General features: G+C 40.2%; 1 pseudogene across 1 annotated transcript; it reads right to left on the reverse strand.

The window, feature by feature from the left end:
- Positions 1–6946: 6946 nt before the first annotated feature.
- Positions 6947–21146, reverse strand: LOC309609641 (thymidylate synthase pseudogene; annotated as a pseudogene). Its single transcript has 2 exons — positions 21015–21146; positions 6947–10136 (listed from the first exon to the last, which is right to left on the reverse strand). The product of its transcript is annotated as a thymidylate synthase pseudogene (transcript).
- Positions 21147–72089: the final 50943 nt, after the last annotated feature.

Here is a 72089-nt window from a genome sequence, read left to right on the forward strand (position 1 = left end):
CTAACACAACATTGTCAATCAATTATACTTCAGAAAAAAATAAATAAACCAAAGTGCTTCTACGACAACTCTCTCTCCTGATGCTTTGTTCCCATGGTTTGGAGGAGAGGCTGAGCTGCACAGAGAGGAGAGCAAAAGGCAGGACCACCAGGGGACAACACCTTCAATCACACACACCACTGAAGGAGACCGCAGCGTGGGTTGGGGGTGGTTGGCAACCCACCACCTGCCCCCAGTCAAGTTGCTTGCTCCAGTTCTCATCTCCTTCTTTGCCTGCCCCCCTTACTCTCCCCAAGTCTGTCTTCCAACCTTACATACTAACCTTGAGAGGAGTTCTGGAAAATACAGTTTTCTGTCTCATTACATTTCCACTCTTTTAAAGCTGGTTATCCATTTGATTAAATTCATCTATTTTTACTTCTGTATCTCTTACCGAATTACAAGCTTTTTGTGGGGAGGAAGTGCAACTTACTCATCTTTTTGGAACCCAGCTTCCAGTTTCGTTCCTAGTTCATCTCTTAATAAATGGAATTGAAATGAAAAATATTTTATAGTTTCACGTTTATAATTTTTTTTCTAAAATAAAGAAGTTTCTATAAGAATTATTTTAAGGACTTTTATAAAAGAAACAAGTTCCCTACTCTTTCTCATTTATTTCATATAGAAAATTTTCTTACATTGTAAAGAATGCTCAGAATATAGAAACACGTTCTATAAAAGCTATTTTTTGAACTATACTGTCTATTTTTCCAGTGATCTTTAGATTTGGTAACATCTTTGATTTTATACACATGGTTTTTAAAATAAAGAATGATTGCATTTGAGGCAGATTGAATTTATACAAAAGTGCCTAGGTCTCCCATGGGTGTTGGCAAGGGTTTGTATAAGAGAATGCATTTACAACAAACAATTCAAACAGTAAATAAGCTGGTCTCTGAGTTGCCCAGTTAGGAAGGCTGAGGTGTATGGAGTTCAATGCTGGGTAGTCTAACATTCTTAATGAAACTTGTTAACAAGAGAAATAGGACTTTACAAGGGATTTCAGTTTTAAAGGCATGGCAATGGCCAAACAAAGCATCTTGTCTGAGTGGTTTTGTTTTCTTCTTAGGAGCCAGAAATTGATTGGATTATAGAGAAAAATCTTTTTTTCCCTCCCTTTGAATGAAAAAAGTACCTTCTTCTAGCTCATATTCTCTTTCACTGTTCAGTTCTCTCACTTATACAGCTTTTATTTTTTTATGAAAAGTAAATTTTTAAAGAAGTAATCCATAAATTATTGTGTGTTCTTACGAATTCAAACGATACAGAAATTAAGTTCATAGAGCAACTAGAGAAGGTCCTTTTTAACACAACCTCTTCCTAAACCACCTCTTCCTCAGCAGTGACTGCTATGAAAGAGTTTGATGTATATTTTTCAGACCCTTTTCTGTGTATTTACGTATATACATACGCACCCAAACTTGAATTTCTTATTTTTTAAACAAGTGAGAATGTTATATGTATTGTTTTGCCATTTGCTATTCTTTTTGAATGATCATCTTAAATTTTTTTTCATGTTACTACATATAAATCTACCTTATTCTATTTGACCTTTGCCCAGTATTACAGAACATGTGTGGTAGACAACACAGTTATACATGCTTTGCCAGTAACCCCTTGATTTGTCCATGTAGAGGGCAGATACCTCTTGATCTCAGGGAAGGTAGGCCTTTTCTCCAGCCAGTCTTGGTCCCCTTGGCAGGTATTTACTTCCCACCCTTTGTAATAGCTAGAGTGACCATGTGACACTGTCTAGACTATAAAATGTAAGGGGAAGTTGACAGGCTTCTGGGAAATCTCTTTATTCCTTGATAAAAAACAAAAGCATCACAAGGAGGTTACTCTCTGCTCTGGCCACTCTTCTCACATCCCCAACTTCCTGCTTTGAAGACAACTGCAATTTCTGCAGCTTGAAACTAACTTGAGACCACAAGGCCACGGGCATAAGGATGGAAAGTCAACATGCCAAGTTTATTAGTTAATTTTTCTGTCTAACAAACAACCTTGAAATCTCAGTGGATTACAGGGATAAACATTTGTTTTCTTGCTCATAGGTATGCGAGGTGTCTCTGGCTCTGCTGGGCTCCCCTGAGATCGGCTGGGCGTGGCTCCGAGCTGTGTGTTAGGTTCAGGTCTGTTCCATGCATTTCCTCATTTTTCTTGCATCACTGGCTCTCTAAGGTAGTTCTTCTTATCATGGATCACAGGAGTGCAAGAGAGTGAGCAGAAACACGAGATAACTCTTACGACCTTAGCTTAGAACTAGCACACACAGAGTTACTTCCACCCACATTCAATTGGCTGATCCAGGTTGCAAGGCCAAGTCCTACATCAGCCCTTTTTAGCACACTGCAAGGTTATACTGCAGAGGAAGAGAGTGAAGAGCTGAGAGCAATAATCCAATCAACACTCAAAGATGGAGGAGCAGAGGGATGAAAAGACGCTGGGTCCTTGGTGACAACATGGAGCAGCTGAGCAAACAATGGCATGAGTTTTATTCAGAGCTTGTTATGTGATTAAAAAAAGAGCCCCTATTTATTTAAGGCACAATTTCTGCTTGTACCTGAAGACATTCCAAAATGATAAAACGCAGTTGTGTTCTAAATAAACTATTTCTTTATTGATGGGCATTTAAGCTGTTTCCAATTTTCCATTATTACAAATAATGCTACAGTGAACATTTTTTTAAAAATTCTTATTTATTTATTTATTTTGGCTGTGCTGGATCTTCGTTTCTGTGCGAGGGCTTCCTCTAGTTGCGGCAAGCGGGGCCACTCTTCATCGTGGTGCGCGGGACTCTCACTATCGTGGCCTCCCTTGTTGCAGAGCACAGGCTCCAGACGCGCAGGCTCAGTAGTTGTGGCGTACAGGCCTAGTTGCTCCGCGGCATGTGGGATCTTCCCAGACCAGGGCTCGAACCCGTGTCCCCTGCATTAGCAGGCAGATTCTCAACCACTGCGCCGCCAGGGAAGCCCCTACAGTGACTATTTTATATACAACGTGACCAAAATGTATGTGTATTTCTATCAGATAGGTTCTTAGATACAGAATTGCTGAGCAGAAGAGTATTTACATTTAAAATTTTGATAGATAATATCAGATTGCCCTCCAAAAGACTTTGTCAGTTCATTCTTCATACCTTACTAATCCTGCTATTATCACATTTTAAAAAATGCTTCCAGTTTGATGGGTGAAATATAGTTCTGTTTCATTTGCACTGATTAGTGAAGTTAAATGTCTTTGCGTATATTTATTGGCCATTTGTATTTCTTATTGTGTGATCTGCATGTTCTTATCCTTTGCTCATTTTTCTATTGTGTTTTCATTTTCTCTTAGTAATTAGTAGAGGACCATTTTATTTTGTTTTTTTAATTTTTTCTGTTTTACACATGTGATAGATATTTTCTGTCATTTATTTGTCTTTTCGTCTTTAAAATTTTTTAAATTAAATATTTCAGAGATATAAAACAGTATATATGAAATATGTTTAAATGCCAAAGAATGACAATAGAATAACTTCCCAGGAATTCATGACCCAGTTAAAAAACTTGTACTTTCTCATTACTCATGAGGTCTCCTGTGTGTCCCTTTGGTTCCACCCCCTTCTATCCACATTCAGAGTGATCACAACCCTGAACTTTGAGTTTATCATTCCCTTGTTCTTCTTTATTTTTTTAAATTCTATAAAATCCTTTTTTAAAGAAAAATTTTTCATTGGAGCATAGTTGATTTACAATGTTGTGTTAGTTTCAGGTGTACAGCAAAATGAATCAGTTATACATATACATATATCCAGTCTTTTTTTTTTTTTTTTAAGATTCTTTTCCCATATAGGCTGTTACAGAGTATTGAGTAGAGCTCCCTTTGCTATACAGCAGGTTCTTATTAGTTATCTATTTTATATATAGTAGTGTGTATATGTCAGTCCCAATCTCCCAATTTATCCCTCCCCACCCTTATCTCCTGGTAACCATAAGTTTGTTTTCTACATCTGTGATTCTACTTCTGTTTTGTAAATAAGTTCATTTGTACTCCTCCCTTTTTTTGATTCCACATATAAGCGATATCATATGATATTTGTCTTTATGTGACAGACTTACTTCACTCAGTATCACAATCTCTAGGTCCATTTTTTGTGGTTTTACTACATAAATCTCTGTCCACAAATAATATACTATTTAGTTTACATGTTTCTGACTTTTATATAAATGGAATCATAAGGGTAAGCATTCTCTGATGACTTCTTACATTCAACATGTTTTTAAAGTTCATCCATTTTTTTGCACGTAGCTGTAGTTCATGACAGCACAGAATTCCATTACATGAAATAGCATAATTTATCCATTCCTCTGCTGATGCCCATTTGAGTTATTTCTGGCTTATCCCTCAGCAAACAGTGGTTCTCTGAACATTCTCGTATGTGTTACTTGGTGCCCATGTGCAAGAGTTTCTCAAGTTTATCTAGGAATGATGTTGATAGGTCCTATGTTGTGTACACCTTCAGACAAACTAGGTAATGCCACAGTGATTTTTTACCAATATACACTCCTACCAGCAGATATAACTGTTTCTGTTATCCCACATCTTTGCCAACACTTGATAACATGATCTTTAAATTTTTGCAAATCTAGCAGGAGTAAAGTCATATATTATGGCTCTAATTTGCATTTTCCTAATTACTAAAGAGATTGGTATCTTTTCCTGTGCTTGTTGAAGGTTCTTATCTTCCTCTTCCACGAAACCTCTGTTCATATCTTTGCCTATTTTTCTATCAGATTGTTTGTCTTTTTCTTATTTATTTGTAATAGTTCTATATATAGTCTAGATCTGAGCACTTTGTCGTTTTGTCAGTTTCTTACTCTGTGCCTTGCCTTTTCACTCTCTTAACGGTATCTTTTGGTGAACAGAAGTTCTTAATTTTAATGTACTCAAATGTATTTATCTTTATGGTTAGATGTGGGTGTGTGTGTATGTGTGTGTATACAGGTGTATGTGTACTTTACTTAAGAAATCCTTCCCTACCCTAAAGTCATAAAGATAATCTTTGAGACTTTCACCTAAACATTTTATGGTTTTGCCTTTTACATTTAATTTTTTAATCCATGTAGAATTGAGTTTTGTGGGTGTGGTGAGATTCCTCACCCCCTTTTTTTTAATTTTAATTTTTATATTTTTTTTAACTTTGGGTTTATTTATTTATTTATGGCTGTGTTGGGTCTTCGTTTCTGTGCGAGGGCTTTCTCTAGTTGCGGCAAGTGGGGGCCATTCTTCATCGCGGTGCGCAGGCCTCTCATTATCACGGCCTTGTTGCAGAGCACAGGCTCCAGACGCGCAGGCTCAGTAATTGTGGCTCACGGGCCTAGTCGCTCCGCGGCATGTGGGATCTTCCCAGACCAGGGCTCGAACCCGTGTCCCCTGAATTGGCAGGCAGATTCTCAACCACTGCGCCACCAGGGAAGCCCCTCACCCCCTTTTTAAACTAATTGTGGCGGCATAATCCAAAAGAAGTCCAGCTTTCTCACACTGCCCTGTGCCTCCGCACCTCTGCTATAAATCACATTCCAAACACATGGGGTTGTTTCTGGGTTTCTATCCTGTTCTAGTGTTATATTTGTCTATTCCAACACAAATGCCACAATATATCAATTAATATAGCTTTATATGTAACTTAAAAAACAACTTCTCCCACCCAGTTCTTCAGGCATACCTGAGGCTTTATGGGCTGTTTTCTCTTCCATATGTATTTTAGAATCAGCTTGTCAAGACTCATAAGACTCTCCAGAGTTTTGACTGACTTGAATCTATAAATTAAATTGAGGAGAATTGACACCATTATAATAATGATTCTCTTTATACATTAACATGGTCTCAATTTATTTAAGTATTTTCAATGTCTATTAATAAAGTTTATAATTTTTTCTCATAAAGATCTTTTGGTATACTTATTCCTAGGTTCGTCACATTTAAAAAAAAATAAATTTATTCATTTTTGGCTGCACTGGGTCTTCGTTACAGCGTGCAGGCTTTCTCTAGTTACCGCGAGCGGGGGCTACTCTTCGCTGCGGTGCCTGGGCTTCTCGTTGTGGTGGCTTCTCTTGTTGCGGAGCACGGGCTGTAGGAGCACGGGCTCAGTAGTTGTGGCGCACGGGCTTAGTTGCTCCACGGCATGTGGGATCTTCCCAGGCCAGGGCTCGAACCAGTGTCCCCTGCATTGGCAGGCGGATTCTTAGCCACTGCACCACTGGGGAAGTCCTATTCACCTTTTTAAAATGCCATAAGTGATACCTTTTTCAAAAAGTACCCTTTTTAACTCTTTGCTGTTGTTGGTTTAGAAGGACAACTGATTTTACATTCAGATCCCATGTTAAGCTCTACTATTTATTCAAAAAATCTATTGACATTTTTAAAGAGAGGTTTCTGTATAGATAATATATCATACGCAAATAAAGTTATGTTTCTTCCTTTCTAGTACTTAAATTTATTTCTGTTTCTTGCCTTACTTCACTGGCTTAGATCTCCCATTGTATCTCACTTTATCCTCTTTGTTTTTTTAACAACTGTTTCATATTTTCAATTTCTTTGTCTCTCTGTTCTACATTCTCACTAATTTCTTCAGCATTATAGTCCATTTCATGAATTCTCTTTTCAGTGGGTCTAGTCATGTAGTAAACTTGTTCACTGAGTTTTAAATTTTAATTATGATATTTTTAATTTCTAAGGATTCTATTAAAATTTTTTCTAAAGTCTTTTTCTTCTTTTTTTTGAATGCAGAACACTTTTTTATTATAGCAGATATAAAACAAATATAACTTTAAATGTTCATAACCACACTAGGCATTATCATGACTGACGGTGTTATTTGGCTTGCTCAAATCTGGGGGAATAGTTATATATAACTCTTTTTTTTAAAAAATTTATTTATTTATGGCTGTGTTGGGTCTTCGTTTCTGTGCGAGGGCCTTCTCCAGTTGCGGCAAGTGGGGACCACTCTTCATCATGGTGCGCGGACCTCTCACTATCGCGGCCTCTCTTGTTGCGGAGCACAGGCTCCAGACGTGCAGGCTCAGCAACTGTGGCTCACGGGCCTAGTCGCTCCGCGGCATGTGGGATCTTCCCAGACCAGGGCTCGAACCCGTGTCCCCTGCATCGGCAGGCAGACTCTCAACCACTGTGCCACCAGGGAAGCCCTATATAACTCTTGAAAGTCACTGACCATCATCATAAAAACATTATGAATTGAGAAGTTTGAGTATGGTATTGAAATGCATGTACATGTTTTTGTTAAGATATATAAATTTTCTCTTTCCTGACTTTATTCACAATCTCGACATTTTCATACATCCTCAGTGAATTAACCAAACTCAAGGCCTTTTATTACTAAGAAAACCAGCACAGTTCTATGTGCCAGTGGCAACATCCTTAAAGGTTAATCAATAACAATTGATAGGTCACCAACAGGTTTTGACCTAGTTCCTCTTTCCTTTAGAGCAAAGTAAACTTTTACCTGGGTGTAAATATCCTTCAAACAACTCCTTTAAAAGCACTCTAAAATAGCATTGACATATACACACTACCAAATGTAAAATAGATAGCTAGTCGGAAGCAGCTGCATTGCACAGGGAGATCATCTCCGTGCTTTGTGACCACCTAGAGGGGTGGGATAGGGAAGGTGGGAGGGGGACACAGGAGGGAGGGGATATGGGGATATATGTATACATAGAGCTGATTCACTTCGTTATACAGTAGAAACTAACACAACATTGTAAAGCAATTATACTCCAATAAAGATGTTAAAAAAAAAAGCACTCTAAAAAACAAACAACCCAATCAAAAAATGGCCAGAAGGCCCAAATAGACACTTCTCCAAAGAAGACATACAGATGGCCAACAGGCACGTGAAAAGATGCTTAACTTCGCTAATTACTAGAGAAACGCAAATTAAAACTACAATGAGGTACTACCTCACACCAGTCAGAACGGCCATCATCAAAAAGTCTACAGAGAATAAATGCTGGAGAGGGTGTGGAGAAAAGGCAATCCTCCTATGTTGTTGGTGGGAATGCAAACTGGTGCAGCCAGTAGGGAGAACAGTATGGAAGTTCCTTAAAAAATCTAAGAATAGAGTTACCATATGATCCAGCAATTCCACTCCTGGGTGTATATCTGGAAAAGATGAAAACTCTAATTCAAAAAGATACATGCACCCCATTTTCATATCAGCACTATTTACAATGGCCAAGACATGGAAGCAACCTAAAGGTCCATTGACAGATGAATGGGTAAAGAAGGTGTGGTATATATATAATGGAATATTACTCAGCTATAAAAAGAATGAAATAATGCCATTTCCAGCAATATGGATGCAACTAGAGATTATCATACTAAGTGAAGTAAGTCAGAAACAGAAAGACAAGTACCATATATCACTTATATGTGGAATCTAAAAAAGTTATACAACTGAACTTACTCACAGAACAGAGGGGAGTTCCCTGGTGGCGCAGTGGTTAAGAATCCGCCTGCCAATACAGGGGACATGGGTTCGAGCCCTGGTCTGGGAAGAGCCCACATGCCACGGAGCAACTAAGCCCATGCTCCACAACTACTGAGCCTGCACTCTAGAGCCCGCGAGCCACAACTACTGAGACCGCGTACCACAACCACTGAAGCCCGCACGCTTAGAGACCATGCTGCGCAACAAGAGAGAAGCCACTGCAATGAGAAGCCCGTGCACCGCAACTAAGAGTAGTCCCTGCTTGCTGCAACTAGAGAAAGCCTGCATGCAACAACGAAGACCCAACACAGACAAAAATAAATAAATAAATAAATAAATAAATTTATTAAAAACAAACAAAAAAACCAGAAATAGACTCACACACATAGAAAACAAATTTATGGTTACCAAAGGGGAAAGGTGGGGGAGGGATAAATTAGGAATTTGGGACCAACAGATACAAACCACTATATACAACATAGATAAACAACAAGGGCTCACTGCACAGCATAGGGAACCATATTCAACATCCTGCAACAACCTTCAATGGAAAAGAATCTGAAAAAGTATACACAACCAAATCACCCTGCTGTACACCTCAAACACTGCAAATCAACTATACCTCAATAAAAAAAAATAGCACTCTAAACAGCCATTTCCATTTTAATAGTGGGATGGGGACTGTAGCCTTCAATCTGAAAGTCTTCAACCTTGAAGTCATCGATTTTCTCAACTTTTCCAAGGATTTTGAGCTTTAGGAAAGGCCTTGATTCTCCCTGAAGCTGCATTTTCAGCAGCTCAATGTGATCCAGGTAAATGTGTGCATCTCCCAAAGTGTGTACAGAGTCACCTGGCTTCAGGCCTGTGATGTGTGCGATCATGTAGGTGAGCAGGGCATAGCTGGCGACATTGAAGGACACACCCAGGCCCCTGTCTCCTGACCTCTGGTACAGCTGCAGGACAGCTCATGGTTCACCACGTAGAAGTGGCAAAGGGCATGGCACAGGGGCAGGGTGGCAGGGTATGAGAGGAAGATCTTTTGATTCCAAGCACATAGAATGATTCTTCTGTCTTCAGGGTTGGTTTTGATTGTGTCAATCACCTTTTGCAGTTGGTCTACTCCTTGACCTGAATACATTTAAATCCACATCTTTGTATTCAGCCACCAAAAGCCTCCAATGAAACCTATAAACTGGGCCTAAATCCCCTTCTTCTCTGGTGGAGAGTACCAGGCTGTCCAAGAAGTCTCGGGACCCGTGGGCATTCCAGATTTTCACTCCCTTGGAAGACAGCTCCTTAGCATTTGTGGAGCCCTGATCAACCACAGCTTGTCCCAAAAACCCTTCCAGAAAACACTTTTCTGTCAGCAGACGAAATTCATCTCTCAGGCTGTAGTGCGCCTGTGAGAGGAGCATCTTCAGGGAGCCGGTGCGGGTGTGGTCATCCTTCCGAAGCCGCAGCGGAGGATGTGCTAAATCTGACCCCGGTACTGCAGCTCCCTGGGGGTGGGGATGGCAGCAACTCGGAGCCTGGGGGATGCCGGGACCGACGGCGACGGCGGCGGGCGAGGTGGCCCTGCCCCTTCCGGTGCTTCTTTTCCCGCCGTCTCTCAGGAGACCCCGGCTCTTCCTGTGACCACTAAAGTCTTTTTCTTCTTAGTCACAGTTTCAATCTCCCCTTTTATTTCTTAAACATAGTAAACATGCTTGTAGGTTTCTTCCAATATCTGAAGTTTATAGGTTAGTTCATGTCATCTGCTGTTTCTGCTGACTCTTTCACGGTGAGTTAAATCCTTCCCGAGGTTTGGGATTTTTAACTCTGACTTCATAATTTTTACCCATGGGAATTTTTGAGGCCTACGTTGAAGGTGGGTTCTTTCAGGATTTTCATTTGTTTCTGCCAAATGTCTGGGGCATTACCAATGTGGGACCGCTTTATCCTGAAGTATTTCTTTAAGGTTTCTCAGTCCAAGGTATTATGTGTTTGGGCTACAAACTTTCGAAAGAATCAGCTTGTGTTAAGAATTCTCGAGGGAGATTTTTTTCCCCCCTCTATCTAGTGACAACATTTAGGGCCGGGCAGGCAATATTATTTGCTGCCTCCTTTGGCTGTGGCTGGCTGATTTCTTGTTCACCCTGACATTGTGAGCGTGGCTTTTTGTGGTTCCACTTTATGCAGGGAGGGGATCTCCTATAGGACGTCCGACTTTAGATTGACCCTTATGATCTTTAAGGTCAGAAAATGAAGTTCAAGGACTCTGGAGTTGGGCAAATGCCCTCAGAGTAAATGTCAACTTTGGGGCTCTACTTCCCTGTGTTTCCGCTTTCTCTTGAATTTTGGGTTTTGAGGATTCTTAATTTTCTTGGTGAGCCCATAAACGCCTTAAAAAAAGATGTTTTCAGTATTCCACCCAGAGTTTTTAATTGCTGTGGGCAAAGCACTGTTGGCAGAGGTAGGCTGGGCTGCTTCCACTTACTTTGGTCAGCCTTAGCAGATAAGAATTTCTTCCTTCTGGCCCTGAGTTATTTTCCTTGACAAACTGACAAATCTCAGTGTAACATTTACATCTCCTCTGTGAATGTACGTATTATCTCCTCTGATTATGAACTTTTTTCAATGCCTTTTAAATGTTTTTTAAATTTTACAATATGCCTCAGTGGAACTGACCTTACTTGGGGCTACAGCAGAATGTGTAAATGGCTTCTCTTTGGGCTATTTGGAATGCCTAAATATACTATCCTAAATGGACATTTCCCAGTGAAGCTGATTTATGAACAGAAATCAGTGTTGAGAAATGATGGCATATGAAATAAAATTTGGGGGAAATTTCATGCATATTTCTACTATGGAGAACAGCACCCTTGATTAAAATATAGGTTATCCCTTTCTATTTATCATCTTCCATAGGATGGATACACTAGTCTTAGTAGAAAGAGATAATCCCCCATTTCAATCCTTGACATAACCGTTCTGGAAACTGTCTGCCATCTTGGCTGGACTGGGCAGGGGCTGAGAAGAATACGAGAGTTTGAGGGGCTTTCAAATGTCTTGAAAATCTTTGGAATAATAAAGTCACGTGGGAGAGGAGCTTCAAGATGGCGGAACAGTAAGACGTGGAGATCGCCTTCCTCCCCACAAATACATCAGAAATACCTCTACATGTGGAACAACCCCTGCAGAACACCTACTGAGCGCTGGCAGAAGACCTCAGACCTCCCAAAAGGCAAGAAACTCCCCACGTACCTGGGTAGGGCAAAAGAAAAAAGAAAAAACAGAGACAAAGAATAGGGACGGGACCTGCACCAGTGGGAGGGAGCTGTGAAGGAGGAAAGGTTTCCACACACTAGGAAGCCCCTTCGCGGGTGGAGACGGGGGTGGGGGTGACGGGGTGAAGCTTTGGAGCCACGGGGAGAGCGCAGCAACAGGGGTGTGGAGGGTAAAGCGGAGTGATTCCCGCACGGAGGAGCGGTGCTGACCAGCACTCACCAGCCCGAGAGGCTTGTCTGCTCACCCGCCTGGGGCGGGTGGGGGCTGGGAGCTGAGGCTCGGGCTTTGGTCGGATCGCAGGGAGAGGACTGGGGTTGGCGGCGTGAACACAGCCTGAAGGGGTTAGTGCGCCACGGCTAGCCGAGAGGGAGTCCGGGAAAAAGTCTGGAGCTGCCGAAGAGGCAAGAGACTTTTTCTTGCCTCTTTGTTTCCTGGTGCGCGAGGAGAGGGGATTAAGAGCGCCGCTTAAACGAGCTCCAGAGACCGGCGCGAGCCGCGGCTATCAGCGCGGACCCCAGAGATGGGCCTGAGATGCTAAGGCTGCTGCTGCCGCCACAAAGAAGCCTGTGTGCGAGCACAGGTCACTCTCCACACCGCCCCTCCCGGGAGCCTGTGCAACCCGCCTCTGCCAGGGTCCCGTGATCCAGGGACAACTTCCCCAGGAGAACGCACGGCACGCCTCAGGCTGCTGCAATGTCACGCCGGCCTCTGCTGCCACAGGCTCGCCCCGCATCCGTACCCATCCCTCCCCCCGGCCTGAGTGAGCCAGAGCCCCCGAAGCAGCTGCTCCTTTAACCCCGTCCTGTCTGAGCGGGAACAGATGCCCTCAGGCGACCTACACGCAGAGGCGGGGCCAAATCCAAAGCTGAACTCCAGGAGCTGTGCGAACAAAGAAGAGAAAGGGAACTCTCTCCCAGCAGCCTCAGGAGCAGCGGATTAAAGCTCCACAATCAACTTGGTGTACCCTGCATCTGTGGAATACCTGAATAGACAACGAATCATTCCAAATTGAGGCAGTGGACTTTGGGAGCAACGATATATATATATTTTTCCCTTTTTCTCTTTTTCTGTATGGATGACAGGGTCTTGGTGCTTCAACCTGGCATCAGGCCTGTGCCTCTGAGGTGGGAGAGCCGAGTTTAGGACACTGGTCCACAAGTGACCTACCAGCTCCACGTAATATCAAACAGCGAAATCTACCAGAGATCTCCATCTCAAGGCCAAGACCCACCTCCACTCCGTGACCAGCAAGCTCCAGTGCTGGACACCCTATGCCAAACAACTAGCAAGACAGGAACACAACCACACCCATTAGCAGAGAGGCTGCCTAAAATCATAATAAGGTCACAGACACCCCAAAACACACCACCAGATGTGGACCTGCCCACCAGAAAGACAGCCTCATCCACCAGAACACAGGCACTAGTCCCCTCCACCAGGAAGCCTACACAACCCGCTGAACCAACCTTAGCCAATGGGGGCAGACACCAAAAACAATGGGAACTACGAACCTGAATCCTATGAAAAGCGACCAAACACAGTAAGTTAAGCAAAATGAGAAGACAGAGACGAACACAGCAGGTGAAGGAGCAAGGTAAAAATCAACCAGACCAAAAACATGAAGAGGAAATAGGCAGTCTACCTGAAAAAGAATTCAGCATAATGATAGTAAAGATGATCCAAAATCTCTGAAATATAATGGAGAAAATACAAGAAACGTTTAACAAAGACCTAGAAGAACTAAAGAGCAAACAAACAATGATGAACAGCACAATAAATGCAATTAAATGTTCTCTAGAAGGAATCAATAGCAGAGTAACTGAGGCAGAAGAACGGATAAGTGACCTGGAAGATAAAATAGTGGAAATAACAATGGCAGAGCAGAATAAAGGAAAAAGAATGAAAAGAATTGAGGGCAGTCTCAGAGACCTCCGGGACAACATTAAATGCACCAACATTTGAATTATAGGGGTCCCAGAAGAAGAAGAGAAAAAGAAAGGGACTGAGAAAATACTTGAAGACACTATAGTTGAAAACTTCCCTAATATGGGAAAGGAAATAGTTAATCAAGTCCAGGAAGTGCAGAGAGTCCCATACAGGATAAATCCAAGGAGAAACACTCCAAGACACATATTAATCAAATTATCAAAAATTAAACACAAAGAAAAAATATTAAAAGGAACAAGGGAAAAACAACAAATAGCATACAAGGGAATCCCCATAAGGTTAACAGCTGATCTTTCAGCAGAAACTCTGCAAGCCAGAAGGGAGTGGCAGGACATATTTAAAGTGATGAAAGGGAAAAATCTACAGCCAAGGTTACTCTACCCAGCAAGGATCTCATTCAGATTTGATGGAGAAATTAAAACCTTTACAGACAAGCAAAAGTTAAGAGAATTCAGCAGCACCAAACCAGCTTTACAACAAATGCTAAAGGAACTTCTCTAGGCAGGAAACACAAGAGAAGGAAAAGACCTACAAAAACAAACCCCAAACAATTAAGAAAATGGTAACAGGAACATACATATCGATAATTACCTTAAATATAAATGTATTAAATGCTCCCACCAAAAGACATAGACTAGCTGAATGAATACAAAAACAAGACCTGTATATATGCTGTCTACAAGAGAAACACTTCAGGCCTAGGGACACATTACAGACTGAAAGTGAGGGGATGGAAAAAGATACTCCATGCAAATGGAAATCAAAAGAAAGCTGGAGTAGCAATTCTCATATCAGACAAAATAGACTTTAAAACAAATACTATTACAAGAGACAAAGAAGGACACTACATAATGATTAAAGGATCAATCCAAGAAGAAGACATAACAATTGTAAATATTTATGCACCCAACATAGGAGCACCTCAATACATAAGGCAAATACTAACAGCCATAAAAGGGGAAATCGACAGTAACACAATCATAGTAGGAAACTTTAAAACCCCACTTTCACCAATGGACAGATCATCCAAAATGAAAATAAATAAGGAAACTCAAGCTTTAAATGATACATTAAACAAGATGGACTTAATTGATATTTATAGGACATTCCATCCAAAAACAACAGAATACACTTTCTTCTCAAGTGCTCATGGAACATTCTCCAGGATAGATCATATCTTTGGTCACAGATCAAGCCTTGGTAACTTTAAGAAAATTGAAATCGTATCAAGCGTATTTTCCGACCACAATGCTATGAGACTAGATATCAATTACAGGAAAAAATCTGTAAAAAATACAAACACATGGAGGCTAAACAATACACTGCTTAATAACCAAGATTTCACTGAATAAATCAAAGAGGAAATCAAAAAATACCTAGAAACAAATGACAATGAAAACACGATGACCTAAAACCTATGGGATGCAGCAAAAGCACTTCTAAGAGGGAAGTTTACAGCAATACAATCCTACCTTAAGAAACAAGGAACATCTCAAATAAACAACCTAACCTTACACGTAAAGAAATTTGAGAAAGAAGATCAAAAACCCCCAAAGTTAACAGAAGGAAAGAAATCATAAATATCAGATCAAAAATAAATGAAAAAGAAATGAAGGAAAAATAGCAAAGATCAATAAATCTAAAAGCTGGTTCTTTGAGAAGATAAACAAAATTGATAAACCATTGGGCAGACTCATCAAGAAAAAAAGGGAGAAGACTCAAATCAATAGACTTAGAAATGAAAAAGGAGAAGTAACAACTGATGCTGCAGAAATTCAAAGGATCATGAGAGATTACTACAAGCAACTCCGTGCCAATAAGATGCACAACCTGGAAGAAATGGACCAATTCTTAGAAATGCACAACCTTCTGAGACTGAACCAGGAAGAAATAGAAAATATGAACAGACCAATCACAAGCACTGAAATTGAAACTGTGATTAAAAATATTCCAACAAACAAAAGCCCAGGACCAGATGGCTTCACAGGCGAATTCTATCAAATATTTAGAGAAGAGCTAACACCTATCCTTCTCAAACTCTTCCAAAATATAGCAGAGGGAGGACACTCCCCAACTCATTCTATGAGGCCACCACCACCCTGATACCAAAACCAGACAAAGATGTTACAAAGAAGTAAAACTACAGGCCAATATCACTGGTGAACATAGATGCAAAAATCCTCAACAAAATACTAGCAAACAGAATCCAACAGCACATTAAAAGGATACACCACGATCAAGTGGGGTTTATCCCAGGAATGCAGGATTCTTCAATGTATGCAAATCAATCAATGTGATACACCATATTAACAAATTCAAGAATAAAAACCATATGATCGTCTCAATAGATGCAGAAAAATTTTTGACAAAATTCAACACCCATTTATGATAAAAACCCTCCAGAAAGTAGGCATAGAGGGAACTTACCTCAACAGAATAAAGGCCATATATGACAAACCCACAGCCAACATCCTCCTCAATGGTGAAAAACTGAAACCATTTCCACTAAGATCAGGAACAAGACAAGGTTGCCCACTCTCACCGCTATTATTCAACATAGCTTTGGAAGTTTTAGCCACAGCAATCAGAGAAGAAAAAGAAATAAAAGGAATCCAAATTGGAAAAGAAGAAGTAAAACTGTCACTGTTTGCAGATGACATAACACTATACATAGAGAACCCTAAAGATGCTACCAGAAAACTGCTAGAGCTAATCAATGAATTTGGTAAAGTAGCAGGATACAAAATTAATGTATAGAAATCTCTTGCATTCCTATACACTAATGATGAAAAATCTGAAAGTGGAATTAAGGAAACACTCCCATTTACCACTGCAACAAAAAGAATAAAATATCTAGGAATAAACCTACCTAAGGAGACAGAAGACCTGTATGCAGAAAACTACAAGACACTGATGAAAGAAATTAAAGATGATACAAATAGATGGAGAGATATACCATGTTCTTGGATTGGAAGAATCAACATTGTGAAAATGAGTATACTACCCAAAGCAATCTACAGATTAATGCAATCCCTATCAAACTACCACTGGCATTTTTCACAGAACTAGAACAAACAATCTCACAGTTTGTATGGAAACACAAAAGACACCGAATAGCCAAAGTAATCTTGAGAAAGAAAAATGGAGCTGGAGGAATCAGGCTCTCTGACTTCAGACTACACTACAAAGCTACAGTAATCAAGGCAGTATGGTACTGGCACAAAAAGAGAGATATAGACAAATGGAACAGGATAGAAAGCCCAGAGATAAACCCACGCACATATGGCCACCTTATTGTTGATAAAGGAGGCAAGAATATACAATGGGGAAAAGACAGCCTCTTCAGTAAGTGGTGGTGGGAAAACTGGACAGCTAGATGTAAAAGAATGAAATTAGAACATTCCCTAACACCATACACAAAAATAAACTCAAAATGGATTAAAGACCTAAATGTAAGGCCAGACACTATCAAACTCTTAGAGGAAAACATAGGCAGAACACTCTATGACATCAATCACAGCATGATCCTTTTTGACCCATCTCCTAGAGAAATGGAAATAAAAACAAAAATAAACAAATGGGACCTAATGAAACTTAAAAGCTTTTGCACAGCAAAGGAACCCATAAACAAGACGAAAAGACAACCTTCAGAGTGGGAGAAAATATTTGCAAATGAAGCAACTGACAAAGGATTAATCTCCAAAATATACAAGCAGCTCATGGAGCTCAATATCAAAAAAACAAACAACCCAATCCAAAAATGGGCAGAAGACCTAAATAGACATTTCTCCAAAGAAGATATACAGATTGCCAACAAACACATGAAAGAATGCTCAACATCATTAATCATTAGAGAAATGCACATCAAAACTACAATGAGACATCATCTCACACCAGTCTGAATGGCCATCATCAAAAAATCTAGAAACAATAAATGCTGGAGAGGGTGTGGAGAAAAGGGAACCCTCTTGCACTGTTGGTGGGAATGTAAATTGATACAGCCACTATGGAGAACAGTATGGAGGTTCCTTAAAAAACTAAAAATAGAACTACCATACGACCCAGCAATCCCACTACTGGGCATATACCCTGAGAAAACCATAATTCAAAAAGAGTCATGTACCACAATGTTCATTGCAGCTCTACTTACAATAGCCAGGACATGGAAGCAACCTAAGTGTCCATTGACAGATGAATGGGTAAAGAAGATGTGGCACATATTTACAATGAAATATTACTCAGCCATAAAAAGAAATGAAATTGAGTTATTTGTAGTGAGGTGGATGGACCTAGAGCCTGTCATACAGAGTGAAGTAAGTCAGAAAGAGAAAAACAAATACCATATGCTAACACATATATATGGAATCTAAAAAAAAAAAAAAAAAAAGGTCATGAAGAGCCTAGGGGCAGGATGGGAATAAAGCCGCAGACCTACTAGAGAATGGACTTGAGGACACGGGGAGGGGGAAGGGTGAGCAGGGAGAAAGTGAGAGAGTGACATGGACATGTATACACTACCAAATGTAAAACTGATAGCTAGTGGGAATCAGCCGCATAGCATAGGGTGATCAGCTCGGTGCTTTTTGACCACCTAGAGGGGTGGGATAGGGAGGGTGGGAGGGAGGGAGATGCAAGAAGGAAGAGTTATGGGGATATATGTATATGTATAGCTGATTCACTTTGTTATAAAGCAGAAACTAACACACCTTTGTAAAGCAATTATACTCCAGTAAAGATGTTAAAAAAAAAAAAAAAGTCAAATGGGAGGACCGAACTCAGCTCTCAGGTCCAGTGATGGCGAATGACGCTGACACACGGTTGCCCTAGAGTTGAATTTGTTGAGAGGGGATACAGGAGTTTAGATCTCAGACATTTCAGAAACTTTCTTTCCTTTTTTCAGATTTAAAAGCCCAAACTATATAAATTGGGGAAATTTTCTGCCTCGAGAACTGATCAAGGCTATTTTAAATGGTGGGTTAGATCCAAGGCAATTTGCTTAATATTGTCATTATCTGTATGAATTGCTGGTCTTTCTTCTGTAGTTTAAGTTCCTGTTACTTTTGAATGTTAATTATTGAGATTGCTTCAGTTTGTGTATGTGAATGCATATGTTAGATACGTACGTGTGTGTATTATTTTGGGATGGTATCCATTCTGCCCTCCTATATTTCTTTCTTAATCTTGATTACAACCTGCAAGACAGATCACCTGGAAGCAGTTTCCATCAATCTTCCTCTGGTTCATTCATTCGAAAAATATTTGAGTGCCTCCCTTGAGCCCAGTGCTGTGCTATGTGCTCATTCAAATTTATTTAGGTCAATAATTATTGTGCACTCTATATTTGCTAGATACTACCTGGATGAATAATGCACCCTCCCTGGATCCAAGAAAATCAGTTTTGTTAGATAGAAACATTTAAATTTTAGGAAAAATCATTTGGCAGTTTTGCATCGATAAAAGATGGATATAGCTTCTTTAACTTGCTGCTTGTGAAAACCTCACCTTGTGTATTTATAGATTCTATTTAATCCAAGTGAACGAGGAAAATGTTACTTTTTTGCATTCTCTTTTTTATTTTACCTCTTTCTGAAACACTTTAGGATCTAATGTCTCCTTTCCCTTTAGCATTTAGCAAATAAAACATAAGTATGATTTACCATATACATAAATGATCCATGCCAAAAACAAAGGAATTTTATCTTGTGTCCTCATAGTGGGGAATGTTGCAGGTAGTCATATTTTCCAAGATCCTGTAAGGATTTGACAGGACATAAAGGAACAAGGCCCAGGTATTTGCTGGGTAGCTTAGGTTTACTTTAAATATGGAAGAATACCACCAATAGAAAATAAGTGGGGAAAACTGAAATCTAGAATTTTTTTTTTTTTTTAGGACTGCAGTGTTCTTATTTTCAAAAATACTTAGTAATGTGAATGAGGCAACATGATACTGCCTGCTAGAGATTGTAAGGAAATCTGCTGGAGTGATCGAGATAGAACTATGGGTAGTTCATAACTTATTCGTTTTAAAAAAAGGATGCTTTCAGATTATAATACTAATAGTAATAATAAGTTGTACCACTGAGTGTTTAGTGTGTGCCAGGAACTTCTCTAAGTATATTGTTAACTCTAATCTTCATGGCAATCTACTGTGAAGTGTGTATTATTATGATCTGCATTTTACAGATAGGAAAATGGAGGCACAGTAAGGTTAAGTAATTTGTCCAGATCACAACAATGGTGAGACAAGATTCGAACCCAGAAGGACTGACTCTATAAAGTCCGTGGTCCTAAGCTTTACTACCTCCTGTTTGCCTTTTGATTACAACAGTATGAACATTTGCACTATCCATCTTGTTTTCCATAATATTTTTAATCTTTTAATTCACTTAGAAAATCTTATTTTTCTTATAGATTGTGAAAATGCCACCCAAGACATTGCCCAATATATTAAAAGATTAGTGGAGTCCAAATTTACAAATTGCAAGATGGGATGTTTTTATTGATGGTGATTTGCATTCTGAAATAGTTATACTGTTTGCACATATCTAAAAAGTATTATTAAAAAAGGGGAGAGAGAGAGAGAGAGAGGGCTTTACATACACACAAAACTCCACAGTGATAAATTGGATAATTCACAGTGTTGTCTAATCTTCTTAGGGAATGGACTGTTTTCTTCTAGTCTTTGAATGTTCATACTGATATTTAGAGTAGTATATCCTCATTAACCCCTTCCATTAGATGGTGGTCTAAAATTATGCTTCCGTTGTGCTTCTGTCCTCCCTCGGGAAGCGAAAGATGATGAATTCAGCATAAAGCTGGACCTCACTGTATAAGTAAGTAGCCTGACTCCTGGGCACATCAGGATAACTTTCATGATACATAGAGGTAACACAATGGAAATCACAGTTTAGAAATCCAATTTATCTTGCTGTGAATAGAATTGCCTCCAATCCGGATGACAATTAGTTTTGTTCCATTACACTGTTATAGAAATGTGACATTGAAAAACTATTTGTATTCTACTGAAGCATTTGTCTACCATGAGTTCATGCCATGGAGGGAAAAAATCCCCATATAAGTGTTAATTCCACTTATGTGAAAAAACATAAAAGGGTTTTTCACAAAGAGCGGCCACAAGGTCAGGGTATGACTGCTGAGGTAATGAAGTGAAGGCTTCGCTGAAACTTTTAGTTGCTTATACATTCTATTAAAGCTGCAAAATTCTGCTGATTCTTTTTCCTCAAAATCACTGGGGTTGTGGCTCAGTCACATTATGGATTAAGCGGGGAGTGATGCCAGCCTTTAATGTTTCCTGGAACTGCATAGAGCCTGCCACTGATGCTCTTGGCTGGCCTTGACTTTCCTCTTTGGTTCCAGCATCCTCTTCCTCTTCTTCCGACATTGCCGGTCAAGTCCATTCAGTACTTATACTATTGTATCGAAAATCCTCAAATTGCACTTTCACATTCACTGTGAGAATAAAACGCCCCCTGGTATAGAGTACTCTAGAAAAAAAAACAACCCTGAAATATGGGTAACTTATTTTTCCACCCTCTGTAGGCAAACACGCATCAAAAGAAAAATCTGTAGTTTGATAAGATTGGACTCAGACATCTTGCAATTCAACTGTATGTGTGTTTATTGATCACTACAGGAGCTTGGAGAGATCTGGAGCAGGGCTGACCTGGGTGGGAATCCAAGTGCCACCATTTACCAGTTGTGTGGACTGGTGCATATACTTATTTGGCAAATATTTCTGAATTTGAGCTTCTTCATTGGTAAATGGGGGATAATAGCTATCTTGCATGGTTATTGTGGAATTAGATGTTATGTATACAGTGTGCTTAGTATATCCTAAGTGTTAAGTGCTAGCTGTTATTATCAGGCTATGTGACTTTGTTCCCACCCTTAAGGAGATTGTTCTGGAAGAAGAGAGAAAGCATGCGCATAAATATCTATGCTTCAAGGCAGAAGGGATGAAGGCCATGAAGGAGCCTCAAAATGTCTTGATGTGGGTGCTATAGAGAGAGCCTATTGGCTGGGATATGGCAACAACCTCTTAACTGGTCTCCCTGACTCTTGTCTTGCCCCCTCCAATTTACTCTTCATAAAACAGCCAACGTGTCCTTTCTTAAATGCAAATCCTCCCATGGTTTCACATTCCCTTTGAGATAAAGTGTTCAGTATATGAACTCTGCTTAATTCTCCAACCTAGTCTCTTTCCCTCTACCTTTCTCATTCCCAAACATACATTTCATGTGCTAGCTCTACTAAGTTTTTTTTTAGTTCTGTATTAGTCAGCGTTCTCCAGAGAAACAGAACCAAATATGTATATGCACATGCTCACACACATTTATTTTTATATAGACACACATACATGCAACATACAGTTGACCTTGAACAATGCGGAGTTAGGGGCGCCAACCCTTGCACAGTCAAAAATCCAAGTACAACTTCACAGTCAGTCCCCTGTATCCTTAGTGCCAAATCCCCAATTCAAGCAACCTCGGACTGTTTAGTGCTATAGTATTCATTGAAAAAAATCCCCATATAAGTGGACCCATGCTGTTCAAACTCATGTTGTTCAAGGGTCAATTGTGTATGTATGTGTGTATATATATATAAATATACATATATATAATAAATTTTGATGATGATGATGATGAATTGGCTCACATAATTATAGAGGCTGAGAAGTCCTCACATCTGCAGTCATCAAGCTGGAGATCCAGGAGAAACAGTGCTACAGTTTCGGTCTGAATCAAAGGCTGGGGAACTAGGGTAGCTGATGGTGAAAGTTCCAGTCTGAGGGCAGGAAAAGACTAATGTCCCAGCTCAAAACATCAGCAAGTGAAATTCTCTTTTACTCAGCCTTTTTTGTTCTATTTAGGTCTTCAGTTGATTGGATGAGGCTCTCACACATTAGGGAGAGCAGTCTGCTTTACTCAGTCTATCAATTCAAATGTCAATCTCATCTAGAAACACCCTTACAAACACAGTAATGTTTGGCCAAATATCTGGGCACCTCATGGCCCAATCAAGTGGACACATAAAATTAACTATCACAAGTTTTAAGAACATGGCTTGTTTTCATTTACTGCTGTTCTTTTGCACTTGCTGTTCCCTATGCCTGGACTACGCTTGGTCTCCCGACCCCTAGCTCATTCCTACTGGATCTTCAGGTCTCAGTGCGCAAGTCACTCCTTCCAGACTGGGGTAGGTCCCTCTCCTGTGGTACTCTCCAGCTTCCCTATCATAGCTTGCTTCTCTGTGCACTGTAATTTCCTGTTTACTTGTCTCTGTCACAGAGAACTTGTCAAGAGCTTGTCTTTATTGCTTCTCTAATGTATCTCCTGTGTCTAAAGCAGGATCCAGCACACTGAAGTCACCCAATAGTTGTTCATTGAATGAATGAGTAGATTTAGTGAAGGAGGTGGAAGTTGATGTGGGTCTTAGGGCAAGGAAGATTTCATAAGAAGCATAATGTCAAATTTGGGAAAAACAACTACAGGGAATACCAAAATATTCACCAGGGAACTAAGACTTCAGATGTTTGTAGAGAGATTCTGAAAGCCAGCAGTCATTTTCTATACCCAAAATAATTGTAGTCATCATAAAGTAGTCTCCAGGAGGCAAGGGGCTTTGTTTTTCATCATATTTTAAGAAACTTTATTCTTAAATTTTTATGTATGAAAAATTCGAAGATATAGAAGTTGAAAAATAGTATAATGAAGCTCTGTATACTCACCTTAAACAATTATTAACATTGCCACATTTGCTGCTGCTTCTTTTTTTTTGGCTGAAGAATTTTAAAGCAAAACCTGGACAATCTGATATTTTTTGCCCCTAAATATTTAAATGTATTTATAAATGTATTTATTTATTTATTTTTGGCTGCACTGGGTCTTCATTGCTGCACCCGGGCTTTCTCTAGTTGCGGCCAGCGGGGGGCTACTCTTCATTGTAGAGCACTGGCTTCTCACTGGGGTGGCTTCTCTTCTTGTGGAGCCTGGGCTCTAGAGCGCAGGCTCAGTAGTTGTGACGCAGGGGCTTAGTTGCTCCGCGGCATGTGGGATCTTCCCGGACAAGGGCTCAAACCCGTGTCCTCTGCATTGGCAGGCGGATTCTTAACCACTGTGCCACCAGGGAAACCCTAAATGTATTTATATATCTTTAAAAACAAGAATATCTTCTTCTTTTTAAAAAATTAATTAATTAATTAATTTTTGGCTGCATTGGGTCTTCGTTGCTGTGCACAGGCTTTCTCTAGTTGCAGCGAGCTGGGGCTACTCTTCGTTGTGGTGCACGGGCTTCTCACTGCGGTGGCTTCTCTTGTTGTGGAGCCTGGGCTCTAGGCGCGGGCTTCAGTAGTAGTAGCACGTGGGCTTCAGTAGTTGTGGCTCGCGGGCTCTAGAGTGCAGGCTCAGTAGTTGTGGCGCATGGCCTTAGTTGCTCCGTGGCATGTGGGATCTTCCCGGACCAGGGCTCGAACCCGTGTCCCCTGCATCGACAGGTGGATTCTTAACCACTGTGCCACTGGGGAAGTCCCAAGAATATCTTCTTAACCACTGTATCACATAATAATGGCATATATAATGGCATTACAGCCCCCCCCCCAAATTAGCAATATTTCCTTAGCGTCATTTAATATCCAGTCCATGTTTGAATTTCTCAAAAATGTCCTTTTTTATTTTAGCAATTGGTTTGTTTGAGGTAGAATGCAAATAAGGCACACACATCTGATTGTTATGTCTCTTGAGTCCTTTAAAATCTTTAACAGTATCCTTACCTACCCTTTTTACTCATGTCATTGACTTGTTGAAAAGTCCAGGTTAGTTGTCATGGAGAATAACCCTCATTCTGATTTGTCTGATTGTTTCTGAATGGTAGCTTTTAACCTGTTCTTCTTTCCCTTGAATTTTCCATAAACTGGAAGTTAAAGTCTTAAGTTCAGATTCAACATTTTGACAAGAATATGTCATAGGTGGAGTTGGGTACTTCATATTATATCAGGATGTACATATTGTCCTCTGGTTTTAGGGATGCTAAGAGTGATCATCTGATCCTTCTGTTGTAAAGTTGCATGTTCCCCCTCATAATCAGTGAGGTGTTACTTTGGTACCCCATGGATATCTGGTTATCATTATCCTTTTACCTAATTGTTTTGCCAACTATGGATGGTTGCCTGAACAATGATTCTATTAAGGATTGCAAATGGTGATTTTCTAATGCTGTAATTCCTGCTATATTTATTAGTTGGAATTCTTCTGAAAAGAAGAGCTTTCTCTTATCAATTAGAGCTATTTGGTATTCCAAAATAAAGTCTTTTTTTTTTTAAGACAGGCAAGATAAATTCTAAATTTATTCTCTTCAAAGGTCTTTTTAAAAAGTTTCATCATGGATTTTTATATATTCATTGTATTTCAACCAACTGCAATCATTATTCTCTTTGATGTTCACATTGTCCCATTTCTGGCCAGTGAGAGTTCCCTTAAGTTGGTTTCTGTGACTTGTTGACAAGTCCCTTTAAACTTTGATGGTTTCCTCGCTTTCTAGAGCAACAAAGTGTTCCAAATTCATCTTGTATTATTTCCTGCCCTAGGCCTGGAATCCGCTTTTTCTCCAAGGAGTCCTGGTTCTTTTTAGTGGTTTGTAATATTTGAGTCCCAAATATGGTCAATAGGGGTGCTCATTACTGGGCTGTTGTGGCTTTCAAGCCTTTTCAGTAGACAAGAGCTGAGTAATGTGCATTGAAAAAGCCCATGAGTTCATTCTGAAATTTCCAATTCAAATTTAACTTTGTAGAGTTTTTACTTAAAAAATTACACATTTGGCTCTTTTCTGAAAACTTGATTCTTAATAACAGCAGTATACTTTTCTATAGCATTATCATACTACATATATGAATAGTTAAAAATAACTACACCAATATTACTACCAGCAATTAGATTACTAAATAGAGGTTAAGGGATTTTTTTCTTTTTGTCCTTAGAATATATTTCATTAAATAAGTATGGCCAAATACTGTGTTTTAAAGCCATTTAATTATTTACTTTCTCTGTGTGGTAAATTATCTTTTCTAATGACTTATGCACCGCTACTAATGAGTCTTCATTATACTTGAATTCTAATAGAATTCGTTCCTGGGGGGAGGGGCACTGGAGATTAGAGTTGCATTCTAAATCAATTAGTTAGAGCAACACAAAAGCAGAGAAAAAATCTGTTATGTAAATATGTTGTGGTCACACAACAGATTCAATCTTACTGAGCCTTGTCAGGGAGTGGAGAACAGCAGATATAGAATTTTCCTGTCAATGTGAATTATTCGGCTTCCTGGGTAGTATCAGACTTCTGCAGGTTTCTTAATACACAGCAAACTATGGATACTACCAGATTTCCTTTCACCTACTTGGTTTCCAGGTCATGTTGGTGTAAGCATGTACCGAACAAAAGGTTGCGAATGTGGTTAGGTTAGAAGCAAAGAAGGCAGTTGTCTTTCACTAGTATTGAAAGTGGGAATGAAGAAGATGCCTGGTGATTTTGCTGCTTCAATGGTGTACCCTTTGAGTACAGTTAGGGTAGGAAGAGTGAGAGAGAAATCAGATTAATTTTAGGGAAAAAGAGATGGAAAGAAAGGAAGGAGGTGTAGGAAGATAAAAATTACAATAGTTCTTCTCTACTGTACCAGACACTGGCTAGACAGCTTAATAAATTAATTTAAGTAGTTCTCAGAACTCAGATCACTTTCACACTATCTCTTTAAAATGGACCAGAGGGTGTATATTGCCAATACCATTTTAGCAAAAGTTTTTAGCCTCTTCTTGGGTCTGGTATAACATAGTGATCTTTTGAATTAAACATTTTCTTAGACTAGATGTGTACTTTGGGTTGAGGCTGAGACCAAGTCTCTCATTCAGTGTTTTTGTAGAGAAATAATTAGGAACATCAGTATTATAATCACTTTCATTTTATTTTCCCAAGCCCCTAGTCTAGGGTCTGGCACATAATAAGTGCTCAATAAATGTTTGTTGAATGATTGAATTGCCCAAGTACTTTTCAAACCCTTCCAACCCCAGGATGGAAGGGGGAACTAAAAATATACTCATGAAAATTTTATCCAGGCACACAATTAGATAAGGAGATATACCGATGGGAAATGCCGTAAATGTTGAAATAAGTGTATGCTCTCTACTAAAGTAAAAGGAAATATCACAAAAATCTGTGGATAATATAATAAGCTTTCAGTGCTAAAAGGAACCTTGGAAATCATCCAAATCCTCATTTTGTAGATAAGGACCCTGAGGATCAGACATGATTGTGACTTGTGCAGGGCCTCACCCTGGTAAGGGGCAGAGTCAGCTGGACCTGGTTTTCTGATTCCTCCGTTCAGGCACATACTCCAAACTAAGATCACGCCTAATGTCCAGGCGAGGACAGAGAGGAAGAACTGACTCTCACATTCGCTGAACTCCATATAATTAGTTTGAGAACACTTGGAGAAATCAGGCCATTTCCTGAGATGAGAATTAAGTCCATAAGTTATGCATTTCAGAAAATAAATGATAAAATTCAGCAGATCAAAATAAGCTGGTTTAAACTGAGAACCACATACGGAATAGTCTCTCAATAGACCAGATAGATCCTGCAATATTAGAGACATTTTTGCAACGATGACATAAAACTAATGGGATGTCTGGGAGAGAGTTAGTCTTCCATCCCACTAAGAGGTTGGATAGAATGACTGGTTCTATTTTCAGTTTCCCTCATTTTCATTATGTGTTTGGGATGGACAATCACAATCTTAATTATTTCTGTTTTGGATAAGGTTGGAGGACAAAACTAACGATGTCATCAGAGGAAGCACACAGAGAGTATTTACCATCCTGGAGCTCAGTCAACTGAAAAATTTGCTAGCACATCACTCCTAGGGTGATGAGCTTGGTGGGAGCTGAGAGTAGCAATGAGTTGTGCCAGCTACCCACTGAGGGTGACAGTTTAAAAACCATGGACTGAAAAATGTCATAAATTTGAAAAACAATGAACTGCCTGGTGTCAGGGTTTAGAGATTGATGGGACTGGTGCCTGGAAAGCCAGAAAGAAGGAGTGTAGAAATTCACGCCAGTTTAACATTCAAAATGTCCCTTGCAAATGATTCACTAACAGCCATGTAGATATATATGTATGTATGTGTATATACACGTATACACACACACATACATTATTTATATTGTTTTCTATCTGTGTTTAAAATGCTCAGGAGCTGAAACTTGTTGGGAAGTGTTCAGTCAAGCGAAATGGTTCCTTTTGCAATATGCAGTTAGTTTTGGTAGCTCAAACTGCCTTTCACTTTCTTTTCCCTTTCTCCCTGTGTAATTAAAGGTGAAGGGCAAGCAGGAGAGAGAGGGTGTTAACTTATTGTGGTGCTGTCCCAGCGGTACTGCTGCATGTGGCCATAAAGGCTCTGCATTGCACGACATAGATTATGATGTGAATGGTGCTCCCAGCCCTCAAAGTGGTGCAGTGGGGCTGCCAGTCTAATGTCACCAGAGGGGGATTTGGGGTTTGGAAGTGTATCAGTTAGCTATTGCTGCTTAATAACTCCAAACTTTGTGGTTTCAAACAAAAACCATTTATTATATTTCATGAATTTGGTGCTGCTGATCTTGAATATGGGATCAGCTGGTGGGTAGGCTGGTGGCTGGTGGGCCTAGGATGACCTTGACAGGGACAGTTCGTCTGTCCTTCCTGTGTTTGTCACATTCCTCCAGCAGGTTAGCTCAGGCTTGTTCTCATGTTAGTGGCACTTCATGTATAAGCGGTTTTTTAGCTTCTGCTCAGTCATATTTGCTGCTTTCTCATTCTCCAAAGCACATCACATGGCCAAGTCCAGAGTCAATGTGAGACGGCAACTACCAAAGGGTGTGGATACAGGGAGGTGTGAAAAATTGGGACTCGATGCAATCAGTCTAACGAAGTGAGTTAGCAAACAAAAGGCTCAGGAGAGACTATTATGGATGCCAACATTCATTAATGTTCAAGTCAGTCATGTTTTACTTTGGAGTTTGTGTTTATTCATTTATTCATCCATCCAACATTTATTAGGGGACTATCATGTTTAGACACTGTTCTAGAGGCTGGGACAAACTTTGTATTTAAAATGGTTACCTGACAGGACAGGATTTTCTTTGCACCTGTCACCTTCTATTTCTTTTCTCATCTTAGGTATGAAGGGGGTCTTTTGTAGATTGGAATAAAGAGGTAGAGATTTCATTAATGTAGTAATAAGTTTTCTCTAAGATATTGTCAATGTAAACCGAGGAAGATTTGAAGGTCCTGAAGCCTCTTTACACAGGAATATTGGCCCACTTGTGTGGAGCTGGGACTTGGAAGGAGGGGAAGGGGGTAGAAAAGGACCAATGAGATGCAGTGGGGCAGAGAGAGAGGGAAGAGGAAGGAAATCCAGAGAGAGAGAGTGGAACTTTAGATGCTTATCTGAGGTGGACTGAACTAACTGAAGGATGACATTATGGGAAAGCAAAGATATTTTGCATCTTCCTCTGGTTTCCGTGTGTGTGCATACTCAGCGAATGCTTTTCTGTTATGTGTTGTCTTAATGTGATCTCCCAGACCCTATGGGGATAACTAAGGCATTTCATTATGTGGGAATATTGAAGAGTTAATCATTTAGCTTGCTCTGTTCTTCCCCTCACATCCCCTTACACCTACCGAGACTTCCCTTTATCCTTATCACTTGCCAGTCACCGTCAACTTTCTTTGGCTTTAGGGGTCTCCCCCTTAACCAGGACCTTGATTATTAGTCATTTTAATTTGCCTCCTGTAGAATTATAGAATTCTCATCTACTTGATCTTTATTCTTCAACAATCTTCACACATCCTAGCTTCCAGCAGATTATCTTGATTCTGATTTCATTCTTTCATGGGACATTTAGGGAGCTCCAGTGATCATGTGAGGCAGGGTGGTTACAAACAATACTATGCAAATAATAACAATTGAGTGCTTATTATGTAAGCACTCAGTAAGCATTACTATTCTAAGCACTTTTGCTTGTATACACTCAACCTCACAGCAATGATGATTATCCTCATTATAGATGAGGAAATAGAAGCACAGAGAGGTCAGATAACTTGCTCGAAATAACAGAATTGGTGGCAGAGCTGGGATTTGAATCCAAGTGGTCAGGCACAACCACACTCGATAAATAAGGGCCACTCCTGACTGCAGGGAGTGACAGTGCCTTCATTTTCTCTTCCTTTCTTCTCTCACCGTAACCTCTCATTGCTTCAAACATTTTCTGCCTTCATCCATTCTTAAGAAAAGCTCCATTTATATATATGTTTTAATTCCTGTCTCTACCATTTCCTTCCCTCCTGTCCTCACTTCCTATGAGACCTCGCTCTTTTCGTTATCTTGGCTTTTACTTCTATCTTCTCCCAATTCATCTCTGCTAGTTCCTTCCCCTCAGTCAGCAAATATACTTAGCATTAGAAAACAAACTATCCTCTAACTTGTTACTTTCTTGAATGACAAAATAAAAAAAATTGGACCTTTAATAATCCACCACTTGATGGAATCTCTCTCCTGGGGCCTCTGAAGATCACATCAAAGCTGACCATCTTTCCGCAGTCATGCTCCTCCTTCACGTCTCTGAATATACATTCCTACTTCTCTGATTGTGTTTTCCTGTTTCCATAACTGTTTTTATTCCTTCTCTTCTTACCTATCAGTGGACATTGCCCAATGTTCTGTGCTATGAGCTTTTCCCTAATCTTTTTACTTTCTCCCTCAGAGATAATGTGGTCATATAATTTATTGCCCAAACTGGGAAATTATTGTCTGGGACAAATGTGAAACTGGATGTGATGCCAGGGCAGTAGGAGCAAACCAGGATGGCAGCCTTTCCCCGGTCTCTCTCAGTTCCACATTTCCAGCCCCTTACTGCTGGTCTCTATGTATGTTCAGGGCTTCAAGCTCCACGTATCCTAAACCACACCCTTCATATTTTTCCCTCCTTTTCTAACCAACTATTCCTGATTTCCTTACTTTTGCCATCTTGCAATGACTGAGACTTGAGAACTTGGGTCATTTCTGAATGTTTCCCATACACACTGCCAATGACATCAGTGTCTAGGTCTACTGGTTTGGCTTTTATATTTCTTCCTCTTATTCCTTCCTTTCCATTTAATTAATTAATTAATTTATTTTTAATCAGTCATCAATTTTATACACATCACTGTATACATGTCAATCCCAATCGCCCAATTCAGCACACCACCATCCCCACCCCACCGCAGTTTTCCCCCCTTGGTGTCCATACGTTTGTTCTCTACATCTGTGTCTCAACTTCTGCCCTGCAACCCGCTTCATCTGTACCATTTTTCTAGGTTCCACATACATGCGTTAAAATACAATATTTGTTTTCCTCTTTCTGACTTACTTCACTCTGTATGACAGTCTCTAGATCCATCCACGTCTCAACAAATGACTCAATTTCGTTCCTTTTTATGGCTGAGTAATATTCCATTGTATATATGTACCACAACTTCTTTATCCATTTGTCTGTCGATGGGCATTTAGGTTGCTTCCATGACCTGGCTATTGTAAATAGTGCTGCAATGAAAATTGGGGTGCATGTGTCTTTTTGAATTATGGTTTTCTCTGGGTATATGCCCAGTAGTGGGATTGTTGGGTCATATGGTAATTCTATTTTTAGTTTTTTAAGGAACCTCCATATTGTTCTCCATAGTGGCTGTATCAATTTACATTCCCACCAACAATGCAAGAGGGTTCCCTTTTCTCCACACCCTCTCCAGCATTTGTTGTTTGTAGATTTTCTGATGATGCCCATTCTAACTGGTGTGAGGTGATACCTCATTGGAGTTTTGATTTGCATTTCTCTAATAATTAGTGATGTTGAGCATCTTTTCATGTGCTTCGTGGCTGTCTGTATGTCTTCTTTGGAGAAATGTCTATTTAGGTCTTCTGCCCATTTTTGGATTGGGTTGTTTGTTTCTTTAATATTGAGCTGAGTGAGCTGTTTATATGTTTTGGAGATTAATCCTTTGTCCGTTGATTCGTTTGCAAATATTTTCTCCCATTCTGAGGGTTGTCTTTTCGTCTTGTTTATGGTTTACTTTGCTGTGCAAAAGCTTTGAAGTTTCATTAGGTCCCATTTGTTTATTTTTGTTTTTATTTCCATTACTCTAGGAGGTGGATCAAAAAAGATCTTGCTGTGATTTATGTCAAAGAGTGTTCTTCCTATGTTTTCCTCTAAGAGTTTTATAGTGTCCAGTGTTACATTTAGGTCTCTAATCCATTTTGAGTTTATTTTTGTGTATGGTGTTAGGGAGTGTTCTAATTTCATTCTTTTACATGTAGCTGTCCAGTTTTCCCAGCACCACTTATTGAAGAGAATGTCTTTTCTCCATTGTATATCTTTGCCTCCTTTGTCATAGATTAGTTGACCATAGGTTCGTGGGTTTATCTCTGGGCTTTCTATCTTGTTCCATTGATCTATGTTTCTGTTTTTGTGCCAGTACCATATTGTCTTGATTACTGTAGCTTTGTAGTATAGTCTGAAGTCAGGGAGTCTGATTCCTCCAGCTCCGTTTTTTTCCCTCAAGACTGCTTTGGCTATTCGGGGTCTTCTGTGTCTCCATAAAAATTTTAAGATGATTTGTTCTAGTTCCATAAAAAATGCCATTGGTAATTTGATAGGGATTGCATTGAATCTGTAGATGGCTTTGGGTAGTATAGTCATTTTCACAATATTGATTCTTCCAGTCCAAGAACATGGTATATCTCTCCATCTGTTGGTATCATCTTTAATTTCTTTCATCAGTGTCCTATAGTTTTCTGCATACAGGTCTTTTGTCTCCCTAGGTAGGTTTATTCTTAGGTATTTTATTCTTTTTGTTGCAATGGTAAATGGGAGTGTTTCCATAATTTCTCTTTCAGATTTTTCATCATTATTGTATAGGAATGCAAGAGATTTCTGTGCACTAATTTTGTATCCTGCAACATTACCAAATTCATTGATTAGCTCTAGTAGTTTTCTGGTGGCATATTTAGGATTCTCTCTGTATAGTACCATGTCATCTGCAAATAGTGACAGTTTTACTTCTTCTTTTCCAATTTGGATTCCTTTTATTTCTTTTTCGTCTCTGATTGCTGTGGCTAGGACTTCCAAAACTATGTTGAATAATAGTGGTGAGAGTGGACATCCTTGTCTCGTTCCTGATCTTAGAGGAAATGATTTCAGTTTTTCACCATTGAGAATGATATTTGCTGTGGGTTTGTCGTATATGGCCTTTATTATGTTGAGGTAGGTTCCCTCTGTGCCCACCTTCTGGAGAGTTTTTATCATAAATGGGTGTTGAATTTTGTCAAAAGCTTTTTCTGCATCTACTGAGATGATCATATGGTTTTTATTCTTCAATTTGTTAATATGGTGTATCACATTGATTGATTTGCATATATTGAAGAATCCTTGCATCCTTGGGATAAATCCCACTTAATTGTGATGTATGATTCTTTTAATGTGTTGTTGGATTCTGTTTGCTAGTATTTTTTTTTAAATTATTTATTTATTTATTTATTTAATTTTATTTTTAGCTGTGTTGGGTCTTTGCTGCTGCACGCGGACTTTCCCCAGTTGGCGGTGAGTGGGGGCTACTCCTCGTTGTGGCGCGCGGACTTCTCATTGCAGTGGCCTCTCTCATTGCAGAGCACAGGCTCTAGGCGCGCGGGCTTCAGTAGTTGCGGCACGCGGGCTCAGCAGTTGTGGCACACGAGCTCAGTTGCTCCGCGGCATGTGGGATCCTCCCGGACCAGGGATCGAACCCATGTCCCCTGCATTGGCAGGCGGATTCTCAACCACTGAGCCACCAGGGAAGCCCTGTTTGCTAGTATTTTGTTGAGGATTTTTGCATCTATATTCATCAGTGATATTGGTCTGTAAGTTTCTTTTTTTGTAGTATCTTTGTCTGGTTTTGGTATCAGGGTGATGGTGGTCTCATAGAATGAGTTTGGGAGTGTTCCTTCCTCTGCAATTTTTTGGAAGAGTTTGAGAAGGATGGGTGTTAGCTCTTCTCTAAATGTTTGATAGAATTCACCTGTGAAGCCATCTGGTCCTGGACTTTTGTTTGTTGGAAGATTTTTAATCACAGTTTCAATTTCATTACTTGTGATTGGTCTGTTCATAGTTTCTCTTTCTTCCTGGTTCAGTTTTGGAAGGTTATACCTTTCTAAGAATTTGTCCATTTCTTCCAGGTTGTCCATTTAATTGGCATAGAGTTGCTTGTAGTAGTCTCTTAGGATGCTTTGTATTTCTGCGGTGTCTGTTGTAACTTCTCCTTTTTCATTTCTAATTTTATTGATTTGAGTCCTCTCCCTCTTTCTCTTGATGAGTCTGGCTAATGGCTTATCAATTTTGTTTATCTTCTCAAAGAAATAGCTTTTAGTTTTATTGATCTTTGCTACTGTTTTCTTTGTTTCTATTTCATTTATTTCCGCTCTGATCTTTATGATTTCTTTCCTTCTGCTAACTTTGGGTTTTGTTTGTTCTTCTTTCTCTAGTTTCTTTAGGTGTAAGGTTAGATTGTTTACTTGAGATTTTTCTTGTTTCTTTAGATAGGCTTGTATAGCTATAAACTTCCTTCTTAGAACTGCTTTTGCTGCATCCCATAGGTTTTGGATCGTCGTGTTTTCATTGTCATTTGTCTCTAGGTATTTTTTGATTTCCTCTTTGATTTCTTCAGTGATCCCTTGGTTATTTAGTAACGTATTGTTTAGCCTCCATGTGTTTGTGTTTTTTACGTTTTTTTCCCTGTAATTGATTTCTAATCTCATAGCGTTGTGGTCAGAAAAGATGCTTGATATGATTTCAATTTTCTTAAATTTACTGAGGCTTGATTTGTGACCCAAGATGTGATCTATCCTGGAGAATGTTCTGTGCGCACTTGAGAAGAAAGTGTAATCTGCTGTTTTTGGATGGAATGTCCTATAAATATCAGTTAAATCTATCTGGTCTATTGTGTCATTTAAAGCTTCTGTTTCCTTATTCATTTTCATTTTGGATGATCTGTCCATTGGTGTAAGTGAGGTGTTAAAGTCCCCCACTATTATTGTGTTACTGTCGATTTCCTCTTTTATAGCTGTTAGCAGTTGCCTTATGTATTGAAGTGCTCCTATGTTGGGTGCATATATATTTATAATTGTTATATCTTCTTCTTGGATTGATCCCTTGATCATTATGTAGTGTCCTTCCTTGTCTCTTGTAACATTCTTTATTTTCAAGTCTATTTTATCTGATATGAGTATAGCTGCTCCATCTTTCTTTTGATTTCCATTTGCATGGAATATCTTTTTCCATCCCCTAACTTTCAGTCTGTATGTGTCCCTAGGCCTGAAGTGGGTCTCTTGTAGGCAGCATATATATGGGTCTTGTTTTTGTATCCATTCAGCAAGCCTATGTCTTTTGGTTAGAGCATTTAATCCATTCACGTTTAAGGTAATTATCGATATGTATGTTCCTATGACCATTTTCTTAATTTGGGGGAGTTTGTTTTTGTAGGTCCTTTTCTTCTCTTGTGTTTCCCACTTAGAGAAGTTCCTTTAGCATTTGTTGTAGAGCCGGTTTGGTGGTGCTGAGTTCTCTTAGCTTTTGCTTGTCTGTAAAGCTTTTGATTTCTCCATCAAATCTAAATGAGGCCTGGGGGGGTGGGATGGGGAGGGTGGGAGGGAGGGAGATTCAGGAGGGAGGAGATATGGGAACGTGTGTATATGTGTAGCTGATTCACTTTGTTATAAAGCAGAAAATAACACACCACTGTGAAGCAATTATACTTCAATAAAGATGTTTAAAAAAAAAATCTAAATGAGATCCTTGCTGGGTAGAGTAATCTTGGTTGTATGTTCTTCCCTTTCATCACTTTAAGTATATCATGCCACTCCCTTCTGGCTTGTAGAGTTTCTGCTGAGAAATCAGCTGTTAACCTTATGGGAGTTCCCTTGTATGTTATTTGTCGTTTTTCCCTTGTTGCTTTCAATAATTTTTCTTTGTCTTTAATTTTTGCCAATTTGACTACTATGTGTCTCGGCGTGTTTCTCCTTGGGTTTATCCTGTATGGGACTCTCTGTGCTTCCTGGACTTGGGTGGCTATTTCCTTTCCCATGTTAGGGACGTTTTCGACTACAATCTCTTCAAATATTTTCTCTGGTCCTTTCTCTCTCTCTTCTCCTTCTGGGACCCCTATAATGCGAATGTTGTTGTGTTTAATGTTGTCCCAGAGGTCTCTTAGGCTGTCTTCATTTCTTTTCATTCTTTTTTCTTTATTCTGTTCCGCAGCTATGAATTGTTCTTTAATTCTTCTAGGTCTTTGTTAAACATTTCTTGCATCTTGTCAATCTTTGCCTCCATTCTTTTTCTGAGGTCCTGGATCATCTTCACTATCATTATTCTGAATTCTTTTTCTGGAAGGTTGCCTATCTCCACTTCATTCAGTTGTTTTTCTGGGGTTTTATCTTGTTCCTTCATCTGGTACATATCCCTCTGCCTTTTCATCTTGTCTATCTTTCTGTGAATGTGGTTTTTGTCCACAAGCTGCAGAACTGTAGTTTTTCTTGCTTCTGCTGTCTGCCCTCTCTGTGTCATATTTTAGATTCCACAAATAAGTGATATCATATGGTATTTGTCTTTCTCTTTCTGACTTACTTCATTTAATATGATAATCTCTAGTTGCATCCATGTTGCTGCAAATGGCATTATTTTCTTTTTTATGGTTGAGTAGTATTCAATTGTATATATGTACCACACTTCTTTATCCATTCATCTGTCAATAGACATTTTGGTTGTTTCCATGTCTTGGCTATTTTGAGTAGTGCTGCTGTGGACATAGGTGTGCATGTATCTTTTTGAATTACAGTTTTGTGTGGATGTAAGTCCAGGAGTGAGATTGCTGGATCATATAGTAGTTCTACTGTTAGTTTTTTGAGGAAACTCCATACTGTTTTCCACAGTGGCTGCACCAACTTACATTCCCACCAACCATGTAGGAGGGGTTGCTTTTCTCCACACCCTTTCCAGCATTTATTATTTGTAGATTTTTAAATGATGGCCATTCTGACTGGTGTGAGGTGATACCTCATTGTAGTTTTATTTATTTATTTATTTGGCTGCATTGGGTCTTCATTGCTGCGTGTGGGCTTTCTGTAGTTGCAGTGAGCTAGGGCTACTCTTTGTTGCGGTGCATGAGCTTCTCATTGCGGTGGCTTCTCTTGTTGTGGAGCACGAGCTCTAGAGAGCAGGCTCAGTAGTTGTGGCACACGGGCTTAGTTGCTCCATGGCATGTGTGATCTTCCTGGACCAGTGATTATACCCATGTCCCCTACATTGGCAGGTTGGTTCTTAACCACTGCACCACCAGGGAAGTCCCTGTAGTTTTGATTTGCATTTCTCTAATAATTAGCAATGTTGAGCATCTTTTTATGTGTCTATTGGCCATCTGTATTTCTTCTTTGGAGAAATGTCTATTTAGGTCTTCTGCCCATTTCTCAGTTGGGTTGTTTGTTTTTTTTTTGTTGTTGTTGAGTTGTATGAGCTTTTTGTATATTTTGGAAATTAAGCCCTTGTCTGTTGCGTTGTTTGCAAATATTTTCTCCCATTCTGAGGGTTGTCTTTTCGTCTTGTTTATGGTTTCCTTTGCTGTGCAAAAGCTTGGTAAGTTTGATTAGGTCCCATTTGTTTATTTTTGTTTTTATTTCTATTGCCTTGGGAAGCTGACCTAAGAAAACATTGGTACAATTTATGTTAGAGAATGTTTTGCCTATGTTGTCCTCTAGGAGTTTTATGGTGTCATGTCTTATGTCTCAGTCTTGAAACCATTTTGAGTTTATTTTTGTGTATGGTGGGAGAGAGTGTTCTAACTTCATTAATTTACATGCAGCTGTCCAACTTTCCCAACACCACTTGCTGAAAAGACCGTCTTTTTCCCATTGTATATTCTTTCCTCCTTTGTTGAAGATTAATTGACCATAGTTGTGTGGGTTTACTTCTGGGCTCTCTTTTCTGTTCCATTGGTCCATATGTCTGTTTTTGTTCCAATAGCATGCTGTTTTGATTACTGTAGCTTTGTAGTATTGTCAGACTCGATAATTTCAAGGCTTATTGACAAGGTCGTGGGTTCTTTCTTCTGTATACTCAAATATGCTAAATGCTTTACTGAATTTTTCATTTCAGTTATTGTACTTTTCAACTCAATAATTTCAACTTGGTTCTTTTTTATAATTTCTGTGTATTGATATTTTGTCTTTGGTGAGGACATTCTTCTTCTACTCTTCTTTAGTTCTGTAGATATATGTTCCTTTAGGTCTTTTAATGTCTTTATTTAAGTTAATTTAAAGTCTTTGTCTAGTAAGGCCAATACCCAGCTACCTTAGGAACAGTTGTTATTTATTGCTCCTTACCCCCCACATCCTGTATAAGCCTTATTCATCTGTTTCTTTGCATGTCTCATAATTTTTTGTTAAAATTGGGACATTTAAAATAATGTAATATGGGAATTCTGGAAGTCAGATTCCACCCCGTACTCACCCTCACCTGGGTTTGTTATTGTCCTTTGTTTTTGGGCAAAAGCTGCTGCTTTTTTTTTTGGTTTGTTTGTTCAGTGACTTTCCTGAACTAATTTTGTAAAGTCTGTATTCTTTGTTGTGTGTGGCCACTGAAGTCTCTGCTCAGTTAGCTTAGTGGTCAGTTAATGATTGGACAGAGATTTCCTTAAATGCCTTGCACTGATAAGTCTTTCAGCCTCTGCTGATGGAGTGTATGTTTGCGTGTGTCAGGGAATGTCTTCAGTGCTGTGGCAGGCAGTTTACAACACTACATTAGCCTTCATTTCCTGCTTGTCCAGAGCTTCATGGTCACCAGAGGAGAGAATTATACTCAGCCCTGCAAAAGGCCTTCTAAATATCAAGAAAGAGTCCACAACCCTTCAAAGTACCCTGTTGACATCCTGTTCTCCAGCTTTTCCTTTTACGTTTTTTGGTTAGCTTCTCATTTGTCCCAGCTGTTATTGCTGCCTCAGGTAGCTAATATTAAACCATTGCTGCTGATTGTTTTTGAACAATGACTCAAGGGGAAAAGGTTTTTTTGCTGAATGAGCTCTGAGTCAGGAGAAATAAAGATGAACCTTGGAAGTGGGGGTTTTCAGGGAAGTGCCAGATAGGTTAAATAGTGGGATAGCACTTTTGGGGAACCCTAAATTCATTCTACCTCTTCTAGTGGTTGCTAGGCTGCTGGTGTTCATGACTATTGTGATTGCAAGGCTGTTTTTAAGATTACTGCAGAGCTTTGGAGAGAGGGATGGGAATAGGGCAAGTTAAACAAAACTCCCTGTTTCTTATGGAGATTCAGCTACTTTTTTGAATAAACACACCTTGGATTGTTAAAAGCCTTTGGCTAATTTTTAGAGTTCCAAAAAAGATGATTTTGACAATTTTTGCTAGTATTCTCATTGCTTTTATGGGAGGAATGGATTTTTAGAGTTCTTTACTCTGTCATTCAGAAGTCAGAATCCTTGCATAGAATGCTTTGAGTTTCAGTTTCCATGTAATGAAATTCTATTAATTCATTCTGAATTTCTAAACCTCTCCCTGACCATAGCAGCTGAAAGAGACTTTTTCTTTTTTAAATTTCTGCAGTACATTGCATATATCACTTATACCATTCTTCTGAAACTTTGGTGTTCATACAAAGAACTTCCAGAGATCTGGGTTCAGGAGAGTTAGAGAAAGACTAGAGCATCTACATTTTAAACAAGTCCTAGGGAATTGGGGTGCTCACTAGCTCATGGACCAAATTTTAAGGAACACTGATCTAAATGGCATTCTTAGTACTTAACATATATCAATATATATTTTATATATATTTATTATATTATTTTATTTTTTGCATATCTGTATCTCCTCTACTAAAATGAAAACTCTTTGTGTATAGTAACAATGTCCTGCACCCTCTGAATCCTCAAAGATTCAATATTATAGGCAACCTTCTAAAACTTTGCTGAATGAATCAATAAATAAGAGCATGTTATCATGGGCAATAAGCTCTTAATTCCACACTAGGACTGACCAAGTAAAACTACTGGAATTTGGAAACTCATTGGTAAATTGAAAATTGCCAGCAATTGCTTTCTTAATTAAGAAAGCAGTTAGTTTTGTAGAGATTTGAACTTAGAAAAATGACTCTAATTGTTTTCACAAATTATTTTCTTGAAAAGTGGTAAGTAGTAAAAGCCTAGTGAAATGTGTAAATGAAGAAACTTTCATCTTAGATGCTTTGGGAGAAAGGAGGGAAAACACTGAACTGAAAGATATATGTGCTGTTAGTTATTCATTTCTTTTTCACTCGAGATGATGGTTTTAGGTGAAATGTCAGCAGCTTTGTCATCATTCATCTCTTGAGTCTCAAAGCTGATAATTTACAGACTTTCTACTTTCCCTGCCATATGACCATTTGCCTCTTGTGCATAAAACAGGCATGGGTTGCCAGGATTGGTGACTCTGGCTCAGACAGATGGTGAAGTTATCCCTGGTCTCAGATGGTCTTTGTGATCCAGTGGTGTGAGGTGGTTTCCTGGTTGGTAAATTGACATTCTCTTGCCCAGAGAAACTATGAGATGTTAAAGGAGTCTTGTGGGAGAGAAAGGTGCTATAGGATGTTAAAACATATGGGCACCACTCTAGTTCTCTGCCAGAGAGAAATAGATTAAGTGAGCTCAGCAAGTTTCCAGTAGAATTCAGTTAATTGTCCTGCCCCACATGAAAGAAGCTTATTAGAAATTTGTTAGGTGATCATAGATTCTCTTAGTGCATTGTATAAATAGAGATTAGTTTTGGCTTATTTAAAAAGAGGCCTTTTCCAAACTTGTTTAACTGTTGGACCATATTTTCTTGGAGCATCTCTTGGGGTTGGTGTTCCACAGACTACATGTTAGGAAATGCTGTGGTAGAGATACATGAAAACACAGAGTTTAGGTTGCTTTCTAGAACACTCCACCAAAAGCCTTTCAAGTCAAGATCCAGGAAATTTTCTTTTCCTCTTTATTTCCTTTTCTAATTTCCTTCTCTAATCATTCTTCAAGTCCTTGCCAAACAGAAATTCTGATTCAAGCACTTGATAAATACCATGACAGTTAAAGAGAAGTAAGACAAGTTATTTGTTTGGTCTGGGCCTCAGTTTATTCATGTGTAAAGCAAGAAGGTTGGATTATGATTATTAATATCTCTGCCAGCTCTTTAATTCTGTGCTTTTTTGATTCAGAAAGCACGATCCCTGACCCCAAGCTACTAACTGTCTAGCTTGGGATACAAGGCTAATGCAAATGACATAACTAGCAAGCAATTCAAAATGGCACATATCTCTGTGCCAAATAGTGTGGTGCAGATTAGAGGGGCTATACAAGTGCAGACAGGGGAAACCAGTGAGGCCAGAACACTTCTAACTCTCTCTGTTTTTTTCTTGCTACATTAGGCACTCAACAGAGCCCCTAAAACAATGATTTAATGAGAATGTATTTGGTTATGGAGATATAAAATGCATTTACTACATGGAAAGCCTTTGTTCCATGTCTACTTAGGCTCAATTAATAACAGTGCAGAGGTTAGCTACAATGTGAGATTAATGAATACACCTCTGTTGATAATTTAATACTTATTAAAACAATCATTAGGTCACCAATGCTTTTTGCAGAACCTGAAGACTTGAACTAAAAGATGTTCTAGGCTGAAGGCATGAATAGGATCCTAGAATGTTAGAGCTAGAAGAGTCCTGAGGGAGCACCAAGGTAAGGGGTCAGCAAACTTTGTCTGTGTAGGACCAGATAGTAAATGTTTTAGACTTTGCAGGCTGTTAGATCACTGCTGCAACTATTCAACCATACTGTTGAAGTGCAAACAACCATAGACAATATGCAAATGATTGTGCATGGCTGCATTCTGATAAAACTTTATACACAAAAACAAGCCTGTGGGCTCTAGTTGAAGATGAAGACCAGAGTAGTTTGGCGTTTGATCGAGATCATATGGACTGAATTGTGTCCCCCACCCTCCAGTTCATATGTGGAAGCCCTAACTGCCAATGTGACTGTATTTGGAGATAGGGACTACAGGGAAGTAATTAAGGTTAAATGAGGTCATAGGGTGGGTCCCTGACACAAAAAGTTTAGTGTCCTTGTAAGAAGAGACACCAGAGAGCTTGATCTCTTTCTCTCTCTTTCTCTCCACCATGTGAGGACACGGCGAAAAAGTAGCTGTGGAATAATAGAAAATATAGTTGTGTCTGCCCCTGGTTCCTGTCACAGAGCTCCTAATATGCCTTGGAATTTTTCCGGGTGATAGGAGCATCTTTTGTTCTAATGAGGCTACTCTTGGTGGGCTCCTGGATGGGGACTTGTCACCAGAAAGAGCAAGCCATGGTTAGAAGCTTGGAACTTTCAGACCCATCCCTCATTCTCTGGAGAGGGAAGAGGGACTGGAAATTGAGTTAATAAGCGATCATGCCTATGTGATGAAGCCTCCATAAAAATCCCCAAAGTACTGGGTTCATAGAGCTTCCAGGCTGGTGAACACATCCACATGCTAGGAGGGTGGCACAGCCCGACTTCACAGGGAAAGACCTTTGCAGATCTCACCCATGTATCTCTTCATCTGACTGTTCATTTGTATCCTTTAAAATATCATTTGTAGTAAATTGGCAGTAGTAAGTAAACTGTTTTTGGAGTTCCGTGAGTTACTCTAGCAAATTCTCAAACCTGAGACGGGGGTCGTGGGAACTTCCGATTTATAGCCAAGTCAGACAGAGGTCGTGGGTAACTTGGGGACCTACTACTTGTGATTGACATCTGAGGTGGAAGGCAGTCTTGTAGGCCTGAGTCTTTATCCTGTGGGGTCAGTGCTAACTCCAGTTAGTGTCAGAATTGAATTGTATTGAACTGTAGGACACTCAGCTGGGGTTGGAAAATTGATCAGGGAAAAACCCCATGTATCTGGTATCTGAAATGTTGAGAACATGAGAGTAAAGGAAAAAACAGTGAATTTCCTTGACAGTGGCCATCTACAGGCCAGGAAGAGAGCTCCCACCAGAGCCTGACCATGCTGGCAACCTGATCTTGGACTTCCAGACTCCAGGACTGTGGGAAAATAAATTTCTGTTGTCTAAACCACTAGGTCTGAGTATTTTGTTATGGCAGCCTGAGCTGACTAACAGACACAGCAAGTTTGGAGCAGAGTGAGGGCTGGTGTTGAGATCTGATGGCATTCCAAGCAGCTCTGGGTAGAGAAGAAAGAATATATTGGCTTAGGTTTGAAAAGGAAAGTGATAATTGTTTTCCATTTCATCGTTTTATGCTTTGGTCCAATATACAAATCAATAGATTAAAGAATTAGATTTTCATTTTGGAAAGCTGAAGTGTTGAGTAGGATATAAAATCTCTTAGGAGATTGAAGAAAGCATGAATGAGGATTTAGACCACATTTCCTAACTTTGCCTCCGAATTAATCTCTCCCTTCTCTGGGTACTTCTGTTATTCATGTGCTTCTCATACCTTGTCTGTTACTACATGTCTGTTTTCATCTCCAAATCTTCTTGATGGTAGGGTCACATTTAGTTACTTTACATTACCATAGCACCTAGCTTGTGCTATGCATAGAATGTGAATGCAGTAGAATAACCATTGGTGTTACAACACATTCATTCAGTCAACAAATATTTGTTGGACATGTATTAGGTGCCCAGCTCAATATTAGATGATGACGGTGATGGTTAACTAAGAAGACACCACCCTTACCCTCATGGAGCTCGTAGACTGGTAGGAAAGCTTGATCCAATAATATAAGCATTCAATTTAAAATACATTCACAAACTTTGATGAATGATATAAAGGAAAGGTACCTTGTAGCAAAGCTATAAAATAGGGAAACCCCCTAAACTTGACAGCTATGTGCAAAAGAATCATACTGGACTACTTTCTCACACAAGGTACAAAAATAAACTCAAAATGGATTAAAGACTTAAATGTAAGACCTGAAACCATAAAACTCCAAGAGGAAAACATAGGCAGTATGCTCTTTGACATTGGTCTTAGCAATATTTTTTGGATCCATCTCCTCAGGCAAGGGAAACAAAAGCAAGTAAACAAATGGGACCATATCACAGTGAATAGCTTTTGCACAGTGAAGGAAACTATCAACAGAATGAAAAGGTAGCCTACTGAATAGGAGAAAATATTTGCAAACGATATATCTGATAAGGGTTAATATCCAAAATATACAAAGAATTCATATAACTCAACATCAAAAAAAACAAAGAACAAAAATCTTGATTAAAAAAATGGGCTGAGGACCTGAATAGATGTTTTTCCCAACATCCTTACAGATGGCCAACAGACACGTGAAAAGACACTCAACATCTCTAATCATCAGGGAAATGCAAATCAAAACCACAATGAGATATCACCTCACACCTGTCAGAATCTCTATCACCAAAAAAGACAACAAAAAGCAAGTCTTGGTGAGGATGTGGAGAAAAGGTAATCCTTGTGCATTGTTGGTGGGAAAATAAATTGGTGCAACCACTACGGAAAATAGTATGTAGTTTCCTCAAAAAATTAAAAATGAAACTACCACACGATCCACTGGGTATTTTTCTGAAGAAAAGAAAAACACTAATTCGAAACGATATGTGCACCCCTATGTTCATTGCAGCATTATGTACTATAGCCACGATATGGAAGCAACCTAAGTGTCCATTGATAAACAAGTGGATAAAGAAGACGTGGTACATATATATAATGGAATATTAGCCATAAAAAGGAATGAAATCTTGCCATTTGCAGCAACATGAGTGGACCTAGAAAGTAGTATGCTAAGTGAGACAGATAATAAGTCAGACAGAGGAGGGCAAATATGGTATGATTTCACTCATATGAGGAGTCTAAAAAATAAAACAAATGAACAAACATAACAAAACAGAAACAGAGTCATAGATACAGAGAACAAACAGGTGGTTGCCAAAGGGGAGGAGGGTAGGGGATGAAAAGAAAAAAAAAAGTAATTACGTGAGGTAATGAATGCTTGATCGTGGTGATCATTTCACAATGTATACTTATATGAAACTATCACATTGTACGCCTTCAATATATACAATTTTTGTCAATTATACCTCAATGAAGCTGAAAAAAGATTAAAAATTTTTTACAAAAAGGGAAAGAACTCCTGACATGTACTACAACATGGATGAACCTTGAAAACGTTATGCTAAGTGAAATAGCCAGTCACAAAAGGACTATAATATACTATCAAAAACCCTCTATGATTAGATTATATGAAGTACTTAGAGTAGCTAAATTCATAGAGACAGAAAGTAGAATGGTGGTTGCCAGGGACTTTGGGGAGGGAAAAATAAGGAGTTTGTGTTTAATGGGTATAGAGTTTCAGTTTTGCAAGATAAAAGTAGTTCTGTGGATGTTTGGTGGTGATGGTTGCACAGCGATGTGAATGTAGTTAATGCCACAGAACTGTAAAAATGGTTAGTATGGTAAATTTTATGTTACATGTATTTTATCACAGTTAAAAAAAAGAAAGTTATACCTATGAATGAGGAAGCAGGGGGCACCCACAGCCCTAAGATATGGTGTGTCCCATGCAATATTTGGGATGTACTTATACTAAAAAATGATTTGTTATTTATCTGAGATTCAGATTTGATTGTCATGCACTTTTTATTTGCAAACTCTGGCAACCCTACCCAAGAAGCCACACTTTCCATTTGAACCAGAACTTGCTTTGACTGATGAAAGCTAGCAATAGCATTCTAAGAAATGTAAAATACCAGAGAACTCTATCTTGTCCTTTTTCACCTGTGTTACTTCTCTGCATTAGCCAGCTACTTACGCTGAGAATGATGACATACGTAAAAGGAAAGACCAGGCAACCTAGAGTTCCTATTCCTTTCAGTCCTTCCTTGGTCATCAGTTAGCCTAAGGTAGAGGGTTGGTTGCTAGAATATGCATGTATCAAGAAGTGAAATAAAAACAATTGAATTAGTTTTGTGCAGTGTTTCCACTGTTTTCATAAGAGCTAAATGAATATACAAACTATGAGAAAATAAAATAGGGAAACCCAAGAAAACTTTCCTAAGGAAGTGGTGTTTGTGGTGAGACCTGAAAAATGAGTAGGCATTAATCAGGTGAAGGAAAGATATGGGGTGTAAAAATAAGGGCAGAGACCTTAAGATGAAAGGAAGCATGATGATTTGAGGAATTGATTGGGGCCGGGATGGCTGGAGCACAGATATACAGAAGAGTCTGGAGTGAGTAACATGGCCTGGCCACTCAGAACCCCGTAGGCTGGATTAGTGGTTGTCCTAAGCATATCGAGAAGCCACTGCAGAGCTTTAAGCACCTTTAAGACTGTTCAGGCTGCAGTGTATTGCAGGAGAACAAAAGTGACTGTGAGAAGGCCAGTTCAGAGATACTTGCTGTACGATGGTGGTTTGAATCAAAGATCTCAGTGGTTGTTGAGCTGGAGAGAAGCAGATGGAATTGAGGGTTTTAGGAGGACTTGATGAGGGTTAAATAAGGAGCTGACAGTGTGCAAGGTGTTGGATAATTCCTAAGTACCTGGCTTGTGAAACTTGAGAAGTGAGGGTGTTGGTCCTTGGGTGGAGGACACTAGGAGAGAGCTGGGTTTCAGAGAGAACAGGTGGGAGTGGGTTGTGATTGAGTTTGGGGCACTCGTGGAGGTATTGGTTAGGCAGTTGGGAATGTGGACCTTGGTTACACTCTCCCTAACCACAATTAAAATTTGTGATATCTTTCAAAGGTAAAGGGAAAGCAAAAGTATTTTGGATGAAAAATGAATACAGAAGGACTAACTCGCCTGCCTCTGATTCATGATCCTGGGCAGATACCCCCGGAGCTGTGTCTGATAGGAAATCCCAGTGCTGGGGGTGGCTTGAAGTAAAATGATATAGACCAGGATCATCCTTCGTAAGTTTTATAGATGAGATGGTGGCTTCTTCAGACTGTGATACCACATCCTTTGGTATCTTCCCATCCATGTTTAAAAATCTGTGCTTCCTTCTTACAAGATCTTGCATGACTTGGCCTCAGCCTACGTCTCTAATGTCATCTGGCTTTCCTCTCCCTAGGTTCTAGCCAGGCTGGCTTCTTGCTTGTTCCTTTCACGAACCAAACTTGCTCTGCCTCAGGCCTTTTGAACTTGAGTTCTCCTCTTGGTGTGCACATCCCTTGCTCTATTGATGGCAGCTCCTTCTCTGCATGAGATTTAAGCTTAAATTCCTCCTCCTCAGTGGAGCCTTCCCTGTTCATCCAACCTAAACACTTGTGCTCATCACTTTCTATTCCATTGCCCTGTTTTATTTTCTTCATTTACCTCACACTCGCCGAAATTGGGTTTACATATTTTCTCATCTATTTCTCCCTATCGAATGAACTCTTACGAGAATGGCAACTGGGTCTATCTTGTTCAGTGCCTTCAGACCTATCACAGTGTCTGTTAAGGTGGAGGTGCTCAATACACTTCTGCTTAGGGAATGAGTTCTATTAGGCATTGGGAAAACACAGATAAATGTTGAATAGGAATCTAAATCTTGAGGACTGCAAGTGTCAGACTTTGGAGAAACATTGGTGCTCTAGAGAAGGGTAGGGTGTGGGGGACAAGTTCTGTGCAGAGATACTAAGGCCAAATCGTTCTGAAAAGTCCACTAGAAACATTCTTAGCCCTCCTCAGACTCACTGACCTACTATATTAACCCAAATCCCCTTCCCTATGAAAACGTAGGGAAGCACCTCAAACACCACAGCTCGAAGGCTACTGTCTGGTACACCTGGTACTGCTTTTGCCAGCAGGTAAGTTGTATATAGAAACAATGTAAGCTCCCTCTTTGAGAAAGAAAATATAAAATCAGAAGCATGAGTCTCCTTTAAGAGGAAAATCATCTTTAATTAAAGGAAAACTAGTAAACAGTCTCCTTGGACCTAAAATTGCTTAGTTTCTGCATGCTATTAAATTGGATTTATGATCTAATAAAGTAAACAAAGGGCTTTGGTTAGCTGAACAATCAACTAAGATGAAAATTTTTGAGAAAGATTAAAATCGATTAAACCCTCTGTTCTCTACAATAAGGGACAGATTTCTTCGCTGGATTTTTCTTCCATGCAATATAAAAAGATAGGGACTGTCTTGCTGTCAAATTGTCTTGTTACAAGACTACACTTCTATGCTTATAAAGCTTATTTTAATCATTGCAGAAAATCATAAAACATGGCCGGTTTAGGGGATAATCACAGGTTAGAAATTTTACCCACTTAATCAACTCAGATATAACTGAACCTAAAATAAACTTTCTGGCAACAATGTAGAGAATGAACCCCCAAAATGAAGAGTTGGTTCTGATCTGAATCCTGAATAGCATCAGTCAGTGACAGCCCGTGCACTTGCCCCTAGTATCGGCTGGGGTCATCTGCAGAGTCGTACCCCAGATGGAACTTGGAAGGTCACTGCCAACGTCTGCCTCTCTGATCTTTTAGCTCATTTTATATATGCTTAAGTCCTTGATCAACCCTCTTATGATTGAGATATTCTTTTAAAAACACCATTATTTTTCTGAACATAAAAGTTACATGTATATATTGTAGGAAGTACAGAAAAATATAAAGGAGATAGAAATCCCTGTATCATATCATCAAAGGGAAAAAAAGGTTAATATTTTGGGGTATTTTTTTTATTTTTTATTTTTATTTAATTAAATTAATTTATTTATTTATGGCTGTGTTGGGTCTTCGTTTCTGTGCGAGAGCTTTCTCTAGTTGCGGCAAGTGGGGGCCACTCTTCATTGCAATGCGCGGGCCTCTCATCATCGCGGCCTCTCTTGTTGCAGAGCACAGGCTCCAGACGCGCAGGCTCAGTAATTGTGGCTCACGGGCTCAGTAATTGTGGCTCACGGGCTCAGTAATTGTGGCTCACGGGCCCAGCCGCTCGGCGGCATGTGGGATCTTCCCAGACCAGGGCTCGAACCCGTGTTCTCTGCATTGGCAGGCAGATTCTCAACCACTGCGCCACCAGGGAAGCCCCATTTTGGGGTATTTTTACCTGGGTTAAGTTGTTTTATTTTTTTAGAAAATGTCTTATAATGTATTATTTCCTGCTTTTTCTTTTTACTGAACATATCATGAACATTTCCCCATGACATAAACTGTTTTTTTGTGAAAATAATTTTAATGGCCCCATAAATATTCCATTGTATAGATTACCATTCCCCTACTTTTATTTATTTATTTAATAAATTTATTTATTTATTTATTTATTTGGTGCCTTGGGTCTTTGTTGCTGCGCGCGGGCTTTCTCTAGTTGTGGTGAGTGGGGGCTACTCTTTGTTGTGATGTGCGGGCTTTTTACTGTGGTGGCTTCTCTTGTTGCAGAGCAAGGACTCTAGGCGCATGGGCTTCAGTAGTTGTGGCACACGGCTCAGTAGCTGTGGCTCACGGGTTCAGTAGCTGTGGCTTGCAGGTTCAGTAGCTGTGGCTCGCAGGCTCTAGAGCGCAGGCTCAGTAGTTGTGGTGCACGGGCTTAGTTGCTCCGTGGCATGTGGGATCTTCCTGGACCAGGGCTCGAACCCGTGTCCCCTGCATTGGCAGGTGGATTCTTAACCATTGTGCCACCAGGGAAGTCCCTCCCCTACTTTTAGATGAGTGGATTGTTTCCAGTCTCTTCCCTCTCTATCTCGTTCCCTCCCTCCCTGCCTTCCTTGAATTTTGTAAACCTCAATTAAGCTGTTAATTCTTTTCAAGATGGCAGATTGAGTTATATATTTAAGTCATAACTTGATAATCTTTAGTAACATACTACATTTAATCATTAGTAGTCACAGAAAAATGAAAAAAATGTAGAGTTGGGAGAGATGGTTGAGTAAGTATTGCCAAATACCAAACTTTTATTTTCAGTGAAGGTAAGGTTTAGTTTTAGGACCAACATTATACAGAGAAAGGTTTCATTGTCATATAGACTAGTTTCCATTCAGACTACAAACTGCTTCCTGCTCTCTCACATAAAATGAGATGCATTTACGGAAACTTCTTCGTTTGCAGCTTCAAATCTGAGTTGCTCTTGGCATTTGTCTCCTTTCCTGCCAGGTGGAGGTGCTCTGCACAGTTTCTGCTCCACACCACTGGCTATGTGATTCTGTTCCTCTTGACATGTTATATTCTACATCAAGTTCTGGCAGCCCATGTGATTCTTTGCTTCCTTGTATTCTTTATCGTGGTGCCATTTTGGGCAAAAATCCTTCAAGACCGTGAGTAATATTTTTCTTATGGACATCAAGCAGATAGTGGGGCATCTGAACCGAGGCCTGTTACCTTTTCCCAATCAGCGAAATCCTGGATGTGCTTATCGAAGCGAGCTTCACTCATCTAGCTAGGTGAATAGTTGCCCACTGGATTTAGCAGCTGATTCTCCTAGAGATGATCCATATTCTTCTAGTTACAGCGATAAGCAACAGAATGCTGTGTTGGTGGAGAAGGTGGTTGCAGTAACAACGGGGATATTTTTGAGTAGAAAATACACGATAAACCCAGTGTAAAGCATGGAAGGTCTGCATTCCAGGTTTAGGATGAAACTGGGAAAAATTCTCAGGGTTCCCTCGTGAAGAACTTTTCTTCCATGTTCAGGAAGAGGTGATAAAGGATCAGATGTGATAGCCCCTTGGTCTTCTTTACTCCTTTTCCAGGGAGAGCTGCATTCTTCAGAGAAGGAGCTGAGTAGCAGTGGCAGAAAGTGCCAGGTAGGTCAAAATAGTGAGAGTCCCAGCAGGGAGTAGCCTCAGTGCACTGTGGTCCAGATGGCAGAACTAGTCAGCTGTACTGCTAAGAAGGTGGCTTCTAATTTGTTTTTATCAGTAATATTTTATGAACAGCTTTGTTGGGTTAGAGTTCTAGAAGTATTTGGGAAGATGTAAATGCTCAATCGTTTTTCGTATGAAAACTGTTTCTTTTCTGTTTTTTTTTAATAATTTATTTATTTATTTTTGGCTGTGTTGGGTCTTCGTTTCTGTGCGAGGGCTTTCTCTAGTTGCGGCAAGTGGGGGCCACTCTTCATCGCGGTGCACAGACCTCTCATTATCGCGGCCTCTCTTCTTGTGGAGCACAGGCTCCAGACACACAGGCTCAGTAATTGTGGCTCATGGGCCTAGTTGCTCCGCGGCATGTGGGATCTTCCCAGACCAGGGCTCGAACCCGTGTCCCCTGCATTGGCAGGCAGATTCTCAACCACTGCGCCACCAGGGAAGCCCCTCTGTTTCTTTTTTTAAACTGTGTTGGTAGAAGTCACACAGTCAGTCCTTGGAAGAGTCTGGGAGAGTTCAGGCCAGTGGCCAGAGTTCACAGAGTCTGTGAGGATGGCACTGGGGTCCAGGCTGCTTCTCTGCGTCAGTAGTGACATGCTAGGCTGAGGTCTCTGCTTGCACCTAACATTTCCCTTTAGAAAACATCTTGCCTCTCTCAGGATTTCAGGTCTCATTGCTGCGAGTTCAGGAAGAGGCGGTGTAGTCAGGGTGGAAACAGGTACTTGGGGTCACCGCAGGAGTGAGCAGGAGAGGGCTGTGTGTGTGGCTGCAGGTGATGGCATCCTCACAGGATTGATTCTGTATACTGATGGGAGTCCTGGCTGACCACGTTATTATTCATGGCAACAGTTTTAGGTAGTTAATTATTTATTACATCCCTTCTCCCTAGTGGATGTAATGGAACAAAAATCTTTATACCAGGGCTACACAAATGTTGTCCTCCTACCTTTTGTAATGGAAGGCACTTTTGCCAGTTTAAAGATAATTGCTATCATTAAATATTGATAGAGTCTTTTTTTTTTTTTTTTTTAAATTTCTAGAAGTAAAAATGAAGGGAACATCTCTGGGAAATATAATCCATGTGCCCTGGACTTTTCATCCAATGAGACCTGGACCTCAAGGAGGAAGAAAATTATTTGGAAGGAGGATGCCTTCCTATTTGTTTTTTAACAGCAGACCTCCCAGGTTCTAATTATTGACTGAGATGTGAGCGAAAGGAGACATTTTACAAGGCAGAATATAAGAAAGAACTAGCACTTTAATACTGATATCAAACCAGAGTATAACCGTGTGTCTTCTATATCCAAGGGCATGCTGCCCCGAAAAGAGTTCAGAGGGAAGTTGTAAGTGTAAATTGGCTTCAGCAATAGAAGCAAGGCTAATTAGAAGAAGGCAAAGGCCTCTGACATCACTATGCAGAATGGAGTCTCAGGCTTGAACAACTAAAACAATGGCAGGCTCTGGACAGATGAAAGCAGAGGAAATTGTGAGCGGGAATGGACCTTGTCTTTAGCAGTAGAAGGAACAGAGCAGTCAAACCCTGGAGCCCTGTCCTGTAGGGCTTTGGCTGCCTTGAGAAACACACATGCTCTACCTTTTCCCTCCTGCCCCAGGTTACTCTCGAATGGTATTTATTTTTATACGAATAAAATGAAGTTGCTCATTCACTTCCTCTTTCCAAAATGGATTTGAAGAAGTTAATGGAACATCAAGGGTGAACTCAAATGGAGGCAAATAACTTACAAATGGGTAATGTGGAGTCTCAAGCGGGAGATTGTGCCTGTGGGATGAGGGAGGGGACGGGTTTGCCTAGTAGCAGTGGCGATGGCATGCTATGGTGGCTGTGGGGAGCTGTTTAACAGAAGATTGCTGCGTGTGTGTGTGTGTGTGTGTGTGTGTGTGTGTGTGTGTGTGTGCGCGCGCATGTGTATGTGTGTTTGTGTATGTGTAGGGTGGACATTTTAACCTCCTACTACTGGGTCAGCCTGCAGCCACTGTTTTGGAGAGGATGTGTGTTTCATTTGGGGAAATTTAAAGGTCTCCCTTAACATTTAGCCACCCCTGGAGCCCCCAGTCTGGTTATGAATGTTTCAGTGGGTGAATGGCAGAGCTCTTCGGCACTGGCAGCTGGAACCTTGCACACATACACTTCTTCCTTCCTCTGATTGTGTTAAGTCAGCGTAGCCCTCGGACCCCATGGCTGGCAGTCTGGGGACGTCCCTCCGTTGGTTTTGTCAGGGCAGTATTGGGATTTTTTGGTGGCATCTTTTACCAGCTCTCAAAATTTCCTCAGATACATCTTGATGAGATGAGACCTAGAAGAAAAAGGGAAATCTTATTGGGATTGAACAAAAAACACAACATTTGAAATAACATTTTGAAATAAAATTAGCTGTAGCAACGGAGAACTTAGGACTGTGGATAGTGGTATGTTAAAATTCACATACCTCACACAGATGTGCAAAGCAAATGGAGTTTCTTTGTTTCCTAAAACTGATGTGATCTTCCTTACCAGACCACACTCAAGCTGGGTGGGGGTAGGTAGCGGGAGGTGTGGAAATTAACTTTACCTTGTCAATTTATGCTATCTCTGTACCTTTGGGTTTAAATAGTCTCTCTTGGATGACTAAGTCCCCTTTGGGTAAATATTCAGTCTTTTAGATGCCCATCCCCCCGCCCCTCCCACTCTAAAATGGTACCAGATAGATCGAAGGGTAGGGTGTGTGTGACCTCATGTTAGCGGGGGAGAGATGGGAGTTTCAGACCAATGCAGTGTCCTTTGGCTCCTCATTGATCTTCACCGGGCCATGGCTGATCTGTGTGTTCCCTGTGCTACTGTTGGAGAGGGCCTATATGGTCATTTGGAGGTCAGATCCCCAATATTGAGTTCTTGCTTTAGGCTCTGATCATGAAGCCCTTGACTGCAGTTGGCTGTGTTGGGTCTTTGTTGCTGCGCGCGGGCTTTCTCTAGTTGCGGCGAGCAGGGGCTACTCTTCGTTGTGGTGCACAGGCTTCTCACTACGGTGGCTTCTCTTGATGCGGAGCACGGTCTCTAGGCGCGCGGGCTTCAGTAGTTGCAGCTCACGGGCTCTAGAGCGCAGGCTCAGTAGCTGTGGCGCACGGGCTTAGTTGCTCCGTGGCATGTGGGATCTTTCCGGACCAGGGCTCGAACCCGTTTCCCCAGCACTGGCAGGTGGATTCTTGACCACTGCGCCACCAGGGAAGCCCTTGGATGCCTTCTTAAAAATTTTTTTTTTAAATTGAAGTATAGTTGATTTCCAATGTTGCATTAGTTTCAGGTGCACAGCAAAGTGATTCATATATATATATATATATATATATATATATATTTTTTTTTTTTTTCAAATTCTTTTCCATTATAGGTTATTCAAGACACTGAGTATAGTTCCCTGTGCTATACAGTAGGTCCTTGTTGGTTGCATGCCTTGCTCAGGCCTTGGGAAGCCAGGAGCACTGCCAGGGCTCCTCTGTCTAGGCTCCTCCTTCTACCAGGGCTGCACTTTTTTCCCATGCTACTTAGGGTGAAGCCCTCCCTGTAGCCTCACAGCCTTCCCAAGCTCTGCCCAGGAAAGCACACCAATTCACAAATCCCACCAAAAGCTCCAGTGCTTCTCTGTGTCTGTCTGTGTGGATGTTTCTATCATGCCTCCTACTCCCAGAGCCCCACTTCAGAGTGGGCAGTGAAATCACGGGCATTTGATCTCTCCTCCCCGTATTGCACTGGGATTTGGAAGTGGAAAGCTTTCCATTTTCTCTTCCTGTCTGGAAGGGCCTTTCTCCACATCATATTCTCCTCCTTCCTGATGTGGCATTGACTTTCGCCTCCTGTTGCACCATCATAACGGAGTGGCTGCCAGGGAACAGGAACCATACATCAGTAATAGTTTCACAAATATTTTCCCAGTTATGTGCATATTAGGAGACAGTGGGGAGCCCCTGGCGTCCTTACAATTGTTGTGGAAGTTTTCTGTTGTAACAGTTGTTGGGAATGGAAGAGGAGTGGTGGTTGATCAAATACTATGTATGGTTTTACTAAACATTAAAATCATGAATGTGGGAACTGGAAACCTTTTGCCTCTGCAAATTGAGCATCCAAAGTTTTGTGTTAGAAACTGCTATTAACACTCCCTGCTTTCAGAACTTGGATGCTGCAAAGGTCCTGAAAAAAAATTGCAGTTTGGCTGGAAATGTTCATGCTTGGTTTCAGCACATTCACAGAACATTCACAGGAAATAATTGCAAGTTCACACAATATGATCTGTGTGGGTGTGATTCAGATCAGCTCTCAAGAGCACAGAATGAAGGCTCTCAACCATTTATGCAAAGAAACATTAAAATAATGATAAAAGGATCCAGTATGATTGAGGGGAGTGGAAAAGAATTAGATATTAAGGCACAGGTTTTTATCTTTTTGGGAATCAAAAGCTGCTGGGCACACCAGTGGATTTGAACTTCTATTGAGAAGTACTCTTTGGGTTTTAAGGACTTGAGTCGTGTTAGTTTTGTTTGCTGAATCCTGGTCATAATAACATTTCATTTTGTGGGAGAATAGTAGGAGGCAGGAACAATGAAGGAGCACAGAAGGGGGCTTACTCTATAAAAAAAGTGTGAAAGATTTGAGACTTGACTCTCACCAAATGGGGAAGAAAGTATCTTTGTGCAGCCAATCTTGTGTCCTGAGAGACCTCTGAGTACCGAACCTTGATCTGAACCCTGTGAGGGCTAAGTGGGAAGGTGGAAGAAGGGACCTGACCTTGATATTCATATAACCTATTCTGGGAGGTAGAACATTCTTACGTGGAAGTATGGCTCACAAAACTAAATACAAGTTAACACCAATTAAGAGGTGCCCAAATGAAAACATAAATCTGAAAACATGAACCTGGAAGACTGGAATTGTGTATATGAAACAGCTATATGTATGACTAATGATCAAATATAGGATAAAGACATAAATATATAGTTCAATTTAACCATAATTATAGCTCACATCTGAGTTGTACTTGACAGTTTTGAGAGCATTTTCAGATACTTATTTTCACATTTTTCACAGCTTCATTTATTGGCCCATTTTTCTGAGAGGCGTATATCAAGAAAGAGATTATTAGCGCTTCGTACAATTGTTACAGCATGGACTCACCGCTGCTGTTCTCCACCACTAGAACCGTGCCTAACATGTAGTGGGCACTCAGTTTTCTTTTTTTCTTAATGACTTAAAACAACAAACATTTATCATCTCACACACCTTCCTTGTGAGAGGCCTCACGACAGCGGCTAGCTACCTCCAGGGTGAGCAGTGCAAGAGAGAGCAATGATTATTTGTTGAATGAATGAACCATAGAGTTTCAAGGAGCCTCAGAGGTATTCTGGATCCTCCTCCAACTCAGGCAGGTCCCTTCACTGATAGTGTTTAAACATTTCCAGGGATAGTGAGCACATGGTCTCTTCAAGTGGCCCATTCCATCGTCAATAATGAAATCAGCTACCACGCTGGACATTGTGCTAGGTCATCTTCCTACCACACTGTGCTCCCTCTTGTCAAATACCTCTGATTATAAGAAAGCTCTTTCTTTGAATTGAAATCTGCCTCTTACCACCTTCCTCCAACTGTATTCATTTTGTTCTCCTAAGCTTTAGATGGGGTGCCCATCAGGACACTTTTGAGAAAAATTAAGAGTTTTGAAAGTGAAAGGAGCTACAAAAAATTAAAATGAATGGTGTTTTGATGTGTTTTCTAATTCATTAGCAAATTTTTTTTTTTGGATTTTACACCAACTTTATTAAAATTTTTCCAAGTTCAATTACTGTAACCATGTATATAAATTAAAAAATTAGTAAATTTTACCATTATAGTTACATTTTTATTGGTGGAATGTTGCAACTTATTTGGACATAATTATAAATTATGTTGTACTGTAACCAATGCCAAGTCATTTCTGCTCCATAGGTTGTACCTATATTTTAGTTGTTGTTGTTTGTTTGTACTAGGAAATATATCAGACTTATCAGAACAGCCATTGACACAGCATGATTAGAACACATGGATTTTTTTTTTTTTAAACATCTTTATTGAAGTATAATTGCTTTACAATGGTGTGTTAGTTTCTGCTTTATAACAAAGTGAATCAGTTATACATATACATATGTTCCCATATCTCTTCCCTCTTGCGTCTCCCTCCCTCCCACCCTCCCCATCCCACCCCTCTAGGTGGTCAGAAAGCACCGAGCTGATCTCCCTGTGCTATGCGGCTGCTTCCCACTAGCTATCTATTTTACATTTGGTAGTGTATATATGTCCATGACACTCTCTCACCCTGTCACATCTCACCCCTCCCCCTCCCCATATCCTCAAGTCCATTCTCTAGTAGGTCTGTGTCTTTATTCCCGTCTTGCCACTAGGTTCTTCATGGCCTTTTTTTTTTTTTCCCTTAGATTCCATATATATGTGTTAGCATACTGTATTTGTTTTTCTCTTTCTGACTTACTTCACTCTGTATGACAGACTCTAACTCCATCCACCTCATTACAAATACCTCCATTTCATTTCTTTTTATGGCTGAGTAATATTCCATTGTATATATGTGCCACATCTTCTTTATCCATTCATCTGTCGATGGACATTTAGGCTGCTTCCATGTCCTGGCTATTGTAAATAGAGCTGCAATGAACATTTTGGTACATGACTCTTTTTGAACTATGGTTTTCTCAGGGTATATGCCCAGTATTGGGATTGCTGGGTCGTATGGTAGTTCTATTTGTAGTTTTTTAAGGAACCTCCATACTGTTCTCCATAGTGGCTGTATCAATTTACATTCCCACCAACAGTGCAAGAGTGTTCCCTTTCCTCCACACCCTCTCCAGCATTTATTGTTTCTAGATTTTTTGATGATGGCCATTCTGACTGGTGTGAGATGATATCTCATTGTAGTTTTGATTTGCATTTCTCTAATGATTAATGATGTTGAGCATTCTTTCATGTGTCCGTTGGCAATCTGTATATCTTCTTTGGAGAAATGTCTATTTAGGTCTTCTGCCCATATTTGGATTGGGTTGTTCGTTTTTTTGTTATTGAGCTGCATGAGCTGCTTGTAAATCTTGGAGATTAATCCTTTGTCAGTTGCTTCATTTGCAAATATTTTCTCCCATTCTGAGGGTTGTCTTTTGGTCTTGTTTATGGTTTCCTTTGCTGTGCAAAAGCTTTTAAGTTTCATTAGGTCCCATTTGTTTATTTGTGTTCTTATTTCCATTTCTCTAGGAGCTGGGTCAAAAAGAATCTTGCTGTGATGTATGTCATAGAGTGTTCTGCCTATGTTTTCCTCTAAGAGTTTGATAGTGTCTGGCCTTACACTTAGGTCTTTAATCCATTTTGAGTTTATTTTTGTGCATGGTGTCAGAGAGTGTTCTAGTTTCATACTTTTACATGTATCTGTCCAATTTTCCCAGCACCACTTATTGAAGAGGCTGTCTTTTCTCCACTGTATATGCTTGCCTCCTTTATCAAAGATAAGGTGACCATATGTGCGTGGGTTTATCTCTGGACTTTCTATCCTGTTCCATTGATCTATATTTCTGTTTTTGTGCCAGTACCAAACTGTCTTGATTACTGTAGCTTTGTAATATAGTCTGAAGTCAGGGAGCCTGATTCCCCCAGCTCCATTTTTTGTTCTCAAGATTGCTTTGGCTATTTGGGGTCTTTTGTGTTTCCATACAAATTGTGAAATTTTTTGTTCTGGTTCTGTGAAAAATGCCAGTGGTAGTTTGATAGGGATTGCATTGAATCTGTAGATTGCTTTGGGTAGTAGAGTCATTTTCACAATGTTGATTCTTCCAATCCAAGAACATGGTATATCTCTCCATCTATTTGTATCATCTTTAATTTCTTTCATCAGTGTCTTATAATTTTCTGCATACAGGTCTTTTGTCTCCTTAGGTAGGTTTATTCCTAGATATTTTATTCTTTTTGTTGCAATGGTAAACGGGAGTGTTTTCTTAATTTCACTTTCAGATTTTTTGTCATTAGTGTATAGAAATGCAAGAGATTTCTGTGCATTAATTTTGTATCCTGCTACTTTACCAAATTCATTGATTAGCCCTAGGAGTTTTCTGGTAGCATCTTTAGGATTCTCTATGTATAGTATCATGTCATCTGCAAACAGTGACAGCTTTACTTCTTCTTTTCCGATTTGGATTCCTTTTATTTCTTTTTCTTCTCTGATTGCTGTGGCTAACACTTCCAAAACTATGTTGAATAATAGTGGTGAGAGTGGGCAACCTTGTCTTGTTCCTGATCTTAGTGGAAATGGTTTCAGTTTTTCACCATTGAGGACAATGTTGGCTGGGGGTTTGTCATATATGGCCTTTATTATGTTGAGGAAAGTTTCCTCTATGCATACTTTCTGTAGGGCTTTTATCATAAATGGGTGTTGAATTTTGTCGAAAGCTTTCTCTGCATCTATTGAGATGATCGTATAGTTTTTCTCCTTCAATTTGTTAATATGGTGTATCACATTGATTGATTTGCGTATATTGAAGAATCCTTGCATTCCTGGGATAAACCCCACTTGCTCATGGTGTATGATCCTTTTAATGTGCTGTTGGATTCTGTTTGCTAGTATTTTGTTGAGGATTTTTGCATCTATGTTCATCAGTGATATTGGCCTGTAGTTTTCTTTCTTTGTGACATCTTTGTCTGGTTTTGGTATCAGGGTGATGGTGGCCTTGTAGAATGAGTTTGGGAGTGTTCCTCCCTCTGCAATATTTTGGAAGAGTTTGAGAAGGATAGGTGTTAGCTCTTCTCTAAATGTTTGATAGAATTCACCTGTGAAGCCATCTGGTCCTGGGCTTTTGTTTGTTGGAAGGTTTTTAATCACAGTTTCAATTTCAGTGCTTGTGATTGGTCTGTTCATATTTTCTATTTCTTCCTGGTTCAGTCTCGGCAGGTTGTGCATTTCTAAGAATCTGTCCATTTCTTCCAGGTTGTCCATTTTATTGGCTTAGAGTTGCTTGTAGTAATCTCTCATGATCTTTTTTTTTTAAATTTTTATTTATTTACTTATTTATTATTTATGGGTGTGTTGGGTCTTCGTTTCTGTGCGAGGGCTTTCTCTAGTTGCGGCAAGTGGGGGCCACTCTTCATCGCGGTGCGCGGACCTCTCATTATCGTGGCCTCTCTTGTTGCGGAGCACAGGCCCCAGACGCGCATGCTCAGTAATTGTGGCTCACGGGCCTAGTTGCTCCGTGGCACGTGGGATCCTCCCAGACCAGGGCTCGAACCCGTGTCCTCTGCATTGGCAGGCAGCTTCTCAACCACTGCGCCACGAGGGAAGCCCTCTCATGATCTTTTGTATTTCTGCAGTGTCAGTGGTTACTTCTCCTTTTTCATTTCTAATTCTATTGATTTGAGTCTTCTCCCTTTTTCTCTTGATGAGTCTGGCTAATGGTTTATCAATTTTGTTTATCTTCTCAAAGCAACACATGGATTTTAATCAAGGTTTTCTTTTCAGCTGTTCTCTCCATGGGTTCCTTAATTTAGTGAGAATATTGCTTTGACCATGACACTGTACTCTGAAAATTATATTTCCACCATAGAAATTTTAATATCCACTGTTGAACTTCTTCATGAGATGAGTAGAAATATTGAAAATATTAGAGCTATTTTTGGAATTAACTGATTTTCTCTTTGAAACTTCGGTGCTGATCCTGATAGAAAACTGACAGTTTTTAACTGTGAAGTTTTTCTGCTTACAGAGTCAATCCATACAGCCTTCTCTTTATTTTTGGTATATGCACAGAAACATTTGGAAGATAAAATAAGTGAAATTAATTTAGAAGAACAGTCATTTGATCTAGATCAAAAGTTGTGTCTCACAGAGTGATATATAAATAAATCTTGTGCAGTTGAAAGTGTTAAACCTTTATCTTTGGGCACAGTCTTCTGAAAATAACTTCTGAAGTAGACGCTGACTCTTTTCAGAGATTCGTGTCTTCAGGTTTTCATGTGGTCAGTGACATCACTATAGCCCCCATGGTGGATGGTAACTCTTAACATTCTTGAAAAATAGAAATTTAGTACTTATTATTTGATTAATAAGCACTTAAAAGAATCATTGCTGCGAAAAGTTTATTACAAAATAAAAAAGCATTACCAAATAATAAAACTCCCTACAATAAATGGCAACAACACTGGAGTAGGGTGTTTAGACTACTTTCTGTGTTTTAGTCTATGGCAGGACAGTCCAGAGTCCGCTTTAAATTTCCCACTCTTTGATGCGGTGGTCCCCAACCTTTTTGGCACCAGGGACCGGTTTCGTGGAAGACATTTTTTCCACTGGCGTGGGTGCGGGTGGGGGTGGGGAATGGTTCAGGTGGTGATGTGAGCCATGGGGAGCGATGGGGAGCGGCAGATGAAGCTTCGCTCGCTCGCCTGCCCGCCGCTCACCTCCTGCTGTGCGGACCTTTCCTAACAGCCCCAGGGTCCAAGGCCTGCGGCTTGGGAACCCCTGCTTTGGTGAACTGGGGGGCGTGGCGTCTTTGTGCATCCAGACATCTCAGGAGCCAGTCCACCAAGCTGCCAGTAGAGGGAGCAATGCTGAATCCGTCTTCCACACCTGAGATGGGTAGTTTCTCCTGTGTTTGTGTACGAATATCGTTTATCATATGGGTGAGTAAGCACCCTGCATGCTGTTCTTGAAAGGGAGGTACTGGTTACATTGTCTCTGGAAAGAGTCGGGAAAAGAGAGATGGGTTGTTAATCATCTTTCAGTTGGAAACCATGTGTAAAAGTTAGATCTCTGTTCATTGCATATACGTCTTACACAAAGTTAAATGAAAATTAAGGCAGAAGGCGGAAGTACAAAGTGGAAGTCTACCAAACCCATTCTGAGTTATCTTAATGCAGCTTTAATAAAAATGTTTCCAATAGGATGAAGGCTAAACTGGCCCTGGGTCAACAGACAAAGCCACTACCGTCCTAGGGACAATGAGAGTTACGTTCATTCTAGTTAAGGAGAAGTAACTGCTTTCCTTCACCATGGCTTAGCCCTTCTCATGTTTGAAGCTTCCTTCTTTGCTTTAGTTGACCTCTTCTCTAAGCTAAGCATCCTCAGTTCCTTCCTCTGTTCATCCTATGAAGGAGATGTCTGTATGTCCTCTCTCTGGGTGAAGGGTAGGACTATTCCGTGTTCTTTTACTTCATGTTTGATGAGCTGATCAACCACCTGTTCCCACCTATGTGGGTCCACTCCTCTGGCACTGCCCTTGGATATGATGGGCTATGTGTGGTATATAGGAAAAAAGAATTCCGGGACAAGATAGGCAGCCATTTCATGCTCCCAGTTCTGCCCAGAGGACAGACTGTGTTTCTCTGCTTCCTTCCCCCCACCTCCATTCATTTTACCTGTCCTGTGCTGTCTTCTCTGCCAGTCTCTTCTATGCCACTTGCTTCTTTAGAAGCTCGGCTTTGAATCTGGGTCTGTCCTAAGTTATCTAAAAGCCAGTGGAGAGGATGATGAGTTGGCTTCTTCTGTCTCATCACGGTGGTCTGGCTCACCTCTATTCTTCCTTTAACCTATGACATTCACATGCTTACTACACCTGGCAGTTCTTATAAAATTCGTGTGTACATAACTTGTTATCGTAAATGAGCACTTTTTTTCATGGTAGATAAAGAAGAGGAACACATTATCCTGGAGTCAGAATTGAACTTAGTTCTCAGACTTTGTCTACTGCTTATTTCCGCAAAACACTTTATGTGCCCTTATAGAATGGCTAGTTGCTCTTTAATTTAGATGCCTGTTGTATAAACCATCAGGCATGAGGAATACACCCTCAAGTCTCCTACTAGAGAACCTCCCTAGATCTCCTTTTCCTACCTCACCTGTGCTCATTACATTCCTGCCCACATTGCTCCAGGCAGAGGGTGAAAACATTGGAGGGAGATATCAAGGCGGTGAGCGTAAGGCTGGACAACTTTACAAAGTGATCAGTCAGAGCAGAAGACTGTAGATTGTGGTGTAAGTGATTCCTGTCCCACTCTTCACCCATAAAAATGGTGCAGGGTTTAGACTTGCTAATGGGCTCACAGAATGCTATTGCTGGTCAGAATCTTTCCAATCATATGTTTCCAATCCTTTCATTTTACAGAAGAGAAATCAGAAGTTCAGGGAGATGTCAGTCTGGGAGTAGAATATGGGTCTCTTGACTCTGCTCAACACAGGGTCTTCTTATTCATGGGTACCTGGCATAGTAAGAGTTGGGGGACAGAAGAGAAAAGAGCAGGGATTTTGGAAAGAGCATTGGTCTGGGAGTCAGGAAATTTCTGTTCTAATACCATTTCTGTCATCAAATATCTGCATGATTTTAGGAAGTCAATTTCCCTCTTTAAGCATCAGTAACCTTATTTATGAATTGATAATGTCTAATGTCTCTTCCATCTCTAAAGTTCCACTGTGTGGTTGCTTTTCTTCTAACATTTGCTGAGACTTACTATGGGCTAGATCCTGTGCTAAACACATATTTAACCTGTAAACGATTCTGAGGTACATTCTGTTATCCCATTTTACAGATGAGGAATCTGGAAAACAGAGGTTAAATAAATTGCTCAAATTTCCAGAGCTAATAAGTGGGAGAGTTTGGAACATAACTCCAAAGCACACCCAGTGAGTGGAAGATAAATATATGCGTGTGTGTGTGTGTGTACCAGTAAAGGAGTTCCTGAATCTGCTGTATTTACTGGGGCACCAAGGAGGTGCTTAGTATTAAAGGCTGAGAAACATTGAATTGAGTCCTAGGAGCAAATGTAAGATAATAGGTTTTGGGTAAATGTGTTACCCACTGATGCCAGTTGAAGTCTTTGTGCAGATTGTTGAAAATGAAAGCATTTTCTTATTGAGCTACCGGGCACATGCCTCATAGCTCTTAGTTCATTGATCTCAAAGCACTTACCAGTCATTCCAGCTTCATAAAATGCCTTTGTTCGCTGTCATTTGCAATTACATTTCTCTGATTGCCTCCTCAAGTTAAAATATTTTTCTCCACTTTCATAAAAAGGAGGCTAAAAATAATAGGCAATATTATAATAGTCAATTCATCATCAGAGAATTGATTTAAGATCTATTATGACAGGCAAGCAAAAGTGAAATTTCAATGAAGACTTTTGAACAACACTTTTTCCTCTTTGATTCTTTAATAGACTGACAGTTTGTCATTTTTAAAAGGGTTTATATTTTGCACTGTCGTTATGCTAGGTATAGCGCCATATATTCTCTCTTATGAGGTGACGTCTCGAACAGAGCAATACTCCAGGTTTCCCATCTCCCAAGAGAAAATGTGTATAGCATTACTTCTTGAAGTGCATGGTTTTTATATAGCAGTAATCCTCAAACTTTTTTCTTTATTGAAGAATAATTTATGTGTAGTAAAATGCACAGATCAATGATTTCTGATAAATACATACACCTGGGTTATCATTCAAATCGAGATACGGAACATTTTTTTAATCTTTGAAAGTTCCCATGTGCCCCTTTCTAGTCAAATCCTCCCACCCAAGACAACCACTGTAGATACATTTTTTTCGGCCTATTGTTTGACTTCATATAAATGGAATAATTAGTCAACATATTGTTTTGAGATTCATCCATGTTGTTCCATGTATTCATAGCTTTTCCCTTTTTATTGCTGGGTAATATTCATATCCCATTGTATGAACATACCACAGTTTATTTACTTGCCTGTTGGTAGATGTTTGGGTTGTTTCCAGTTTTTGAGTATTATGAATAAGGGTGCTAGAAATATTCACGTGTAACTGTGTGTCATGCATGTTCATTTCTCTTGGGTATAAACCTCGGAGTGAAATTGCTGGGTCATAGAGTATGTAAGTACTTAACAGTCCTCAAACTTTTGCATCCTGGTCCTACCTATGAAAAATAGTCTAAGAGATTTGCTAATGTAATATGTATCTCTCTGGGGTATGATGTTCCTGACATCCAAGAGCTGATTTATTTTGGGGAGAAGTTAACTTCGAGTCCGCTCAGATCATGAAGACATCCCTTTACCTAGACAGCTGTTTACTTTTTGATTAAATGATAGTTAATAAATTTATCAGTAACTTGTTTAGAGTGTAAGATATCTAAGTCCTGAATGCTGGGAATACAAAGATGTGTGATCCCTACTCTGCAAGTGCTCACGGTCAGGTGGGGAAGACAGTCATGTGAACAAACAATTGCAGCCTCATGAAAATGCTGCAATGGCTAGTGTGTCGGAGGGGCATTTATCTCTATCTGTGGAGATCATGAGAGGGTTTACAAAGGAGGAGACATTTGAGCTGAGTTTTGAAGGATGTCTAGAGGTCCAATAGGTGGCAGGGATGTGAGCCATTGCAAGGGGTGGGAACATACAGCTTGACACATGAGGGAAACTGCACGTTCGAATGACTTATATGGACTTCCAAAGGTGGACAAAGGTCAGATTGTGAGAGGTTCTGCAAGCTCTTTGAACTCATGATTATAGAAATAGTGATATTATTAAAGGAAAACAGTATCACAAATTACTTTTGGCTGCACTGGTAAAGAGAACCCTTTACAAACCCAGACTTTTGAATTTCCACCACGTCACTTTGGATTACCCAAGGTGTCAAGAAACCTTATGTTCTATGGCCACATTGGGGGCTCAGGCTAAAGGTCCCCTCTTTTTGGGATCACTGGTCTCCATGAGAACAATCCTGCCTATGTCTCTTCCTCCAAGGAGCCTTGTCCTCAGTTATCCTCTCCTACTCACATCCTTGGTATTAGTAGGGAGTGTGAATAAGGGGGATCCTTGTCTCCAACCCTTACTGACACTGCCACAATTTTTCTTTCTTCCCTACCTTCTCCAGAACAATAGTAGCTCCCTTTCCCCCTTGCCAACTAAGGAAAAACAAAATCTCTTTCCAGGCTATTTTCTTTTTCCATTTTCTTGTGCTCAGTCATTAAATCTGGCCAACCTCCTGCTCTCAGCCCCCAAGAGGTGTGTTCATTTCCTAGGTTTGCCAGGCCACTCAAGAAGTCGAATCTCTGCAGCAATTCACTGGGGATTATAAAGACAAAACCCACAGCTCATTAGCAAAACTGCTACCCAACCCCTATTGGGTTCTTTTGGTGACACCTTCCTCTCTGCTTCTGCCCCATCCCCAGTGCGTTGGCTGCCAGCTTGAGAAAGAAAGGGTGTTAAAGGATGACCTCTGAAGTGGACATCCTTCTTATTGCTTTCCTGGGGTGACCATTCTACAGCCTGAAGCAAACCTGGGTATCTTCCACAAGGTCGGTGAGGCATAGATGGTACTGACTTGTTCTCTGTCTCCACTGAGGACCCAACAAAGGGAAGTGGCTCAACTTGTTGTAGAAAGTGTTAAGTCAACCACATATAGGGCCATGTAATCATCTACCCAAGAGCAGGATAAAATTACCTCCTCAAGGGAATCCTGGAGCTTAAAGATACATTTCAATGATAATTGCAGAGCATTTATTTACTCATTCATTCATCAGATATTTTTTTAAGCTCCTGTTGTATGTCAAGGGCTTTTCTAAAAAGGAAACAGTAATCAGTAAGATTTGATTCCTGCTCTCATAGAGCTCACAGTCTAGTTGGAGATACACGTGCACACACAGGTAATACGTCACAACATGTTGAGTCTTATTACAGAGTCATGTACAACAGGGGTTCCCAACCCCTGGGCTGCAGACTGGTACTGGCCCATGGTCTGTTAGGAACTGGGCCTCACAGCAGGAGGTGAGCGGAGGGCAAGCGAGTGAAGCTTCATCTACCGCTCTCCATTGCTCCCCATCTCTCGCATCACCTCCTGAACCATCCCCCCCATCGCTCACATTACCACCTGAACCATCTCCCCTGCCCTGTCTGTGGAAAAATTGTCTTCCACAAAACCAGTCCTTGGTGCCAAAAATGTTGGGGACTGCTGATGTACAGGGTGCCTGAGAAGCAGCACAAAACCACCTGGAAGGTTTAAGCAAAGTCTCCCAGAGATGGTGATACTGAGTTGACCTTGAGGCCAGGTAGGAGTTCACCAGGTGGGCCTTAGTGCAAAAACCCTTTATCCTTATTCTCCTGACCTCAGAGGCACTGAGGCCTACGGCGGAAGAGGTACCATTAAAGGTGGGAAAATGGGAGAGAGAGGACACAGTTTTTCTCATTAAACACCTGTGACTGATGTTAGTCCCGGTGAGAGTGAAGTCAGTTACTTGTCGTGGGCAGAAGTGGCAGGAGGTTTTTTTCAAAGTAAAAATCACGCTGATGCAGAATCTATATCATGCCAACTCTGGTGAGAATTTCGGCGGCCATTGCTCTTCACTTAGGGCTCAGAACTCCACTTGAGTTCTGAGGTTCACTGTACGGATCATTGACCATGACTTTGGAAAGGCTGTTAGCAAGGGATTTTCTAGTTCTCCAATTGCTTTTGTCACTTTAATTAATTAGTTTAATTAATTAATTAATTTTCTTAGTTCTATTGAGATGTAATTGATATATGCCTCCAATTTTATAGTTGAAGAAACTGACTTGTTCAATGTCACACTACTGGGGTGGCAATGGTGTGCATGTCTTCGTGGCTAACAGTCTGAACTGAAAGCAGCAGTAATAAAGGCAGATGACTAGCCATGAGGTCTATGGCACCTCCGGAGGGTGAGGGAAAGCAGGAGAGGGGCCAGGTTTGATCATCAATACTTAGGATAAGGTTGAGAAGGGAGAGTCTGGCAGGGACGCACACGGACTTCAGCAACATACAGGGCTGTGCTCAATGTGGGCAGGTGGGCTGTAAAGCCGGATCCCTGCTCTGAGCCAGAGGGTGACGAGAGTTATCTCTTTGGGATCTCAACCACACCTTTTGTCTGGCTAATGCCTTTTATCTCCAAATAGTAAAGCCATCTCTGTAGTCCTAACCCTGCCCGGCTCCACACTGCTGCAGCCTTCCTCTTCCAGCTGGTCCTAGGGAGTTTTTGCTACATTTCCTGGGGTGGTGACCTTAAGCCTCCCTGGTGGGTGGACTCTTATTCTGAGCTCACATTATGTGGGAGCAACGATAGGACGATAGCATTTTAGAGCTGGAGGCCAGACCACGTGAATGTAGATATACAGGAAAGGAAGAGGCTATAGGTTTACAAGATGGGTCCCTCAGGGTACATTTGAGAAGAACCTGGTCTGCTTTCTGTTTGCTGAGCTACAAATGCTCTCTTCTCCCTTCCTTCATTCTCCGCTACTCCAGTGAGATATGTGCTTGGTTGGTATTTTAACGACAGTGGCAACAGAATTGTATAGAAAACCAAAGTATACCCGCGAATTAAGCAAGATAGAAGCTTGTTTGTCCTTCTGGTAAAGTCTGGGCGGGTGGATCAGGAATGTGTCACTCTGTAGTGTCAGAGACGCCTCCTATCTTTCTGCTTGACTGCGTGTGACCACAACTGCATGGTCCAACATGGCAACCTGGCCATCTAGCTTGCAGGAGAAAGGGATAAAGAAGAGGCAAAGCCTGCACTCACGGGGATGACTGAGTTAAAGGTGGTGAATGAAAACTACCACATGATACAGCTGTCTGCTTCCCATTGACCATAATGTAGTCCATGCCCACACTTAACTGCAAAGGAGTCTGGGAAATAGTATTTATTCCAGGTAGCCAAGCATCTACCTAAAAATTGGGAGTCCTTATAGCAATCTCTGCCACATATACATTATCTTACTTGATCCTTTCAGTGACTCAGTCAGATGGGTGTCATTTGACCCCTTTTTAGAAAGGGAAGAAAACATCAAAAGGCCACACAGGTGGAGGTATCAGCACTAGACCCCAGGCTGTCTGATTACTAATACTGTGTCTGTCTCAATATGTTACGTCCCACCAATGTTTAGCAAGTGCTTCACACATAGTAAGTTCTCAGTAAATGACAGTTATTTCTATTTCTGCAACCATACATAGTATAAAACAGAGCTCTGCTATTTCTTTGGATTATTTTAGGCTGCCTTTTAGTTCCCAGGGTCCCAGTTTTCTGCACTGTGTACCCTGTCTTGTACTGCAGGATGATTTCAGCCCTGTGACAAGACCATTTCTCTCCCAGGGAAAAGAGTCTACTTAAATGTTTGAATTGCTTGGATCTGCATTGCTTTCCAAAGTGAATCAAGCCAATGGTGTGTGAAGGGCAATGGATACACCCAATTCTTAATAACTGGATGGGTTTTCTCATTTTGGTCTTGTTAGTCAATTCAGTGCAGTACACTTAAATCAGGAGAGAGGGGGCATTCAGTTAAATGGCCTTGTTCCCAGCCTCCAGCATCTCTCTTCTGCCCTGGAACATTGTTGGATGAGAGATTTTCTTTTTTTTTCTGCCTGAGGTAGCCAGTGTGCAGTGGCTTAATTGATTTGTATAAGTTCCATTTCTATGGGGCCAAAGGTTATGAGATCATATTAGGAAAAGCGTTCATATAAGTGGTTGAATTATTTAATTAATAGACTGATTAACTAATGTAAATCTGGCCCTAGAGGTGGCTCACAACGATTGAGTGTTACGTGAGCTGTGCTATCTCCTTATTTTAATTTAATTTTATTTTTTTAATCTCCTTATTTTGCTTTTAAAAATCACCTTGTCCTGTGCCTGAGAATGTACCATGGATGGCACATTAAATATTAATTGTCTGCAATTCAAATGCATTGCCTTACACTTGTTAATCTTCCTATAGCCAGTTATATATTATCTGACTAAAAGAAAGGCCTTGGGTCTATATATATTTAAAAGTCATTTTATTACGGTCATAACATTTTTATCACTGTAAGATTTTTCTCTCCTCTTTATTTCCCCTTTAGGTCTTACCAAAGAAAATATAACTCTAGAGTGTTTTGTACAAAAAGTACATGAGCATACAAACAGAACATTAATTTATTGAATTGGATAATTTATCTCTACATCCCCAAACACTTTGCTAAGAAGTGTGTTATTTCCAAACCTCAATTAGTAAAGCTGCTTCCAAAAGCCTTGGTCATTGCTCTACTCAGAGACAGTGGGAGATGTGAAAACAAGAGCCTGGTCTCTGAGAGGGGGTTGTAGGTGGTGGTTGGGACCCAGCCCTTGTCACTAGCCTGTCTGCCTTTGAATCTCAGATTTTCTATTTGCCAGACATGTCACCTTAGGCAATTTACTTAATTTCTCTGTTTTAAATTACTATCTGTAAATTAGGGCTGACAGTAATAATACCTAATGTGTAGGCTTTTGAGGATTAAAAATAAACATGTATTATATTTATACAGTGCCTGACACATATAGTAAATACTACGTTAAGTGTATACTATAATCATTTGGTCTTTTTCTCTAAGGCATGGTTTTTACTTGACATGAACATTAATAGGAGACATACAGCATCTCCAAGATGGCCTGAAAGACACACAACACCACTGCAAATGGCCTGATGCAGCTTCTGATTTGGCCATTTATCTCTCAGGATGGCTCAGGCTCATGTGAGTTGAGGCCAGAGTGGAGTTGTCATGAGCAAGGGCTTTTGGAGTTGAACAGGTAGGGATTAAATCTTGGCTCTGCCACTTGTCAGCTGGGTGGCCTTAGGCAGGTCCCTTACTTCTTCTGAGTCATGGTTTCTTCACCTGTGAAGGATCACTGGGGAGGGATTAAAAGAGGCAAAGTATGGAAAGCACGTTGCACAGTACCTTGTTGGTCCATGGTAAGTGCTTAATAAAGGCTAGTTTTTTTTTAACCTTTAATATTTTATTTTTAAAATTTTACTTTTATATTCTTTATTTTTATACAGTTTTAAAGGTTATTTTCCATTTATAGTTATTACAAAATATTGGCTGTATTCCCTATCCTGTAAAATACATCCTTGAGCCTATCTTACACCCAGTAGTTTGTACCTCTCACTCCCCCATCCCTATATTGCTCCCCCCATCACTAGTAACCACTAGTTTTTTTTCTGTATCTGTGAGTCTGCTTCTTTTATGTTATATTCACTAGTTTGTTGTATTTTTGAGATTCCACATATAAGCCATATCACACAGTATTTGTCTTTCTCTATCTGACATATTTCACGTAGCATAATGCCCTTCAAGTCCATCCATGTTGCTGCAAATGGCAAAATTTCATTCTTTTTTATGGCTGAGTAGTATTCCATTGTATATATTTACCACATCTTCTTTATCCATTCATCTATTGATGGACACTTAGGTTGTTTCCATGTCTTGGCAATTGTAAATAATGCTGCTGTGAACATTAGGGTGTATTTATCTTTTCAAATTAGTGTTTTTGGTTTTTTTGAGTATATACCCAGGAGTGGAATTGCTGGGTCATATGGTAGTTTTATTTTTCGTTTTTTGAGAAACCTCCATAATGTTTTCAACAGTGACTGCACCAATTTACAGTCCCACCAACAGTGTACAAGGGTTCCCTTTTCTCTGCATCCTCGCCAACATTTGTTATTTGTAGACTTTTTGATGATAGCCATTCTGATAGGTTTGAGGTGATACCTCATTGTGGGTTTTTTTTTAAAGATAAATTTATTATTTATTTATTTAATTCATTTTTGGCTGCATCGGGTCTTAGCTGCGGCACGTGGGATCTTCGTTGAGGCATGCGGGATTTTTCGTTGTGGTGCGTGGGCTCTATGTTGCAGCATGCAGGCTTCTCTCTAGTTGTGGTGTGCGGGTTTTTTCTTCTCTAGTTGTAGTGCATAGGCTCCAGGGTGCGTGGGCTCTGTAGTTGTGGTGCGCGGGTTCCAGAGCTTGTGGGCTCTGTAGTTTGCAACACACGGGCTCTAGTTGAGGTGTGCGAGCTCAGTAGTTGTGGCACATGGGCTTGGTTGCCCCGCGACATGTGGGATTTTCCCTGACCAGGGATCGAACCCGTGTCCCCTGCACTGGAAGGCGGATTCTTTACCACTGGACCACCAGGGAAGTCCCTCTTATTGTGGTTTTATTTATTTACTTATTATTGCTTCAGTAGTTGTACCATGCAGGCCGCAGGCTCAGTAGTTGTGGCTCACGAGCTCTAGAGTGCAGGCTCAGTAGTTGTGGTGCACGGGCTTAGTTGCTCCGTGGCAAGTGGGATCTTCCTGGACCAGGGCTTGAACCCATGTCCCCTGCACTGGCAGGCGGATTCTTAACCACTGCGCCACCAGGGAATCCCCCTCTCACTTTGGTTTTGATTTGCATTTCCTTGATGATTAGCGATGTTGAGTTAAGTGCTCAATAAAAGCTAGTTTTTTTGTTTTTGTTTTTGTTTTTTTAATCATTGTGACTAAGTCCCAGAGGGAAGACAATCCAAAAGCTTAGATTAAGAAGGGCCGAACAACATTTTCTCCCTTTATGTCTATTTTCCCCGGGTGTAAAGTTAAAACAAATCCTTTGCTGAAAA

Source organism: Balaenoptera borealis, assembly GCF_965194805.1.
Source record: "Balaenoptera borealis genome assembly, chromosome: 13".
NCBI lineage: Eukaryota > Metazoa > Chordata > Mammalia > Artiodactyla > Balaenopteridae > Balaenoptera > Balaenoptera borealis.